The sequence below is a fragment of the Meles meles genome, chromosome 8, assembly GCF_922984935.1.
Source record: "Meles meles chromosome 8, mMelMel3.1 paternal haplotype, whole genome shotgun sequence".
Taxonomy (NCBI): domain Eukaryota; kingdom Metazoa; phylum Chordata; class Mammalia; order Carnivora; family Mustelidae; genus Meles; species Meles meles.
The window spans coordinates 96,663,074-96,735,162 of NC_060073.1; positions in this window are offsets into that span (position 1 = coordinate 96,663,074).

The window sequence follows — 72,089 nt, forward strand, 5'->3', positions numbered from 1 at the left end:
ACACGGCTTATAATGAGGATACTAATTGTCATGAACCCAGCACCCACTGATTTCCTGTAACATTCGGACATTCCTGGAAGTCCTTCGATTTGTTGCTATTGAACACCGAATTTCTAATTTACTGCTCTTAAATCAGGTACAATTTTTCCTTCGGTAAGAAACAAATTATTCATACCTAAGTTTACACTTTTGGTTTTAACTTTGCCTAACAGGGGTTGGGATGGGGGATTGATTTTCTCATCTTCCGTTAACTGGTAATGAAAGAATTGTCTCATTAATATTTGTCCCCAGGTTTCTGGGTCTGTTAATATTAATAAGGAAAAGTAGTAACATATTAGTTAAACATGAAACTAGATCTTAAAAACCAGGTCTTCTGGGTGCCTGGGTGGCTCAGTGGGTTAGGCCGCTGCCTTCAGCTCAGGTCATGATCTCAGGGTCCTGGGATCGAGTCCCACATCAGGCTCTCTGCTTAGCAGAGAGCCTGCTTCCCTTCCTCTCTCTGTCTGCCTCTCTTGTGATTTCTCTCTGTCAAATAAATAAATAAAATCTTTAAAAAAACAAACAAACAAACAAAAAAACCCAGGTCTTCTTCATTCTCAGTGGTCTATTTTCCTTACTGTGGCTCCCTGTCCTGCTCCTTTTCTCCATACTCTACCCTCACTTCTCCCATCATATGGCTCATTGTCTTAAGGCCTCAAAATGCTCGGTATAGGCTGACTCCACAGTAGGAGCTCCAAAAAAATTTGTTGAATAATTCAGTTGAGAGTTATACTCTCAAAAGCCATTCAGAGTTATATTACCCCTGGGGAGATTTGCTGACAAATTAAGACACCAGACACAAATTCACTCCAGAATTTAACAGAGAAAAAGAAAAAATACCCTTATTAGATTATTCCTAATACCACATTCATATCAAGAATGCCCAATTCTCTTTATTCAGTCTTCTTCAAAGACAGGTTCTAAGACTTCATCAATGTTTATAAAACATTTTAAGATCTCTCTGAAATCATTAAGGGACAAAATGTTTGTTATAATTCTAGCCCAGCTGGGAGTCAAGTTCATCAAATATCACTGGGAAGAATTCTCTGGCTAATTGGACTTTGCTTATTTTCAGACACCTGCCAGAATTTTTTCACACCTATAGCTCCTTAACGACATTGTAATTTTTGGGATTTGGCTTTAGCTTTCTTTCTAGAAGTGCTCAGAAAACATCCTTGTATCAGCCCTTCATGCTTAAAGAACCCCTCCATGAAATATGATAGGTAAAGAGTGAATGAAGATTTAGAGGGAGAGTTTTGAATTTGAGTCCTGTAAGAAGTTTTTCTTCTTCATGTAATCGGTCTTCATTGAGCTGGAACTAGAACCCAGATCTGCTGTCTAAGTGATAGGAGGACATTTGCTGATTGGTGTCATTTTTCCCATGTATAGGCAGAACAGTCAAGAGGCAACATGAGGGTATCTGTGAGATTTCATGGTGCAAAATGAACTCAGCCTGTTAATGAAAACAAGAATTAAAAAAAAAAAAAACCTCTTATTTTGCATGTTCAAGGCTGTAGCTGATCTCTAGCCCTGTGGATACTAAAGCAAATTTTCTGATATCACCTGTTGGTCACCCCTTGCCTAATTAAATGACTGTAGATCAATGAGCGTGCAGAATCAAGAGACAGTTCCATCCTAGGGAAGGCAAATTGCAGTCCAACTTCAAAGCAACACACCTGACCTCATACAAAAGTGCTCCGGTTTATTACTTTGCACAACTGTGTATTTCAATTTATTACACTGATGACTTACCTTGTACTACTCTGTGTTCAATTATGTATTTCCTGCTCTCATTACAGACCTTCAAATGACCGCAAAAATATATTCATTTAATGCTTTTTCTGTTCTTTTAAAATTTTTATCACTTGGAAGGGAGGAAGAAAATGGTTTGAACATTAGCACTGAGTATAAACTCAGATTGATTTTATGTGCTTAAATTACTCTGATAATTGGAGCAAAGAAACTCTTTCACCTGAAATCACTGAAGAGTAGCTAGAAAAATATATTTGGGGTCCTAACTATTCAGATATTTTGCATGTACTAATATACCCAATATGTAGCTTCTCACAAAAAAGCAGTATAATGTGAAAATGGTGGGGGAGGGCAAAAGAGCAAGTGGACCAGGGTGGGATTTTGGAAAAGATGGGGACAAGAATTTGAAAGACTTATGGTTTACTTGAGTCTTTCACTTATTAAGTTTGTGATCTGGTGAAATCTTATTTGTGAGAAAAGGTTATCTATGTAGTTATTCCCCAGTCTTAAATGATAAGGCTATTTTTTATATTAAAAGCTAGTATTAATCCAAACAAAAATAACTAATAAGATATATATGATAAAAGATGTTCTCTCTTTCTCCACAGAGAAAGAAGGACAATGAGGATGTTCTAGACATTGCCTTATATTAAAATAGTTTCTATCAGTGGGTTATGACTTAAGGAACAAAGGATGTGGTACTTGTACCATTATTACAACTCTCTTTTCTGATGTTTGAAATTTATGTATTAAGGACAACAATGAACTAAGGCTTAAATGCTAATACTTCTGAGAGAGGTAACCCTGTTAATTACATTAATCCTGAGAGGTAAATAAATGATTTCAATGTCTATCCTGAAAAAATAATAAAAAGGAGAGAACAAGGGGGCAATGGGTTGTTGGGTAGGAGGCAGTGTAAGTGTCCTACAGGGAAAAAAGAATGTGATGTTTACCAAATGAGAGACTAGAGACTTAAAGAAGAAAAAGTTCTTCACAGTTAGAATTTGAACCATGCCAGATAGTGAGTAGAAGAATCAAAGGACCTTATCTTATATTTATTGTCAAAAAATGTGATAGACCCATTTAACGTTCAGATTCCTAGCTTAGCTTTCAAGTACCTAAGCACCAATGGTGTGAAGAACAAGTTAATTTAGAATAGTTAAATCTCGCAGTTGCTGGAACAGTATCAGGTGAGAAGATAAAAAAGAATCAAATACCATGAAACAGTACAACTGGTCCCTAGTTGATCAAAAACCCTGTCTAGTTAGCTATGTTCCTTTCCTTTTCCTATAAACGAGCAAATGGAGAGCATCTGTGAATTTGGGGTTCTATGTAATCTAGGGTTGGGGGCCACTGACTGAATCTGTAGGAAGATTAAACATTATAGTCGGTTCCTCCTTCCAGAAACTCCACTATTCCTCTGCCTATGATCACTGTCTACTGTTCCCAAGGCTGGAAAACCCCTGCCCTTAGACATCCATTCTTGGGCTATTCACTGGTAGTTCTAGTCTCTCCACACTTCAAGTATAACCATTTGTCCTTTGGAGTGTTGTTACATGTTCTCTGAAAACCTGATAATAAAATAATTTTTATCCTTATTAATCCAAAAGGCAGGCCATTCAGCATTTTTGAGTTGGAAATAAATGGTATTGTCACAATGAGAACATCACAATATTATGACGTACCACTAGATACATCCATTCAAACAACCGGTGGAATAGACGAAATATTACTTGTTCAGGTTACACAATGGCAGGCAATATATTGGTCCTCCTGACTCCTTCTTTTTTACCAATGTGAATCAGTTTAGAAGTAGTAGATCTCATGGATGTTATGGTGTCTTACTATATCCTGGAATTCATTTGCTGCCATTCTCTTCCTTCACTACATTTACCCAGTAAACATTATGAATTCCTAAAACACTGCGAGATACTGTGCTAAGTGCTAGGAATATGGAGATTTAAAAGGGAGCATCTCTGCTCATGTCTTCTGTAAGTGTAGGGCTTCTGAAGATTATAATCATCCCCTAACCCTCCCTTGCTCTTTTCCTTCAACACTGTGAGGATCCAGGATTCTTAAAAGTTTTCCAAGGTCACTGAAACATACACAACATCCCAATTGCCCAGGGCATTCCCATTAAGCTATTTTGCATTTCTTCTGGCACCAAACTCAATTTCTAGTTCACCCTGAGTTTAAGTAACTATTTTTGATTTAAATAATTCTTATTCTGATCCCCTTTTTTTTCCACATCACAAAGCTATGCGTTAGCATCACTGGCTGTGTTTCTTCTTTGCCACCTTCTTGAGGTGAAGCCCTTTCACTGGCGTGCAAATAAGGAAACCTCCTTGAAAGGCAAAGGCACAATCTGGAGCTGCCTTCCCTGAGAAGCTCTCCTCATTATAAAGGCATCCGATAACCTATTTTGAAATATAAAACAGGCTTTTCAGGCGGCAGTTGAAAAACATGGTATTTTAAGGTTTGTCTTGAACACTTCCTTTCAAAGGCTGTTTAATGAATTCCTGAGTTTAGAGGGACTCAGGAAAGAAAAGCATCTCTTCACTTTTCCTTTGTTCCCTTAAGAAATTAATGCACAATATGATTTATGGAGGCCCCTCCAAAGCATGGGGTAGTTGGGATTCCATTCGCTAGGCACATCTCGCCATGATTCATTCTTGTAGCTATCTTCAGGGATGGAGAGTGTACCAGACATTCCTCCTCAAAGAACGAATGGCACAGTCAAATTAGGACAATTCAAGGAGAGTGTATTTATAAAAAGACTAACTAAAAAGGAGCAGATGGGTGTTAGAGAACCACAAATGATGGTATGGGAACTCTGGGCTAGCAGAAGCAGCTGGGGCTCACCACGGGCTTCAAGGGACCTGAGGAGGAAATGAATTACCAGAACCAGGAAGAAGAAAGAGTCCTGTGAGCAAACTGCCTAGAAGCGTGGAATGATCTTGTCTGGAGGGTCATAGCCAGTGTGAAGCAACTTTAGAGGACGGAGCCCCTCTCTTCTTCCATCTCTAGCTGGGGTTCCCCTTTGACTAAACTTATCTGGAAGCCATAAGATGCAAGGGTCCATCACAGATCTCCCTGTAGGTCAGGCTCCTAGGGCAGAGAATGGGATGGAGATTTGGTATAGAGAGACCCAGAGAGGCAACTAGAAAAATCTGGCACAAGCAGGGAGCAAACCAGATTATGTCATTGACATGCTCAAAACTCTGCCATGACTTTCCACATCCTTCACAAACTTCTCAAAGATCCTCACCACAGCCTATAAGGCTCTGACACCATCTTCTTCCACTCTCCCCTTGCTTCCTCTGCCCCAACCACTCTGTCTTTCTTGCTTTCCTTCAGTACCCCAATTGTACTGCCAGCTCGGTCCTTTGCACTTGCTACTATCTGTTGAGAAAACTCTTCTCCAAGAAATCCTCCTAATTGGCGCTCTTGTTTCCTTTATACCTAATGGTGGGAAAACTGCCTATCGAAGAACTCTTCCTGAGCAACCCTTTCTGACTATATACCTTCCCACAGTCAAGCTTGTGCTCTTATCCTGCTTAATTGTTCTTGACACTTCATATCATCTGTCTGTTTATTTATTGTCTTCTTCTGCTAGAGGAGAATTTCCCTGAGAACAGAGATTTTTTTTTTTTTTTTTTTTTTTTGCAATTACTGTAATCATGGAGCTTAACAGAGTCCCTGGTATATAGTATATGTTCAATAAATATCCCTTGGACAAATGAAAAATAAATGAAGATTTTGGGTAGAGAGGATAAGAGTTGAGCTTTAATCAATGGGTAATAGGAGAATTTAAGTATCATTGCTCTAGCTACAAAAAAAAACCAAAACAAAAAAAAAACAAAAACAAAAAAAACCTGAATAATATGTGTGGTATAAATTGTAAGACACAACACAAAATGAATGATTAAGATTTTGTGTTTGGTGCATTTAGGCCCAAAGAGGTTAAGTGAATTAAATCAAAAGCACACACCAAACCAAAGATGAGTATAGTATTAAGATACAAAGGAAAAGGACCATGTTAAGAAAATAGCTAATGGTTGAAATGAGAGAAAGATTTGCTTTAGAAAAAATTCACATGGGAGTTGATCCCACTGGAATGATTGGCATATTTGTATTGTCTCATGAACCTGTCATCCAAGAAGATTCTTTTCTTTATCCAACCAACCAAAAGTTGGCAGACTATCACACAACATTCTACCTGCCCTAACACTGAGAATAAAGCGGTGTTAACTTTGTATTGTTTACATTTTCTTTGACAACCTAAGATATTTTATATATTCTATAAAAAGTTTGAAACTAAGGCTATAATATAGCTTATGACAAGATCGATAAAAATCACTTTTGTATTTTTGTATAATTATTATCATCCCAAGCTCTTGGTTGCCCATTTCCTAGCTCTCAGTCTTAAAGGAATCATAATCTGAATGGACCAAATGCAACAAAACAAAACAGAACAAAAAAAAAAAAAAAAAAATGGAACCCAAAAAAATTGACCAGAGAGAACCCTGGGTCTCACTGAAGCATCTTTAAGTATAGTTTTAACCATTTCTATTTAAGTATGGTTTTAACCATTTCTATAGATGAAAATTCTGAAGCCCAGTATAGTTACATAACTTGCCCACAATTACTTAGTACTTCCTATGCTTGATAGGACCAGAAGAGCTTTGACTCATCTCCAGAAGAGTCATGACCGTTTCCTGAGACCATGCAGCATTTTCATTTCCAGACTTATAGAACTTAAAGGACATCTTATTGCGAGGGTTTAAGCCAAATTCAAGTCCAAGCTCTACCAGCTCAAGGATCTAAAGCAATTTGAAAGAATCAGAGTTAACTCAATCGAATTTAGAACCAATTTGTTTCCATTCTCTTGAGGAAGAAAGGTGTCAGCTATAACCATTGTGACCATCAGACTTTATCACTTCCAAAGGGCCACAGCTTGCCCTGTCTTCAGCGAATTCTTGAATCCTTAGATTTTTATTTTGAGTCTCAAATGGGAGCTCAAGGTTTTGCTCTGGAAACACATAGGCAGGAATTCCCTCTTTATACTGAAAGCTTAGGTTGACGTTTCTAAAGTGACATTAAAGAAAGGGGATATTAATTACTCAACATCTCATTCTATTAAATGTAATAATTGTTCAAAAGGATTTTTGACCATTTGGGCCAAATCAACTTTAACCTGTGAGTTTCACATTTCCCTCGCCAGCACAAAAAACATGATTTACCTTTGTCAAAAGAAGCCAATATGTTTGTTTTTCAGGAACATACTAAGTTTAATAAGTATTTATTAGTGCCAAATACTCTATGCTCACTGGAGTACAGCAGGGAGAAGATGATATAATCTGTGACCTTTAGGGAATTTTAATTTCATTTTGGAGCCAGGAAATACACACACATAATGATAAATTTCTATTTTAAAAATATCTGTTTGAATGCCCAAATACCTCATGGCAAATTAAGCTCTTTAAAAGTACAGAAGGAGATGTGTGGGCAAAAGATAGCTGGGAACACCTGATGGAATTTGGCTAAATGATAAAAGAGAAGTAGAGCTAGGTTTCGGGGTGTGAGGGGGGCTCAGCAATGTCTTGGAGGCATCCCCAGCTCTTGGTTCTTACTGTATGGATTTCGTATGGGCTTTTCTTATCAGTCACCTACACCCTTGCTACTCCAAACTTGAGCACTTGTTAGAAATGCAAAATAACTGCGTCCTACCCAGAACTCCTAAATCAGAAGCGCATTTTAACAATATCCTCGGGTAATCCAAATACACATTAAAGTTTGAGGAGCTCTGATCTTGACTATACAATAACCCTACCTATGTCCGAGCTTGTCCACTTGCCACAAAGTCAGTAGAACAATCTTTCGGAAATCCATGTCTGGTCTAATCATTCCCCAATTTTAAGCTCTGCAAAAGCCCTCTTGTTTGCAGTATTAGGTCCAGACTCCTAGCATGGATATCCCCTATGATCATCCCACATTTCTAAGTCCACCCATCTCTCCTGTGACCCACCACGACCTGCCATTCCTCCTCCCAGACCCTTGGCAAGTCCTCAGACACATTTACATATTCACAGTCTTGTTCTTAGTCAAATCCTTTCATCCAATTGAAAAAAGCTTCTTTCTCTTTTCAGCATTCCAGATTCCTATTGATCTGCCTAGTCCAATACCAGCCTCTCTCTCTCAATGAAAATTTCTGAGGTTTCTTCACTCTGAATTGATAGTCCCCACTTCCATGGTCCCAAGACCCTTCGTTCATAACTCAGTTGTTCCATGTACCTCAGGGCTTTGTCCCCGGTGGGATACAGACCTAAACGCGACGGATGGTTTTAGCTTCCGCAGCTGGACAGATAGCAGGTGTCATGATGCATTTCACTGTTAGTTGCATTCTAGCGTTACAGCTGGGTCTGCACCAGCAAAACAAGTGTGAATTTTAAAGCAATTCCCCAATATTATTCAATCCTTTTTCCCCCCAGCATGATGCGATGGGAGTTCTAAGACTTCCTATCTTTGTCACTTCCTAGTTGCATGATCTTGGACAATTAACCTCTATGAGCAAGTTTCCTCATTTAAAAACTACGAATAATAATCAGAGCTGCTTCCCAAGATAATTGTGGGACTTACAAGAGATAACTGATGTGAAAGCCTTTATCGAGCTAGAAAGTACTGCATACATAATACGTAATTTTCATGTGTGTTTATTCCTCTGATACACCTTGAGTGCTTTTCTTTTTTTTTTTTTCTGAAAATTGTGCTAGATTTAAGAGTCATCGAGATTTTTCAGATAAGGTAACAATATCAGAGGAGGCAGACACAAAGAAAAATCAGGAGAAAATGAATATGTTGGCACTCAAGCACTATGCAAACTATTGAAGCATAAGAAATTTGGGGAAAGACTTCACAGAGGAGTTGACATTATGTTGATATATGAGGATAAAATTATAGAAGTCCTAAACCAGAAAGACTTAATAATCATCAGCTCTTTGACCAGACAGATGTAGCTACAAAATCCATGTAGTTCTTGAGCCTTCGAGTTTTTAGACCTTTAGGTGGCAGAACTTTACTTCCTCTCACCCAGACACCGGTGGGGCCCCTTCTAACTGTCCCCTCTTTCCTTCCCCTACCACAGACACTTCTCTTCACTCTCGCTCAGGGCATCACATACTGTTTTCTAGCTCTGCTTTACCTGGCTCTTATTCCAAGTCTGTTCTAACATCTCCTTAGGTCTATAACGTCCTGGGGTTTCAATAGCAATGACTTCAAAGTCACTGTCACATCAATGTTACATCCTCCAGCCACCAGAGGCGCTCTACAGTTCTTGGCTACAACGCCCAGCACGACACTAAGCGATGTACACAGCACTGCCAAGAATGGTGTATTTAAGCTGCAAACCATGAAGGGTGGTGTCTTGCTGTCACTCCAACCTGAATTCTTCCATTTCTCACTCTGAGACCTTGAACTAGACATTCATCCATCCCACTTTAGCACCTTATACCCCCTGTTTCCTCATCAGTAAAAGAAAGGTGTTCAAAGCTAAGATTGGACCAGATGATTTTCAAGTTTGCCTACAACTGGGACAATCTGTGGCTCTTCTCGTGATGACTTGCCCCTCATCTTTATAAGGTTCCTTCTATGCAAAACTGAGCACATTTCCAATCAAAATTCATGTGCACCCCAGCCCCGCCTCTGTCCTAATACTCTGGGAGAATAATGCAGTCTATTTTGCAGACCCTGTCACTGTTCTACCACATAACATCCTATTATTCTTCTGAAATGGAAGATTAAGTTTCCCAGCATGTCTGACTGAAGGCCCAATATCACCAAATACATAACCATTTGCCTGCAATTCCCCTGGGGAAGGTTATTAACAACAACTTAGTCCCTGATAAATGACTATGTCTCTAAGGTAGCGGTTTATATCAAGGTTCCTAAATACACATCATTTAAATTTACCCAGACACCCATGTGTCAAATAAACAGCAATTGATTATTAAAAACACACTCATTCTTAGGCAAGTTGACTGGTCTGCAACTCTGGATGTGCTGAACCGTTGATTTGCCTTCAACACACAAGCGCATTTATTAATGGACACCCACTCCCCATTACCTTAGTAAAGAATGCTGTAAGCATTCTTTACTCACTGGTTGGAGAGGAAGAGCTGCTGACTGGTTGCCACGTGTGATCTGGAAACACACCTTGGTGACATGGGAGTAAGCATTCTAAAGCTCCATGGAATGTCAAGGTGAGAAAGAATCGGAAGGCCTTCTAGGAAAAGTCCATGTTCAATGACCAAGTGCCTTCTACTAACTAAAATCCTCACAAAATAGTCATGTGGCTGCTTGCTTATCAGGGCAACAGAAACTACCTCAGGAGGGGAGACATTTCTTGAATGTTTTTTTTTAAAAAGTGTTTTTGTTAACTTGATCACTTTATGTGTCAACTGGACTGACTCAGAGTATGCAGATCAAACCTGATTTCTGTGGGGAGGGGGGTGTCTGTGAGAGAGTGTGTCTGGATGAGATCAACATTTAAATCATCTCCCCAGGGTGGGTGGGCATCATCGCATCCATTGAGGACGTGAGTAGAATAAAAGGCCAAGGAAGGAAGAATTTGCCTCTTTTCATCTGCGTCACTACTGAACAGGGACATCGTATCTCATCCTCTCCCGCTCTTGGACTGAGATTATCATGGCCAACTCTCCTGGTCTCAGGCATTTGGACTCAGATAGAATCACATCACTGGCTTCCCTGGGTCTCTAGCTTGTAGGTGGTAGGTGGTTGGACGTTCCAGTTGTTCTAAGCATAGTCCTTGTGTTGTTTCTAGTTCTTTTTATTCCTTATCATTTCTTGAACTCCTCCATAAGCATATTCCAATTCCTTGTATCGTGTGTGTGTGTGTGTGTGTGTGTGTGTGTGTATTCACACACTATCGATTCTGTCTCTCTGGAGAACTTTAAAACACACCTCTCCCTGAAAAAGGAAGAAGGCAAAGGAGGAAGACAAGAGTTTGTCTATTTATGGAGCATTACTGTAGTTTTTCACATCATATACATTATCTTAATAATTTGTGAATCACTATAACAGTATGGTTAAGAATTTGTTATTTGAAATCACACAGACCTAAGTTTAAAGTCTGGCTCTCCACCATAACAGTTTCTGACTCTTTGTAAGTTATGTACTTTTAAAGCCTCAGTTTTACCACCTGTAAAATGAATTATATTTATCTCACTGGATTATTGCAAAGATTACCCAACATGACGTACAGTGGTCAATGCAAAGCAAATGGTCAGTGTCTATTTTAGTAATGCTAGCAGCAACATGGAACCACACAATAAAGCATAAAATAGTTGCGGTTCTTCTATTTCATGAAGGCAGTTATAATATCTAATCAGAACTCTCTCTTCTCTGGGTTTAACACCCTCAGTCAACCACCGCTCAGTCCTTCATGTGGTATATCCCCTTTACTTCACTTCCCTGGGCCAGGTCCTTGGAGCCAAGTAAGGTCTTTGTACTCAGTGGTGCACTCAACTGGACCCAGTTCACTGGAAAGGATTAACAAGCATTGACTGGAAGAGTGTATACCAGACACAAGGGTTACAAGCTCCCTCTACCTGTACAACAGTGCAGGTTCTCTAAAGTTCAGTAAAGGTCCTCTAACACTGGTAGATACCAAGTAGATAACAAGGTAAAAGTGTGAATATGTGCGTGAATGAAGGGAAGGAATGGATGAACCAGCTGATCAGTCAGTGGGTGGCCAAGCTAAGGAAGACAGGCGAGAAGTACAAGAGAGGGCGCCTGGGTGGCTCAGTGGGTTGAGCTTCTGCCTTCCGCACAGGTCATGATCTCAAGGTCCTGGGATGGAGTCCTGCATCAGGCTCTCTGATCAACAGGGAGCCTACTTCCCCCTCTCCCTCTGCCTGCCTCCCTGCCTCCTTGTGATCTCTCTCTCTGTCAAATGAACAAATAAAATCTTAAAGTATTAAAAAAGTATAAAAAATTTTTAAAAGTATAAAAAATATTTTGAGTTTTCTCGAAAGCCTGAGTGGAGAGGGAGTAGGTAGAAGCTGTCTGGTTTTCACCTGTGCCGAAAGGAAGGCGCTCTGTTACCTGATGTTCCAGATACCTGACCTTGAAGTCAGGAATTTTAGGGGCTTACTTGGCTCCTCATGTTGGGGTTAATGCATGTGATTTGGAAAAGTGAACTCTCTTCCTATTTCCATTTTTTGCTCCCTACTTTCCATTGTATCAAACACCACTCTTCTATTCTTCCCCCTTCTTCTTCTTGATGACTCCTCTTTTATCCATGGATTGAATGAAGCATTCCATCACAGGTGCTTCCCATGAGCCCCTGCTCTCACCACCTTCTGCCTTAAAGGTAGTCTTGGTATCTAGAATGGCCTCAGGCCTCCATGTGACTATCCCTTTCACCATGCTTCCAAGCTAGGGTCAGAGCTTTCCAGCTTTTATTCTGAACCCAGAGACAGTTTTCAAGACCCAACGAGAAAAATTTAAATGATTTGGCTAACCAAGTCAGTTTTACTTAAAGAATTGAGAGATGTCAGTGTGGCTTCCTTGGCCATAACATTTTCTCTGGGTAAGCCTCTCCTCTCTGCTCCCATCCCCCATTAGCACTCGGTGTTTACTCTGCAGATCTTCTGTGACCCTTCTGTACCATGGGGCAGCCCTCCCTGAGGCTGGGTGACAGGAGAGGTGCTGGAAGAATCAGCCTCTGTTGTTGCTGTCTGTGGTGGGAGCTGATTCATTCCATGATTGTAAATGGATCATTATAAACTCAGCATAATGAAGCAGTAATTACCTAAGAGGTGATGGATTTGGGGAGATTTTCTAGGCTAAATGATTTGCAATGTATAGTATTGCAGCAATTAAGCTAAAGTGATCACAGAAATGTTGCACTTGACTGGTACAGGTTTTCTCTCTCTCTTCCCTCTTTTCACCTTCTCTCCCTCCCTCCTTCCTTCTTTCTTTTCTCCCTCCCTTCTCTCCTCCCTCCCCTTCTTTCCTTCTCCTGCTTCTGTCATATGTTCCATTGGAGATTCAAATTGCTTGATATTTTGAATTCTTTGGTAAGGATTCTGAAACTCGGTGATGTCCTTAGAACTGGATAAAACACACATATGCACAAGTATCTCATAATGGTGCTTAGCTTTTAAGGTTTGGACCTTCTAAAAAATGCTTTGTAGCATTGTGTCCCCTTTAACTCTTTTTTTTTTAAGATTTTATTTATTTATTTGACAGAGAGAGATCACAAGTAGTCAGAGAGGCAGACAGAGATAGACGCGGAAGCAGGCTCCCTTCTGAGCAGAAAGCCCGATGCGGAGCTCGATCCCAGGACCCTGAGATCATGACCTGAGCGGAGGCAGAAGCTTAACCCACTGAGCCACCCAGGTGCCGCCCCCTTTTATTCTTCCAAAATATTCATGAAAGCACACTCAGTGGTATTAGATAGGTAGAGAAGGCAGGGTTTACAGCTGTCAAGACTCTCTGTGGGTCACAGTATAGCCTAGATACTCTCTGCTCAGCCCCGATCTATAAAATGTACTTCATCCTTCAAAACCAGAGACAGGGCAATTAGAACAGATCATTTGGTCCAGAAACCACTGTTTGGATTTAATCTGTCATTAGAAGTGTAGAAATCTCTAAAAACTGGACAACAGTTACAACTCCATCAGGTGTCGTTGGGTACCAGGGAGTGGTTTGGAACATGCATTTGGCTCCCAACCCAAACAGCTTTTGAAAATGTCTTGTTCTGTGAAGAAACTTTTTATCCCATTGAGAGAAACTAAGGCAAGAGATGAAGTAAGAGAGGCAAACCCAGAAGTATGAAAGTTTGATTCTAAGCATAGCTGTGTTCTAGACTCGTGATTGCGTTCTCACCATTCAGTTCCTTCCTACCACTCCTCTGTCTTCACTCTCGCCTTGGACCATAGTTCCGTCTTGTCTCACATCTGTTCTCAGATGGAATAGGCTCCTCATGCATTTGCCAAAACCTTTTCTTTCTGTTACTCATAGATCTTACTCCAAGGTCATGTTGACACTCACGCCAATCCAGTCACGCCAACCACGCCAACAGCACATCTACTTTTCTTCATAATCAACAAGTAGACGGGTAGGTCGGTAGGTAGATAGATGATAGAAAGATAGATACATAGATAGATAGATAGACAGGCAGAGCGATAGACAGATAGACCAGCAGGCCTGGATTATATTAAATTACCTGGATTATAATAAATTATATTAAATTACTACATGTAGGCATGTAGTCTGGGACACTGTTGTTTGCAAGTGATAGAAACCAAATTCAAAGCAGCTTATGTCAAAAGAAGACATTCTTGGCTTTCTTAACCCTGTGAAGGGGAGTGTCTTAGATGGGCATCTAGACAAACTGGATGGAGGAACTCAAATACTGAAGGGCCCTTCTCTACTTCGAGTCCTCTCTCTGCACATCAGCCTCATCCTTCTGTGTCTGTTTTCTCTACATAGCAGGAAACAGTAATTTCTTCACTTAGTCTTTCAAAATATGTCGGCTATTGTATTACGCACGGGGAACACAGAAGTGAATAAAACAAAGATCACTCCCCCGTGGAGCTCATATTCTGATGGTCATCAATAGCTGCTAAGTCTATTATTTTGGGGTCGGCCTGGACACCCACACTCATGGCTGAGAAGCACACTTTTCTGGCCAGACGTTCAAAACCCCTAGAGAATGTCTGTGATTGGTCAAGTATCTATCTGATATCAGACCCATTTCATAAACCTAAAAGGATCACTGAGCCAAGGCCATGTTCCTAGAAAGGGAGAGGGGAAAGGGGCAATTTGGGAGCTATCTGGGTATTAGCAGGCCTGCCCAGCTACCCCCTTAGAAATAATTTCCCAAAAAGCAGACTATAATTTCTCCACACTTTGGAAAGACCTTGTGGTTTCCATTACTTTGTCCCACACCAAGGAGCTGAGCATTACAGTTAATGCCGCTGTCCTCTCCCGTGGCAGAATGTCAACCAGAGAGGAGAAGCATAACCTTTGTGGCTCTCCCTTCTTTGTGTGGATTCTTTTTTTTTTTTTTTTAAATATTTTATTTATTTGACGGAAAGAAATCTCAACTAGGCAGAGAGGCAGGCAGAGAGAGAGGAGGAAGCAGGCTCCCTGTGGAGCAGAGAGCCCGATGCGGGGCTTGATCCCAGGACACTGGGATCATGACCTGAGCTGAAGGCAGAGGCTTTAACCCACTGAGCCACCCAGGCGCCCCCTTTGTGTGGATTCTTGAACGCTGCTTGATTGTAAACATGATGTCATACTCTGTCCGCTCTGGGAAAATAGCATTTTGGTATGTGATGTTAATCTGAAATGTGCAAAAGGGAAAAAAAAATCGCTAAAGATGTTGAACAATAGAACAAAGAGATGAAAGTGGGAGTCAGTAATCAAGAAGACAAATTAATGGACGGACAAGGAAAATCCTGCAGGTGGAACTACCTGAGGGCTTGGCTGGCTGCACAGAGCAGAGAATATTGAGCATCTGTCACAGCTGCCCTGGATCCAGCGTCTAAGGGTGTTAAGGAGGCTCCATATTGAACAGTTAAAGGGGATGGGTTTCCAGAGACAGAGCTACATGTTGGGGAAACACTAGACTTCAGCAGGTCCAGGGGGACACTGAAGAATTACAGCGAGTGCCTGTCTTAGGAGGCAAGATACCAGATCATAAGAACAGGAGTCACAGGGCGCCTGTGTGGCTCAGTCTGTTCAGGGTTTGCCTTCCGTTCAGGTCACAAGTCTAGGATCCTGGGATCGAGTCCCACGTCAGGCTCCCTGCTCCGTGGGAAGCCTGCTTCTCCATCTCCCACTCCCCCTGTTTGTGTTCCCTCTCTTGCTTTCTCTCTCTCTCTGTCAAATAAATAAATAAAATCTTTAAAAACAAACAAACAAAAAAATAGGATTCAAAGTCAGTCAACCTAAGGTTAAGTTCTGCCATTTGTCCCCTGAAGGACAAATCTGTTGTCCTATGAACTTGTTATGTTCTGTAGTTTCCAGAACTATAAAATAAGGACAACCATAGACCCACTCCCTCCACCTCACAGGATTGTTAGGCTTTTCCTGTAAGGAAAAAAGACTTCTCACCAAAGCTGATCACATCTGAATATCGTACCTACCCTGTGCCTATCCCTGAACCTCATATGAAGAAGAGGGTTTTGAAAAGGTGCATAGAAGTTGGGGGCAAACCTACAGTCCCTGGAGAGAAACCAAGAATCCTCCACAGGCAGCAGCATAAATTATTTTAAAGGTACAACCGGCATATGGAAAGTGACAACAAGATCTTGGGCCAGTAGCCATTCCAGGAACGTCTTTCTGTGACACACCGCTTTGGGGATAGTGCAATACTTGGCTTGGGCTCTACCTGTCTCCTCACATACACCCTTATAGAGATAGCTGCATGTCACGGGCATGCAAAGTGATTTCCCCACATGCCGTACACAGCTCATAAAATACTTCGGGATTCGGCTAGAGGAAAGGCACTAAAAAAAGATATTATTACTCCACATAAATTAAAAAAAATCTTCTTGACAAGGTAACAGTATTTGATCCATTTTCAATTTCTTGGCAGCCTCAACACCCCCAGGGGTTCCAGTTTTCCCATTATACACTGTAGTAGACAGGTTAGCTCCCACACGAGGGGCAGCACTAGAGGCCTGCCTCCTGTAGAGAACGGGGAGTGATATCACCATTGCAGGGAGAAAGGCTGCAGTTTGACCAAAGCTCATTACCTCTTAGTATGCAGTGTCAATTCTCAGGGTTAAAAATAGTCCACTCTGATGTCTTTTAATGGAAGAGAGCTTCACCCAAGCAATAATGGAAAACAAATTGTGTGGGACTCTAATACAATCAAGTGGTTGCACTGTGCACCTGCCCTTTCATGGAGAGTCTGTGGTTTGATTGGATTTGATAAATATCAGACAATAATGCCAAACGTAGGCTCCTCGTGGTTGCTGTGATTGACAGTTGTCAAATACAGTGACGGATCAGGCTGTCTTTCAGGAGAAACATGATTCATAGACCTCATTACAGGTGGATGGATGGTACATATAGACTGGAGTTGGGTCTCTGGGCATCCATTCTCTGAAATGCCAATGGGGAGTAGGTGTTTGTATAAATGGCCAGGTCAATCCTTCTACCTGGTGTATCCAATTACCTCTTCTCTACCTCTGGAACTCCTGTCTAACTAACAGCTGGGCCTCCATGTCCAACCAACTTGGGTTGCTGCGTATATAGTGAGACTTCACATCAATGGTCATATTTATTGCATGTCTGCCTTCTTATTTGTGCTATTTATCTCTCAACTCACTCTATCTGCCTATCGATTTTTTTGTGTTGTTGTTCTCAGGCTGCTGCAATGAGTCAGAATTTAGAAATGACATACAATTAGATTTTTCTTGCCCAGAAGGATTCCTGGGTGTTCCGGGTTCTCATTCAATTTGAATTATTCTCTTTCCCTCTAGGCCAGGCATCTGACCAAGTGCTCAAGGAGCTTTATCATAGATCATAGATCAAAACTCAGCAAAAGTAGGAGGAGCATGAGGAGAAAAAGGAAGAAGTCAAAGAACAGAAGAAAATGCATATGTTCACTCTTTCTGGTTTGGAGACTTTGCAGATGACATATGCCTAATTAGAGAATCTTTGTAATTTAAAGGGTAAATATGCAAATCATCTTTGTTTTAAAGTCTGTGTAATTTTTTTGTTGTGTAGGCTGCTGGGTGCTAAGAGCAGACTGCTTACTAGTCTCTCTGGGAAGATTGCCTCCCGGGATGATTGTCAAGCAATCTCAGGGGAGTGGAGCTATCCGCTAAGTTCCCAAATCTGTCCATCTCTAGCAACAAGTTGACATTAAAAATTAGGAGAAAAATCTGTAAGGCAATAGCATGAATCTCTGCTTTGGCATTCTCTGTTAGGATGTTTCTGAGCAGATATGTTAAATCTTGAAAAGATCTATACTGTTTTGTTTTGTTTCTTCTCTTTTTTTTTTTTAAACATGCTAGGAATTTGACTTCTTGGAACTCTAATGGATGTACCTCTAAGAACACATGAAGAGCATACATTTTTACAATTCAGTAATGGTTAAAAATAAGTCAATTATATTTCATTTCAGATTTCTTAAAAGCTTAGTGGTTTCATTAATTGAAATCAGGGTCAGCCTTATTTCTGACCCAAACATATTTTCTGTGGCTCTTCTGGGAAGATTTCCAACCAGACTGCCCTCTTTTTAAACAAACTACTTTGCAGTAATATCATAAATATTCTTCACTTTTATTAGGAGGATCTCTAATAATAATATACACATTTAGTGCCTTTTTATTCCTCATAGCCTCCTCTTATATTTTATTTCAGTTTAATCTACTAACAATCTAGGAGATGGAGAATCTATGATTACCCGATTTGCAGAGAAAAGGAAACTTGGTGCCAAGTTATTAGGTGACACTTAATGACAACCAACTAGTTCACACCAAAGATGAGATTTGAACCCTCCTTTCTTCACTCCCAATACACATTTTTTCGTTGTATAGAAGGACCCATAAAATATTGACTTAGGGAGAGAGGGAGAGTGAGTATCTCAACACCATGGAAGTGTGCACACAATTTTGTGTACGTGCATAATGTATTTTATCTTCCCCATGGGGAGATGATAAGCACCAATGAACTAGATAGTGATGCTATTCTTTTCCTGTCATCGGGGAAAAATATATTCCTAGAGACAGAAAGACTGGGTACCAGAAAGCTGTCAGACCTTATTCAGTTCAGTTGCAACTAACTTTCTACAATGAGTTGACAAATGGAACCAATTTTTCAGAAAACTGAGATCAAAACTAGGAGAGTGTGTATGTATCAACATTTATTTAACAACTATTTTGGACTCCACAACATAGTGCACCCTATGGGGCCTTGAAAGTAAACGACAACAAAAACAGAAAGAGAAAAAGACAGACCCTACCTTTGAGGCACTTGCAATCTAAACTTGGAACAAGGTAATCAGAAAGAATGAATGAATTAACCATGTTTAAACTTTTATTTCTTTAGCTATAAAACAGGACTAAGATAAGAAGCAAGGGGAAGCTAATACATTCCAAATAAGAAGCAGGTGTTCAATCATATCTATGCAGAGTTTCTCAGCAGATTGGGGCAATCTGTAGGTGTTTCCACTAGAAGCTCCTCTTGACATTCATCCCAGTCTCTGCAACATGGTTAGACACAATTGCATCCTTCTTAGAGTCATATCCCTGGCATAATACTTGAATCTCCCAATTGGTATTACTGGCTTTCTTTTTGCTCTCCTTTTTGCTCCCGTTATAATTTCCTTGTTAGTAGAAACCATACCTTGTACATGGCAAGTGAACAATAAAACTTTGTTGAATGAATGAATGAAAGGATGAATGAATGAATCCCATGTGTCCTCCATGACTATTATAGGCCTTCAAATTATTTTGGTGTCTGAATGAATATGCCAGGTCTTGAAGGTAAAAATGAACAGTAATTAGTAAAAAGGCACTCTAGGGGAGTGAAAATCATCTACAAAGAAAGGAAGGGACATCCATATAGGAGAGACAAGAAAACGTCAATTTTCCTGCATTTGAATATCTTTATTTCTTCTCTTTTTGCATTGGCCACGTGATTTCTCAGAACCATAGTCGATGATATTCAAAACGCCATGCTGTGCCAATGAGGAAGAAAGACTACAGTCCTATAGCTGTCATCTAATCTGTAGTTAGTCTCCAGTTAAATTGTTAATAAAATGATATTTCCATGCCTTTGGTTCTTGTGAATTTCAGAAGCAATTTTATGGACCGGTTAGGAAATAAACTCACAAATTAACTGATTAAAAAAAATTGGATTCTAGAATATCTGATAATCTATCTATACGAGTTATCCTGATAGTGTTTCAGCCTCCTGCATTCTTCTATCTGTATAGACACTGTTCAAGTCATTATTTGGAATTATCAAAACCTGTCACTGCTCAGCTTCTGAAACCACATCACAGCCTCTCAAGGCTGACTCCTGTAAGCAAATGCTTCAAAATGACTCTTGAGATTCCAGATTCCAAAACAGCCAAGTCCCTAAAGTGAGAGAATAAAGTCAATGTCCCTGCTGTAATTTTCTTCTTTTTCTTTTTTAAAGAAAGTTAATAATGAGCCTTCTCTCTCCAGGATCAACTTCAATTCTGTAGCCAATAGTCAGTTTAAATAGCTATTTTCACCCATCTAACAATAATTTTAGATTCAACTGGAAAAAAAAAATTGTGTGATGAGACAGAGCTTTTTCCATTAGCTGGGAAGTCTAAGAGTTATGATGAAGGGAAATGAGCTAGAACAAGACTGTGTCTCCAGCTGAAGAGTGAGATCTTTCCAAGAAGGCAGGGCAAAGCATACTGCTTCCATAATGGTTTCTGAAGTACCTCAAACTATCAGCCTTTCACCAAGCTTTCCTGGCTTGCAATTGAGGTTTTCTGGGCATGAACTGTCTGAAGAAACAAGGATTAGTTTGATCAGCCATGAGACACCCTTAATGAATCAAGTTAACACAAAACTCCAAAAGTTCCTCCACAGATGATGCCAAGTAATCAGCTAGGATCCTTTCTACATGGTGTATGTCCTTCTAGCAATAATCTGCTCTCACTTCTGCTCATTTAAATCCTTTCATCTCAGGGAACAGCCCAACTATATGTTCTCCAAAGCCCTCCCTGAAGCCCTCGGTCCACGGTAACCACTTTTTCCCCCGCACTTGATGTCACTTATTTGTTCAACCAACTATTCTGATACCTACTATGCAAAGATGCAAAGATAAATATGACAGGTTCATCTTTTCAAGGATCTTACTGCCAGTTGCCTGTTCATATTTCCACTCATACACCAGTGTTTACGACACAGGATACTGAGGGTATGATAGAGAGAGGCACAAGTTTCTACACTCATCCAATTCCAGCCACGGAACACTGAGCAAGCACTGTTAGAGCTGAATTTACAGGATGATTAGGAATTCAAATGACAAAGAAGGGCAAGAAAAGCAATCCAAGCCAAGGAAATAGCTTGTGGAAAGGTATGAGTTGAGAAAGCATAAGTAATTCAGGGTGGCTGGAGAGTTAGAGTAACTGGGAGAAGGGAGGAAAGTGTAGCTGAGTAGGCAGACAAGAGCCAAATCAGAAAGGACCTTGGAAGCCATTCGAGGGATTTCAGGTTTTATTCCATAGGCAAGGAGGAGCTATTGAAGAAGTCTAGAAGTGGAGGCAACAGACCTATATCTGCATATTTTATAAAGATAAATGTTCTGCTGAATGTGTGGAAGGCAGTTTAGAGTAGATTATGGAAGCAAGCAGATGCATTTAGAGGTCCACTTAAGACAGAAGAGTCCAGATGAGAGAGAAAAAGTCTATCTACAAAAGAGACGAATGAGAATAGCAATAGAGAAGAGGAAATTGATTCCGGAAACGTGTTTAGACCTTTATTGTATTCTAGCATTTATCCGGTTTGGCCTTTCCTTGGGAGGACTTAAGTCCTTGAAATGGTAAAGTCCTTGATGGTAATAGTTGATCTTGTTTTATTTTCTGTTCCCAGAGGCTCACTATGGTCTGTTGAAAGCAGTTGGAACTCATCACATTATATATTGAAATCTATCAGATGGCTCTGCATTGTACATTAAGTCCAGTTGTAGACTTGGACTGTACTACAGTTTGATGTCCGTCAGTGACCATGGATAAGCATATTAATTAAGGAAGCACATGCTCTCATTTCATTTCTTAGAAATAAGGACTAGAATCAGCTATGAAGCCAGAAATCAATAATCTGACTTTGTCTGATATGAATTATCTTTATGATAGTGGAATACACAAGATAGCTAACTCTAAGTTAACTCTCTATCTTGGTACCATTTTCCCATCTGAACTGTAGATTGGAGTCTGTGTTCTCAAGGGAATGATGTTCAGAGCCTCCGAATTGGGTCACTTCCCATCACCATCATTAAGCAGGAATGAGTGAGGCCTCACTGGGAATTCAATGAAAACTATAGTCTCAAAATTGAAATAAGACTGTGTGCAGTCTGTCCTAGGGGAGACAGCATCCTAAATTGGACAGGTTGTGTCTCTAGGGTTGCTTGAGGGACATGCAAACAGTGTTACTCTTATGAAAATGCGATGTAATTAATCCATCTTAACAGCTGGTTATCGGCAACCATCAACTATTAGTGGATGGGATTTATTTATATGAATTATAAACATAATAAAAATAATCAAGGCTTACAGATATGTGTACTTCCACTGGGCACAAATACTGTAGTATCAGGGGTCCTATTCTGCTGGTCGCCTCATTGAACAGAAGTGGAAATTCTCCAGAAATTAGTTACAATTTCCTGGCTAAACAGGAGATCATTAACAAACCACAAAGCATGCATTGGACAAATTCTTTGGAACTTACACATTCAGATGGGTGTTATCTTCCAAGGTCATCAAATTTTGAAGTTATATGCGTGTTCAAAGGCACTGATAGGCCCTAACTTGAAAACAAGATAAGAGCCATATTAAAAAAAAAAAAATCAACTTCATTACTGCTGGGTTAGTTACATTTTATAGGAGTTACCATTCTAGTTTTACACGCTAGGCCAGAAATCTGATGCTTAATCAAGCAGATAAGAGCCACCTGTATACCTTATGCAAATGTAAACATAGACCATATGTAGAAAAACCACATGCTGTCATTGAATGCATGAGAGCAAGAGATCAAAATCTCTTAGAAATAATAATATGACAAATATGCCGAAGCCTTGGCCTAGGTGCATCCAATACCATAGGCTGGTAGTATGTCTATAATGTTTAAAGTTCTATTCCTAGCACCTAGCAGATTCTCAGTCCTAATATGTATATAGTTCATAATTAGTAGGTACACAGTTCAAATAATTATTATTGCATGGTTATTTTTCCTAGGTTGTTGCTTTCTTTTTGTCATTTATGACATTCTGGGACAAAAGTACTTCTACCTACTTTCTGTCCCTACTCACCTCCACTATACCCTATGGTGAGAGATGCTTCTTCCAAACCCCAAAGTGCCTTAAATAGACACACAGTGATGGGGGGTGCATTTACTTACACATAGTGAAATTTTGTAAGACATAATGTAGTGTGCACTATACAATTGCCTAGCTGGAAATCTAGTGGAGGTATAAATGGGATTCTGTAATAAGATATTCATAAATAATCTATGAAATTGAATCTTAAAAATGGAAAGATTCTGATGATTTACATGTGCTTTATAAATATATCAAATATTATGATTCAAGAAATTGGAATGAGGTTTCAGTAATGTATCTTATACAGCTTCATCTCGTCATCCAAATTACTTATCAAGTTTCCACTGACGACTGCCTTCTCAAGCAATCCAACCCTGAATTGGATTCTTGGGGGTTTCTCCTTGAATGAAAGCATGTTTAGTTAGGCCAAAATATCTGATCTTTATGCAGTCTGTCCTGACATACTATTAACTTGCAAATGGTTGAGATAGAAGACCATTGTCCATATAATCAACCAGATATTTAAATAGGATCCAGGTGTGAAATCTCATTATTGCTTTGGGGGGCAAGAAAGGAAAGAATGAGTGCCGGAGTAAAAAAAGTCAATAGGCATAACTATTCCAGGGTTTTTCATTGATGTAATTTCACTGGTAATGAAGCCTAAGACAATTTATCCCATGAGCTCTGTTTCAGTAATGTGGTAACAAAAAAATAGATAAAAATGAGTGGCTTGAGATAGGTGTAAGTAGGTCATCTTCCCAAAGGAAACAACTCTAGTCTTCTCACCCTAGCTGATGGTAATTAGTACTATTCAAAATGATGGTTCAAATCCAAAAATAACTGAAGTTTAGAATTTCTTGAGAACACAGGGAAGCCTCAGAGGTCCAGAGCTCAAGGGGAACCTGAAGCCAAGGGGAACCTTCCTTAGTTGTTCAGTCAAGCCTGTTGGTTTGCAAAATTTACTCATTTACAGAAATCCAAAGTTTCTGAGTAATAATAATAGCTAATATGCAGTGAATTGTTACTATGTAGCTGAAATCTAGATGCATTATTATATTTAATTCTCAAAATCATTATGTGAGGTGTGTGAATTTTAGTCTCTGTTTTTACAGAAACTGAGACTCAGAGGAGTAATCACCCAAAGCCATTATCTAGAATAAGATGCAGAGCTAAGACTTGAAAACTATATCCTCCTGATGACAAAGTCCATGTTCTGTACTCCCAGGAGAAATGGCTCTACTCACATGCCTTTTATATAGTGAAATCATTATCCATCATGATCTTGGAGAAGGAAAGCCTAGATAGAATAGTACTACTATTTTCATATATGCTACTTATGATGTAATAGATGATGGCTTGGTAAACTAGATTACACATGCTTTTTGCCCCTTTTAAGCTGCCATAGTGTCACCATGTACACAAGGTCTATCTCCTTGGGAGGATTTCTGCTTATATTTTACTAAAACAATTACACCAGGCATCAAACTTCCTTGTGGCATGAAAATTGCATGCCCTTGCATTCTTCACCCCTCCTAATGCCAGCTGATATTCTTAGAGTATGTGAGAAGTCTACGTGTCCACGTAGCTATACACAGAACTCTAATGGTCGTTATCAAGAATCTCACTAAACACCATTAAGGCCAAACAGAAGTCTTTCCTTATACGAAGATCAGCACTAAGGGAAGAATCATAGGAACAGTATGACAGAAGAGCTGAAGAAAATTCACATAATTCTATAAGCCTAATCTTTAGACATTTTGGATTTTGGTCTCTTGGCCACCCATTTCAGTTGGATTCAAGAAGAAGGAGGAGGAAGAGGAGGAGGGAGAGGTGGAGGAGGAGGAGGGGAAGATAGGCGTGGAGGAGAAGGAAGGGGAGGAGACAAAGAAGAAGGAGAAGAAAAAGAAGGTCTCACAGGTACACATGATCAGTTTCATAGTCTTTTGGCCATATTCTCTGTTGGGATTACCTGCTTGTCTTAGGCTGTAGTTGAGCCAAATATCAATGTGGCTTTCCTATAGTAATTTCTTTCAAGATGTTATGGACTCTAAAATGTTGACTATACCTCAGGTGCTCTTCTGAGAGGACTCACTCACCAGTTGCTGCAGATGCTGTGATGAGCTACCCAGATCACTCACCAGGAATCATTGGTTCCTCTTCCTGCTAGGAATGCCCTCACCTATCATCAGCCCCCTTTTGTGATTGCCTTACCTTGACTAAAGAAAAACTTCCTTGTCTAAAGTCACACCTCCTTCCAGACATCCCAAGCCCAATGAGAAATTAACATAAAGCTCTACCCTCCTTTGTTCCCACAAGGCATCCAAGATCCAAGAACTACTGATAGGATCAGTGGAGAACTTCACTGGGGCTGCATCACAGCTGGGTTTTTCTCTCCACCCAAATCCTGTGTTCTTGCCTACCTTCCGCAGGTGTTGATCTCAAGAGTACTTCCTGGTTAAAGACCTTCATGCTAATCTCTGCTTTACACTCTGCTTCCCAGAAAACCAATCTGTCATATGTATACTCATAAAATTTACTTAACAATCTTTTCTAAAATTCTCACCTGTTCTTAAGTATGGGAACCTCTAAGAAAGGAATATGAAAGGGAAGCCACAGGGAAATGTAAAGACAGCCCATGTAGAAATCAGGAAAACTTTTACACCTTTGGATTGCCCAAATGCACTAGCATTCAAAAACCTTTTTGTTACAGGAGTTCCTGGGAGGCTCAGTTGTTTAATCATCTGCCTTCTGCTCAGGTCATGATCTCAGGGTCCTAGGATCAAGCCCCCTGCCTGGCTCTCTGCTCAAAAGGGAGTCTATGTTAATTAGGAGTCCCTCTGGCCCCGCCCCCACTTGCTCTCTCTCTCTCAAATAAATAATAAAATCTTTAAAAAAATTGTTGCCACAAGCATACTGTTACTGAAAATTAATTTGTAGCTAAATTACCCATGATATATGCCTTGGGCCATACCAGGCGAGGAAAAATCTATAAGGGAGAGTCACTGCTTGTGGCAACAGCGGGGAGGTACAGGGTAAAACAGCTGTCAGCTCTGTTCCTGGGGCATGACTGGGAAGCACAGTCACCAAGAGTCTAGAATGCAGCCTCCATTCCCCACCTCCCAGTTCTCTGACTTCCATTCCAGGTCCTGGTCTCCAAAGATCATCAGCAGGAAAATGATGGGCTTTGCAGCTTTATAACAATAATGGATCCCACCATGTTTTGCAACACCTTCTTACTATGTGTGTGTGTTTGCTTCTGTTGTGGGAACAAAGGTCTGAGAAGCAGAAATAGAAGAACATCAGAGAGTAGGCTTATAAAAAGCCAGAGATGTTAACATCCTAAGGGTAGGTAACACTCCATGTTGCTGGGTCAAATTCATTCTTTTCTCTAGCTTTGTTTTCCTTATTCCAGTTGCAAAAAAGGCATCATAGCTGCTGCCATTATTGATTTGAAAAACACATATCAAGTTATTTCCTACACAGAGAACAGTATTCTTTCCATAAAGTAACATCAGTTAAACTCCAAGCGATGCCCAGTATGGCACATTTATTCTAAATGACCAGCATTTTATGTAGTCTACTCATAGTATGCAATGTAAACTCTGGCATGCTGGTAAAGGTCAAAGCCTCTGCATCTCCATTGAGGAAGGGGAAGATTAGAAAGCTTTGGGGGTCTTTGGAGATGGAGAGGAGGAAACTAATTCATAGCAGTTGAGAGTCATGGAATTTCCTAAGCCATGAAGTTAATATACCCACCTTTCAGTCAGCCATGCTGGGGTGGGTCACAGTGCTCAAAGAATTCAAGCTGTTTCACAGAAATACATTACATGGGTTGGTTTCTCTGGGCTTCCTAATGAATCCCTGATGAAATTTTTTTAAGTGAGTAGATCCAAACAGAGCCACCCAATTCCATCTTCTGTGTTTCCCCTCCCTTTCACACGCACTTTCTGAATGTCCTGAAATATAGACTTGGCTAATTCCAAGTCTATATTAAGAAGAAATCAGGACTAGACCTTGGCTTGATGGTTTGCGGTTCATCCCAACGAGCGACTGCTGGAAATTGAAGCCTGCCAAAGGATCCCAGCTCGCAGGGCCCACCCCCAGAGTTTCGATTTATTAGGTATGGGAAAGGCCTGAAAATCTGCATTTTTAATAAGTTCCCAGTAGTTGCTGATGCTGCTTTTCTGAGGACCAAACAACCGCTTCTGCAAAGAAAAAGAGGGTAAAGCCCTTCCATAGACCAGGTAAAGAGACGGCAGCATGGGAGTGCAAAGGTTCAGAGGTGAGTCTTATTTTTTCCCCCCAAGAAAGTCCATGGTAAGGGAAAATAAAAAACAAACCCTGAAAAAGAAAGGGTCCTGTACCCTTCCAGGGGTGAAGAATCCCTTAAGTGAGGTTACACTATAGTAGTGCCAAGTATAATGGCTAGTGTCCAGAAGGTTCTCATTAAATGGGGATGGGAGAGGAGAACTAGCCAGATCTTGTTGGTTGGTTCTTTTTGATTCTTCTTAGAAAAAGTTATAGAACATTCTGTTTAGAGTTTGCAATGAAAATGAAATTAAGAAAATGTGCTTGCTCTCTAAAGAGAATGTGTGGGTGTAGCTGCAAATGTACCAGGGCAGAAAACAAATATGAGAAACTTGGTAAGTAAAGTAACAGAAATCAAAGGAAAACCTGACCCCTCGTTTCCTCTGGTCTCATGCTACAAATTGAAATGGAGAAAGTAAGCTTACAAGAATAAATGGTACAAAGTAATTTAGCTGCTTTGCAAAGTTCTTTAAGTTTTAATAACAGCAGAAAGATCCCTTTTTAAAATATGAATTTCATCTCGCCTATGTGCCTTTAAGGGAGCATAACTTATTCATACTTTTCTCCTTTCTTCTAATTTACTGACTTTTTCCATCTCTGGTGCTCTCCCTTTCAACTAGAACAATGGGGTTTTGAAGATGGCTACGTAGTAACAGCAGCATCTTCAGTCCCTCTACGACTCCTCATTATAAGGTTATTTTCTTGTGTTTTGAAATAGAAATGCTGCCTTTGATGCTACCGTTTAAATTTCCTTTTTTTCCCCTTTTCTAACGGAAGTGTCCCCTACTTATTACCGAGCCTTGTCATTTCAACACAGTGTGGTAAATAGCATTCTAAATAAATATTTTCTAATATGCCTTCAAGTACAACTTTCCTTTTGAGTGCAAATAGGATAATTGGGCAGAGGAGAAGAAAGCCACATTGAATGCACAGCTATAAGGGGGGGTGGGGGGGCAGTGTTTTTTTTTGTTTTGGGGGCTCTGATAAAGGGCTCATCAGCAATTTCCAGGAGAGCCTGGGGAATTCAGGAACAACACTTCAGTGATTGAGCTGCCTGCATTCTAATCTCAGCAGGGGTAGAGATTTGAGGCACTCTTCTGTCTAGAGAGAGTAATCCTTTTTGTAAGTCTCATCCTTCCTGGGCTTTTCTGGAGCGTTCTCTGCTCCTAGCTGTGACTTATTTCCATTGGCCTCTCCATGCACTGTACTTCCTAGAATTCTTTTCATTCTTCCTCTCTCCTCAACTCTCAGGGTTGCATTTTTTGGTTTTTGGAGGGTTTTTTGTTTTGTTTTGTTTTTCTTTTTCGGCGGGGGGGGGGGGGGGGGGGCGCGTTTGTTTGTTTTCCTTACCTCTGTTCCCTTGTCTTTCAATGCTTCTTCCTGTCTCTCTCTCTCATGTTTCTACTGACATATGGATCTGCTCAACTCACTACCCAGGAGTCGCTTTTGGTCTCCTGACAACACCGGTTCTGCCATTCTGACAGGCAGCAAAAGGCAGGCAAGAGGCAGGCGTGTGTTAATTTAAGGGAGGTGTGGGGAACAGATAAGCTGTTGCCAGTTTCAGGCACAAGCTACTTAATTAAAAGCCAAAAACTCTTAGCTCTGGTTGTCACTTTCCTCCTTTGAGAGACAGTCATCCCTTTGGTGTCCCGGCTTTTGAGAAGCACCCGCCTGGGCTCCTCTCAGCTCTGCGAAGTTGAGACTAGTCTCTCCAGCTGACAGGTAACAGGCAAAAGAGGGAAAATGAAAAAGGAGCCTGGAAACTGGAAACAGGGAAACAGCCGTTTGCACAGCATCGAAGCACAAGTCAGAAAGCAAAATATTGGACTTAATGTTGTCCCCAAACATCTCCCATGCCTCCCACGTGCCTGCCACTCTCCTGGACCCCGAGGAAGACCAGAGCAGTAAGACACTCTCTGAGTTCTTATGGAGAGTATGTCATATTTGAGGACCCAGAGGTATGAACACCTAGAGTCTTTACCATCCCCCACAGAGTCTGGAAGCCTGAGCCCTACGTATCCTGTCTCCAGCCTCAGCTCAAACCAAACTCACCTCCTCACTGGTCCTCTGTTCCCCTAGCCCATCCGTGTCTCTTCCCACAAGGTATGAATATGTCTACTTCCCTCTTGACCAACTATCCTTCCTTACCCTCCGAATCTTAACTTAAGCACTCCTCTTTCGAGTCAGAGTGACACTCGCATACCTGTTTGGGATTTTCTCAGTGTTAGCTGTGGAAGGTGAGTTCTAAGAACACCCCCATTCCATTCAAATGAGGGTGGTTGCTCGTCCCAGCCAAATCTCTGGATGAGCCGCTTTCAAAAAATGACAGCTTTATTGAGATATAACTCACAGACCGTTAAATTCATCCTTTAAAAATATACTAGTCAGGATTTAGTAAATACACAGTTGGTATAACCATTATCCTTGTCTATTTCATCCATCTCGGAAGGAACACCTCCCCACGAGGAGTCACCTCCCATTACCTCCCATCATCAGTCCTTGGCAACCGTGAATCTACTTTTTGTCTCTATGAATTTCTACCCATTTCAGATAAATAGAATCATACCACACATGGCTGTTGGTGACAGACTCTTTTCACTTAGGATGAGGTTATCCAAGTTCATCTATGTCTTGGCACATACTCCATGCTTTTTAATGGCCAAATAATATTCCATTGTATGGATAAGCCACATTTTGCTTATCCATTCATAAGTTGAATATCCGTTCATAGATACTGAGCTGCTTTCACTTTTTGGGTACTCTGAGTAAAGCTGCTGGGAATATCCATGTACAAGTTCTTGATGGGCATACAGTTTTATTTTTCTTGGGAACATATTTTAGAGTGGAATTGCTGGGTCATAGGATAATGCTGTGTTTGACCTTTTGAGGAACTACCACAGTGGTTTCCAAAGTGGCTGTGTTATTTTATAATTCTGCTGACAATGTATGAGGGTTCTAATTTCTCCACATTGTCAGAATTTATTTTCTGGCTTTGTTTTGTTTTGTTTTAATTTTAGCAATGCTAGTGGGTATGAAGAGATATCTCGTGTGGTTTGGGGTTGCATTTTCCTAATGACCAATGATGCTGACCATTTTTTATTGTGCTTGTTAAACATAAGTATGTATGTTTTTGAGAAATGTTTATTTAGATTCTTCAAAAAAATTGCATATATATTTATTTGTAAGTAAATACATTTAAGTAAATATATAATCTCTTACCAGTTTTAGAACTTGCAGACACAAGATCAGATACAACAAAAACCAGTTGTATTTCTACACAGTAATGAAATTAAAAATGAAATTTAAAAAACTTCACTTACAATAGCATAAAAAAATCAAATACTTAGGAAAAAATATAAGAAAAGGATTGCAAAACTTGCACTAGAAAGCTATAAAACTATTGACATAGTTTAATGTTTTAGTTCAAATATTTTCTCCCTTTCTGTGTGCTGTCTTTTTACTTTCTTGATTATGTCATTTGAAGCACATTTTAATTTTGATCAAGTCCTATTTATTTATTTATTTTGGTTACTGGTGCTTTTGGTGTGATATCTAAGAATGTCTATTCCATTAGTCACAAATATTAATTTTACATTTAATTTTAAGAATTTCATAGTTTTGGTTCTTATATTTAGTTCTAGATACATTTTGTAGTGAATTTTTATCCTCCATATGATGTACGGGTACAAGTTCATTCTTTTGCATGTGATATGAAGCACCATTTGTTGAAAAGACTATTCATTCTTTACTGAATAATCTTGGCATCCTTGTCCAAAGTAAGTTGACTATACGTGTAAGGGTTTATGTCTGGACTCTCCGTTATATTCCATTGATCTCTATGTCCATCCTTATGCCTGTACCGTACCACACTCTCTTGATTACTTCAGCTTTGCAGCAACTTTTGAAATTAGAAAGTGCGCGTCCCTAACTTGTTTTTTCTTTTTTAAGGTTGCTTTGGTGTCTCTGGGTTACTGCTTTTGTTTGTTTGTTTTTTAAAGAAAGAGATATGGGCACCTGGGTGACTCAGTCGTTAAGCATCTGCCTTCTGCTCAGGTCATGATCCCAGAGTGCTGGGATGAAGGCCCACATCGGGCTCCCTACTTGGCGGGAAGCCTGCTTCCCCCTCTCTACTCCCCCTGCTTGTGTTCCCTCTCTCTCGTTGAATAAATTAGAAAAAAAAAACACTTTAGAATAAATAAACAAAGAGAGAGAGATATAAAGTATGTGCATGTACACACACTAGCAGATGGGGGATAGGGACAGAGAGGGAGAGAGAGAGTATCCTAGGAAGGTTCCATACCCAGGGCAGAGCCTACTGCAGAGCTCGACCTCATGACCCTGAGATCATGACCTCAGCTGAAATCAAGAGTCCGGTGCTCCACCAACTGAGACAATGAGGCATCCTGGGTCATTGCATTCTCATATGAATTTTTCACCTTTTGCAAAAATGCAGGTGAAATTTTATTGGGGATTGTGTTGAATCAGTCAATCACTTTAGGAAACATTGTCATGTTAACAATACTAAATTGTCCAATCCATGAGTATAGAATGATTTCCAATTATTACATGTTCTTTAAGTTATTTCAATAGTTTTGTAGCATTCAGGTATAAGTTTTGCAATCCTTTCCTTATATTTTTTCCTATTTGATTTTTTATGCTATCATAAGTGAAGTGTTTTTAATTTCATTTTGAATTTCATTACTGTGTAGAAATACAATTGGTTTTTGTATATTGACCTTTTATCTGCAATTTTGAACTTGCTTGTTATCTTTAATAATTTTTTATGAATTCCTTATTATTTTCTAGGTAAAAGATCATGTCATTTGTATATAGATAAAGCTTTATTTCTTCCTTTCCACTCTGAATGTCATTTTTTTCTTTTTTCGTTTTTTGTCTAATTGTCCTGTGCGGCATCTCCAATATGATATTGAATATAATGTGAGAGTGGACAATCTTAAATATTGTTCTGGTTTGTAGAGGGAAACTGCTAGTGTTCGCTATTAAATATGATGTTATCCGTAGGTTTTCACAGGTGTTCTTTATCAGGATGAATAACTTCCCTTTTAATCCTAGCTTGTTCAATGTGTTATCATTAAGAGGTGTTAGATTTTATCAAATGTTTTTTATGTGTCTATTGAGATGATCATGTAGCTTTACTCTTTTATTCTATTTATACAGCATAATACAGTTATTGATTTTTTTTCTTGGTATAATAAGTCAGTCTTGCATTCCTGGAGTAAATTCCTCTTGGTCATGGTGTATAATCCTTTTACTATACTATTGGATTCAGGTTGCTAGTATTTTGTGGAGGATTTTTGTGTTTATGTTCATAATGCATGTAGTCTATTCCTTTACTTGGGATGCTTTGTTTTGTTTGGGAATCAAGGTATTGTAAAATGAATTGGAAAGTGTTCACATCTTTTCTAACTTTTAGAAGAGTTTATAAAGTATTGACATTATTTCGTCTTTAAAACTTTAAGTGGAATTTACCAGTGAAGCCATCTGGGTCTTTACTGTCTTTTGTGGAAAGATATTAGTTATTAATTCAATTTCTTTACTAATTATTGATCTATTGAGATCTCCATTTCTTTTTTTTTTTCTAGATTTTATTTATTTATTTGACAGAGAGAGATCATAAGTAGGCAGAGAGGCAGGCAGAGAGAGTGAGAGGGAAGCAGGCCCCTTGCCAAGCAGAGAGCCCGATGTGGGACTCGATCCCAGGACCCTGAGATCATGACCTGAGCCGAAGGCAGCGGCTTAAACCACTGAGCCACCCAGGCGCCCCGAGATCTCCATTTCTTACTGAGTAATTTTCAGTAGCTTGTGTGATTCTGTACATCTGTGTCTTTTGCACATAGATATCCACATTATCTAATTTGTTAGCATACAATTGTTCATATCATTTTGTTATTTTTTTATTTCTGTAAAATTGGTAAACAGGCTTCCACCTCAGAAAAATCCCTGATTTTAGTAACTTGAGCTCTCTATCTCTTTTCTTAGTCGAGACAAAGTATTGTCAATTGTGCTGATATTTTCAAAGGAGTATTTTTCATTTATTTTTCTCTATTGTTTTCTGATTCTCCATTTTACTTATACTTATGTAAATCTTTCTTACTCCCTTTCTTAAGTGTGCTTGGACTGAATTTGTTCTTTTTCTCTAGAGTCTTCTTTTTTAATACAGTCATTGACCGCTATAAATTCCCATCCAAGCACTGCAATCGTTGCATCTCACAAGCTGATTGTATATGCTTCTTCTTTTTTTTTTTTTTTTTGGTTTTTGTGCTTTGGGGTTTTTTTTGTTTGTTTGTTTGTTTAGTTTATTTGATTTATTTATTTTTTTCAGCGTAACAGTATTCATTGTTTTTGCACAACACCCAGTGCTCCATGCAATACGTGTCCTCCCCATTACCCACCACCTCTTCCCCCAACATCCCACCCCTGACCCTTCAAAACCCTCAGGTTGTTTTTCAGAGTCCACAGTCTCTTATGGTTCGCCTCCCCTTCCAATTTTTTTTTTTTAATAAACATATAATGTATTTTTATCCCCAGGGGTACAGGTCTGTGAATCGCCAGGTTTACACACTTCACAGCACTCACGATAGCACATACCCTCCCCAATGTCCATAACCCCCTCCCCCTCTCCCAACCGCACACGCTATTTTCAATTTTACTTATCTCAAAGTATTTTCTAATTTTCCTTTGATGTCTCTAACCCATTGGTCATTTAGCAAGGTGTGCTTAATTTCTCTATAGTTGTGAATCTCCCTAATTTTTTGGTATTTCGTTTCTAAGCTTGATCCACTATAGTCAGAGAACATACTTTGTACAATTTAATCCTTTTAAATGTATTAAGGTTTGTTTTTACAGATGGTCTATCCTGAATAATGCTCCATGTGCACTCGAGAAAATTATATATTATGCTAGTGTTAAGTGGAATGTCCTACAGGTGTCTGTTGTTTCTAGTTTCATTGCAGTATTTATCAAGTCTCCTATTTCTCTGTTGATCTTCTTCCTAATTGTCCTTTTCTTTGAAAATGGGATATTGACATCTCTAGATATTATTATTGAACTGTGTATTTCTCCCTGCATATAATAAATATATAATAAACAATACAAATATACATGTATAAAATTGTTATGTTTTCCTGATAGGTTGACCCTTTATTATTACAAAATGTTCTTTTTTATCTTTACTAACAATTTTTGTCCTAAAGTCTACTTTGTTTGGTATCAATATAGCCACTCCAGCTTTCTTTTGTTTACTGCTTGATTGATATTTACTCTTCTATTCTTTTATTTCAACCCATTTTTGTCTTTGAATATAAAGCTTGTCTGTTGTAGACTCTATACAGTTGGATTTTTTTTTTTAATCCATTCTGCTAACATTTTTTTTTTTTTTTAAGATTTTTACTTCTTTGGGGCACCTGGGTGGCTCAGTGGGTTAAAGCCTCTGCCTTCAGCTCAAGTCATGATCCCAGGGTCCTGGTGTCAAGCCCCGCATTGCATCGAGGCTCTCTGCTCAGTGGGAGGCCTGCTTCCCTTCCTCTCTCTCTGCCTGCCTCTCTGCCTACTTGTGATCTCTGTCTGTCAAATAAATAAATAAAAATCTTAAAAAAAAAAAAAGATTTTTACTTCTTTATCTGAGAGAGAGAAAAAAAATGAGAACACAAGCAGGAAAGAGGGGCAGAAGAAGAAGCAGATTCCCTGCTGAGCCTGAGGCAGGGCTCCATCCCAGGACCCTGGGATCATGACCTGAGCCAAAGGGAGATGCTCAACAGACTGACTCACCCAGTCTCTGTCTTTTGATTAGAATGTTTAGTCACTACATTGAATATGTTTACTGATAAGGTAGGATTTATAAATCTACTATTTTACTATTTGTTTCCTACATGTTGCATGTCCCTTTTAGTTCCTCAATTCTTCTACTACTATCTTCTTTTTAGTGAAATATATATTTCCCAGTATGCATCATTAATCCTCTTGTCATCTTTTAAGCAATACATTTTTCATTATTTTCTTAGTATTGCCCTGGGGATTGCAATTAGTGATGTTAACTCAAAACAATCTAGTTCAAATTAATATCAACTTAAGTTCAATAGCATATAAACATTTTGTTATGATATAGTTCTGTCACCTCACCTCTCCTTTGGGCTATTTTCATACAAATTATATCTTTTTCAACATAAACCCATAAATGCAATTTTCTAAACTATTGTTATGCAGTTCTCTTTAAATCAAATAGGAAATGCAAATACACAAATATACATTAATACTGTCCTTCATAATTACATACACAGTTAGCTTTACTAGTGTTTCTTATTTCATGTAGATTTCAGCTACTGTCTAGTTTCCTTTCATTTTGGACTCAAGAACACTTAGTATCTCTTGTAGGGCATGTCTGTTAGCAATGAACTGTCTCCATGTTTATCCGGGAATGCCTTAAATTTTCCTTTATCTTTTGAAGGATAGTTTTGCTGGATATAGAATTAGTTCTTTAAAGTTTTTATTTAAATTCCAGTTAGTTCCCATACAGTGTAATATTAGTTTCAGGTGTGCAGGATTGCGATTCAACACTTACATACGTCACCCAGTGCTCATCATGAGAGCACTCCTTAATCTCATCAACTATTTGACCCATCCTTGCATCCACTGGTAAACTGGTAAACATCAGTTTATTTTCTTTAGTTAAGAATCTACTTCTTGGTTTACCTCTCTCTATTTTTTTTTTCACTTTGCTAATATTTTTGTCTCTTAAATTTCACATATTAATGAATGAGATGGCATTTGTCTTTCTCTGACTGACTTATTTCTCTTAGCTTAACACTCCATAGCTCTATCCATGTCCTTGCAAATGGCAAGATTTCATTCCTCTTTATGCCTTAGTAATATTGTAATATTCATATATATTCATATTCCTATAATATTCATATATATATATATATATGCATGCTGCATCTGCTTTATCAATTCATCAATTCATCAGTTCATGGACATTTGGGCTGTTTCAGTAATTTGGCTATTGCTGATAATGCTGCTATAAACATCAGGGTGCATGTAGCCCCTTGAGTTAGTATTTTTGTATTTTTTTTTTTGTAAATACCTAGTAGTGCAATTGCTGGATTTTAGGGTAGTTCTATTTTTTGAGGAACCTGCCTACTGTTTTTCATAGTGACTACCCCAGGTTCCATTCCCAACAGTGCACAAGCATTCCCCTTTCTCCACATATTCAACAACCCCTGTTGCTCCTTGTGTCATTTATTTTAACCTTTCTGATAGAGGGGAGGTGATATCTCATTGTAGTTTTAATTTACATATTCCTGATGATTGGTGATATTGAGTATCTTCTAAAGTGTCTGTTGGCCATCTGTATGTGTTCTTTGGAGAAATGTCTATTCATTTCTTGGGCGTTGTATTTGATACGTTCTGCATATATTTTGAATAGTAACCCTTTATCAGACACGTCATTTGAAAATATCTTCAGTTCCATAGGTTCACCTTTTGCTTTGTTGATTGCTTCTTTCCTGTGCAGAATCTTTTTATTTTGGTGTGATCCCAGTAGTTTATTTTTGCTCTTGTTTCCCTTGCCTCAGGAGATGTATCTAGAAAGAAGTTACTGTGGCTGATGTCAAAGATGTTACTGCCTCTATTCTCTTCTAAGATTTTGATGGTTTCCTGTTTCACATTTAGTTTTTTCTTTATTTTGAATTTATTTTTGTGTGTGGTGTAAGAAAGTGGTCCAGTTTCATTCTTTTGCATGTTACTGTCCAGTTTTCCCATACACCATCTGTTGAACATACATTTTTTTCTTATTGGATATTCTTCCTTGCTTTGTCAAAGATAAGTTGGCTATATAATTGTGGGTACATTATTGAATTTTTTATACTATTCCATTGACCTCTGTGTCTAGTTTTGTACTAATACTATACTGTTTTGATCACTCCAGCTTTGTAACATAGCTTGAAGTCCAGAATTGTGATGCCCCCAGAGTTGTTTCTCTTTTTCAAGGTCGCTTTGGCTATTTGGCATCTTTTGAGATTCCATACAAATTTTAGGATTGTTTCTTCTGTGAAAAATGCTGTTGGTATTTTGATAGAGATTGCATTAAAAGTGTAGATTGCTTTGGGTAGTATAGACATTTTAAAAATATTCGTTCTTCCAATCCAAGAGTATGGAATGACTTTTTATTTCTTTGTGTCATCTTCAATTTCTTTCATCAGTGCTTTCTAGTTTTCAGAGTATAGGCCTTTCATCTCTTTGATTAGGTTTATTTATAGGTATCTTATTGTTTTTGGTGCAATTGTTAATAGGATTTATTCCTTAATTTCTCTTTCTGCCACATCATTATTGGTGTATAGAAGAAATGTAACATTTCTGTACATTGATTTTGTATTCTGTGAATTTACTGAATTTGTATATTAATTCTAACAGTTATTTTGGTGGAGTTTTTGGGCTTTCTATATATAATATCATGTCATCTGCAAATAATGAAAGTTTTCCTTCTTCCTTACCAATTTGGATACCTTTTATTTCTTTTTGGGGTCTGATTGTTGTGGCTAGAAGTTCCAGTACCACTTCCCCTTTTGGGATATTAGCTGTGGGTTTTTCATGTATGACCTTTACTATGTTGAGGTATGTTCCCTCTAGGCCTATTTTGTTGAGAGTTTTTATCATGAATGGATGTTGTACTTTGTCAAATGCTTTTTCTGCATCTACTGAAATAATCATATGGTTCTTATCTTTTTATTAATGTGATGTATCACATTGATTGTTTTGCTAATATTGAACCACGTTTGCAACTGAGGAGTAAATCCCACTTGGTCATGGTGAATGATTTTTTTTAATGAATTATTGAATTCAGTTTCCTAATGTTTTATTGAGAATTTTTGCATCTATGTTCATCAGGGATATTGGCCTATAGGTCTCTTTTTTAGTGGAATCTTTATCTGGTTTTTGTATCAGGGTAATCCTGGCCTCTTAAAGTGAATTTGGAAGTTGGTTTTTTGTTTTGTTTTGTGTTTTCCTGTCTCTCTCTCTCTCTCTCTCTTATAATTATTGGAACAGTTGAAGAAGATTATACATTAATTCTTCCTTCAAGGATGTTTGGTAGAATTAGCCTGTGAAGCCATCTAGTCATGAACTTTTGTTTGTTGGGAGTTTTTGATTAGTGATTCAATTTATTTGCTGGTTATTGGTCTGTTCAAGTTTTCTGTTTCTTCCTGTTTCTGTTTTGGTAATTTATATTTCTAGGAATTTATAGATTTCTTTCAGGTTGTCCAATTTGTTGGCATATAGTTTTTCATAATATATTCTCTTGTAATTGTTTTTATTTCTGTGGTGTTGGTTATTATTTCTCTTTACTCATTTGTGATTTCATTTGGGTCCTTTCTCTTTTCTTTTTGATGTTTGGCACAAATTTATCAATTTTATGAATTTTTTTCAAAGAACCTGCTCCTGCTTACATTGATCTGTTGTATTGTGTGGTGTTTTTGTTGTTGTTTGTTTATTTCTGTATCCTTTATTCCTTCTTCTTATAGCTCGTTTAAGTGTAAGGTTATGTTGTTTATTTTAGATTATTTTTTTTTTCCTTCTTGAAGTAGGCCTGCATTGCTAGATACAGAATTCTTGATTAACCAGGTTCTTTGTTTGTTTGTACTTTATATCCTGTGTCTACATTAACTTATGTTCTGATCTCCATGGTTTTAGATTTGAAGTTAGCTGTTTTAGTGGAAAACTAGACACTCAAACAGTATAATGTGGTAACTATGTAAAGAAGTTTCCCTTCCCACCCCCAACGTTTAGTGTCATTGCTGCTGATTGTTGTTTCTGCTGTTTGTTTAGTGACTTTTCTGTAATACTTTTATAAAATCTCTATCCTTCTCATGTATAGCCCCTGAAGTCTCTGCTAGGTTTGCTGAGAGCCTTGTTAATATAAGACAAATTTTTATATTCCTTGAAGTCATGCATATTCCTGCCCTTGTTGTGGGGCTCTGTGAGTATTGAAAACACTGTTAATGTCAATACTCAGTAGGCGTTTTACAGTTCATCTGTAACCTTGATTACCTACTTGTGCAGAGTTTCAAGATAAACCGGAAGAGAGGGATTAAGGTTTTTTTTTTCTTTTCAGAACTTTTCTGGGCATGTGCACACCTCTGTACATGCTCATCACCTTCTGAATTTCCAGGAATATATTAGAGCTTTTCAAAGACTCCTATTGACATCTTATCCTCCAGTTTCTTGTCTTTTAAGATTTTGTTCAGCCTTTTGTTATCCCTGACTTGTATTGTGTCCTCAGGCAGCTGCAGTGGTAAATAATTGTTACTGATTGTTCTTGACAAATTATTTATGGTAAGGCTATTCACCCAGGGTGCGCCCTGTGTCAGTTTAAAAAAAAAAGAAGTTACCGTGAATGGAACTTTTCATGGAGCCTCCAGACAGGTCAAGTCAAATACTGATAATTCTCCAAAGACAGGCTTTTAGACAGTTTCAAATACATTCTGCCCCTCCTGTGGCAGCTAGGCTGCTGGTTTCCACAGCTACAGTGGTCATAAGCTGTTCATTTTCAAGGCTACCGCTGAACTGAAGAGAGGAGACTAGAATCAGACATGTTGAAACACCAGGAAGCCCATTGTTTCTACTGAGAGTCACCCATTTTTTTCTTGAATAAAATTTATTTTCTTCAACTATACTGTTGCAGACCTTTGAGTATTTTTCAGTTCTGAAAAAGTTGAGTTTGATAATTTCTGTCAGTTAATTAGCTGCTTGTATGGTGAAGAGAATTTTTCAGAGGTCCCTAGTCTACCATTATGGAAGTGTTTCTCCTGGTCATAAATTCTTATAGTCCTGTGTATATTTCTCTCTCTCTCTCTCTCTCTCTTTCTCTCTCTCTCCCTAACAAAAACATTTTTAAAACGTCATGTAGGGCCACTTGTGTGGGTCAGTCTGTTGAGCATCTGCTTTCAACTCAGGTCATGGTCCCAGAGTCCTGGGATCAAGTCCTGCATCTGGCTCCTTGCTTGGCAGGGAGCTTGCTTCTCCCTCTGCCTCTGCCCATTGCTCCCCTTGTTCATGCTCCCTCTCTTTCTGGCAAATAAATAAATAAATAAAATCTCTCTCTCTCTCTCTCTCTCTCTCTCTCTTTAAGTACAATGTAAATCTCCTTTAATAAGTATGGGTCACTGTTACAATTTTACATACAATTTCATTACTGTCTTTTACCCTAATTAAATTTAAGTTCTGTGTGGATGGGATATATATACTTTGGTAACCATGATATCCTCAGCATTTTGCACAGTAGCTGACATATAGCAGAAGCTCCGTAATATTTGCCAATTGAAAGAATAAATACAAAAATCTCATGAGAACACACAAGATGGATCCGATGGCGAAAATACTGGAAAGCACAGAACTCACATAAGACCTATTGCAATATGGTGAGGTATATTTGACAGAAAGGTCCAGAGTGGTTCTCTTGGGAACTGTAAAATGTCCATAAGAGGACTGTAGACATTTGCTTTCCAGTAGCCTCCCAAATACCATAAGTAAAGATGAAATGCAACTCAATTCCTTGACTACTCCTAAAGCTCCACGGAAATCTTTATCACAGCAGCTAGAAATGGTGACAGCTGCTAATTTGCCTAAATGATTTGTTCCCAATAACATCTTCTTTTCTCAGGTGAGAGGGATGATCATCTGTAGCAAGACCATTGTGCGAGCAAGTATTTCCCTGTAAAATAGTGGTTTTGAAGACACTTGATTCAACGTTGTCATGCAGTGTCCTTGGGAATCTCAGAGAGTGGCAGCATCATAGCCTGACAGCACCCCCCAGGCACTTGCTCTTGCTCATTCTGTTTGCTACACTCTGTGCCCTTGTGTTCCCCATCATGGCTAACCACAGCAGATGAGATCTTAAAGGGCTGATTAAGAAGACTACTAAAGGAGATTTTGGTAGACAATCTCTTATAGATTTGCTTTCCTTGTCGATCTGGAAGTATAAGATGGGCCTGAGCAATCATCTGAGTTGTCTGACTCTCAGGATAACAGACCAGATGGCTTGGTAGAAGCAACTTGACATTGAACCATTGTGCAAAATGTATACCGGATGACACTGTAACTAGGAAAAAAACAAGTCACTACTTGGAATAACTAGAATTGTGATTGGTTTTGGCAAGGATTAACAAGGAAATGCAATCATTTGGGGGAACCTGGACCCCGAATGCCTCACAGCGAGCCTCCCTAGAAAAGGAGGTTCTGGCTACAGGAAGACACAAGGTCTTTGTTTCTATTGCAAGTAGTCATCGCATCAGAGGCATAGCAATGTCATCCATTTGCAACTTGTCAAACACGTCTGGGTTGAACAGGATTTTTTTTTTTTCCCTAGGTAAATTTTCATATTTTCATGGCATAGAAGAACTATTGCACACTCAGCTTTGCAGAAAAGAAGGCACGTACTTGTCAGGGTGCAGCTCTGAATGGATGGAAAGTGAAAGGACCCCAGAAATGAAGGAGACAGTTCACGTGTTCTTAAAATACTTGCATACCCACTTCTTCCATTTGTGGAGAGGAAGAAGACAAGCCCAGCAGCATATCAGGCAACATCAGAGTTCCCTCATCCAGCCAGATTCCTCTCAAGAGGCAAGAAGGAAGCATGCTGACTCAGTATTTCCCCCTTGTATCTGAGTTCTACTAACAAGTCCAAGGTAGTGCTTATAAATATAAGTCTGCATTCCCACTGGTATGAAATAAGTGGTATATAATGTTACACTATATTTCTAAAAACAATTAAAACACTGTTCATTGCAACTGATTTATTTTTTAAGTATATATCAGACCTAATTTAAGAATATTTTTATGATTATGTCAATTTCATTCATGTGTCGGCAAAGAAAGATGACTTGAATTTCAAGGAAATTTTTTATTTCTCTCTTCAAACAATTTTGTGTTCTGTTTAGATATATTTTAATTCTATGTACTTAACTCTGACTTGTGAGGCCATGATATTGTACTTGATTTCACCATTTGTCTTTAATTATATCTAAAGCCATACTGAGGTTATATTTGATGAATCCAACAGGCGGGATTAAACATAAAAGGCAAAAATCTTGAGGGCTTCAAATTACCCTATTAAAGGCCACCAAGAATACCTTTGTAGATATATTTTTAAATTATTCAAACCATTTCTCAAAATGTTTATAATAGATAAGAAATGTATTTCCTTTAAACAAGAGTTCATGTCAACATCTAATTTGGAGTGAGACAAAGCATATAATTTGTTCAAGAGTGATCTTTCATTGGTCTCTTCAAAGTAATTTTATTTACAGAGCTTTTGGGGAAGGGGAATAAGCAATGCGGTTGCCAAGGGAGACCCTATCCTGATTGGAAGAGAGGTCATCACAGGTTTTTATAAAGAAAAGAAGAATGGCTTTATTTCCTAAGATCTTTTTTTTTCTCTTACAGTGAAAGAAAAAAAGTAGTAGAAACAAAAATTGCCTTTCCTGCTCCTTATTCATTCTGTGAATTCACAGAAAATCTCATGGTAATGAGCCTCCAAGAGTGGCCAAGCCCCATGACAACTTTTCTTAGCATTGTTTAATTTATTACTTGAATGTGATACTGTTTACCTCTATGTTTGTTTGTCCTGCCCAACTAGAATGTATATTAGTTATTGTTAAGGGCTACATTTTTCAGTTATGCTACCCAAGTGTCTTGTGCATAGTTAAGCACTCAAAAAAGGAATTAATTTTATTGTCTCTTTATCCATCACAATTTTTAATATGGAAATGATAATTTTGAATGGAAATATGAGACATCCCTGCGTCTCTCCATTAGCTGCTTAGAAGGCTTAATATAAGTTAGATCTATACACTCATAAATAGGTACGACCATAACACAAGCTTCCAGAGGGCAGGATCTGTGTTTTTCTTACTCACCTATGCCTGTAGCCACAGCTCAGATAACTGTATCTGGCACATGCCAGATAATTGCCTAATAAATAACTGTTAAATTAATACAACCCTTTTTTTTCTGCTTACAACGGACAGCGGGACACATACAGGGTGAAGATGAAAATAAGCTTCTCTACCCAGGCAGTCTTAAAAATTAAAGCAGAAAATAAAATCAAAGAAGGTTAACTACCAACAGCTCCTTTAAAAATAAAGAGAAATTTTGAAAGGACTCAGAAATATAACAGATCTCAAAAATGAGAACAAAAATACATAGGTGCAAACAATTCCCATGTAATCATATAGCACCTGAATACCTAAGAGGAGGCTATTCGGAGACTTATCACTTTCAAAAGAGATACCTCTTTTAAAAGACTCAAAATGATGGACTTACTTGAAAACTTGTCTCCATTTTATGGTGACAGCTTCTTTTATCTCTCAACTAACTGCTTTGGGGAATATTTCACATCAAGCCGCTCTTTAGCTTTGAAGATAATACCTTGATTACACCTTTCTAAAATGTAGCTTTTAAGTAGTCATACCCAGAAAGGGAGTCGTCCAGGGGACGAACTTATTAAAGAAATTTCACCACTACATGGAAGATACAATTCCACATCCCAACCCCAACAATACAGCATCAATTAATGAGGACATCACCTGACTACAGGCAATTGATGGGATAACATTGTTATTCTTCGGTACTTACTGGGTTCCGTGGATTATGTAAATGTTGTATGTAAGTTATTACTAACCTTTGTGATAAAATTATGAGGTAGACAACAGTGTTGCCATTGTAAGGACGGGGAAATTAAAGATCGGAGATAGGAAGTAACTTAGGTAGTGAAGATTTGAACTGGCCAAGTGGAGAGGGAAATTCATGTCTGTCTGGCAATGAAACCCAAATCCCAAATTCTTCCCATTATACCCCCCAGCCTTACATAACCGCAGGTGCCTCACCTCCTAAAGCCAGGCGTTTGAACATCTGTGACCCAGCACACGCTTGTGTCCTGCCCTTGAATTTGGTCAACTTCAGCCACTTACTCATTCAACTTCAGATTGCTTAAGACTCACTCTTTCCAACTGTTCAATCCCTAACCATCCAGAGAATAATTTGTAGGAAAGATAAGCTAAGGCTTAATTTTTGTCCCTGAATGTGTGTGTAGGTAGCGGGTGTGTGGGGGGATGGAGGCAGACTAGGAACTATAGTGGGCAAAAAGCTTGCCATTTGGGCCTCCTAGCTAGGCAGAATTGCATTTAAAGCTCAACTCTCTCATTCCACAGTACCCTTAGTTAAGTGACTTCACATCTTTGAGCCTGATTTCCCCATTTATAAAATTTCATCTCCACTTAAAGACCCACTGCCATTGCTTGTTGAAATCAAAGCTGAAATATGGCAGCCAACACAGGAACTCAGAGCTCCATCTGGCGTTCCTGCAGCCCAGAATGGGAACTGAGAGACTGGTAGCACGTGTATATAGCTGCCTGTTTTATTATGGCCTGAGAGCTGGGTTCGTTGCTACATTATTATGTGGTCACGTTTTGTATGCTTCTATACGTACACAATACCCTCATTTATCTCTTGGCCTGCAAACCCTAAAATGTGTATTACTTGATCCTTCAAGGAAAAGTTTGTCAACCACCGTGCCATTTTATTCATCCCTCTATTGCAGATCAGAAAACCAAAGCAGTCAGTTCTTCTCTTCCGTTTTCAATGAGCCCAATGGGGTTCTGAACTCAGTGTCGTTCTAGAATGTGTGCTCTTCACTGCTCAGTTGTCCCACTCCTGAGAGATGAGGCATATCTATCTTTGACTATGGCTCTGGGGGAAAAGTCCAGTTAAAAGTCATGCTCACTAGCTAAACACTCAAAGTCACTAAATAATTTAATTTCAGAGACTGACTTAGGACTGGGTAGAAAAATGGAGCTCTGTCACAGGGAAAAACCAACTTTAACAAAAAGCCAAAAATTGACCCTTGTGAAACCTTGAAAGCAAGGACAGTGGGACTAAAGCCAAGGTAGAACTTCCATGGGATACATAGCTAGACAGGGACAAAGGAAAGGAATCTCATCAACGTAATACGTTCTGGATTTCACCAAGTCTCAAGGACTCAGAGAGAAATTCCTTTTTTTTTTTTTTTCCCCTCCAGGAGCTTAAGATCAGAATATTATGGTGGTCCAATGAAGCTCCATGGAGAGGCCAAAGAAGAATGGTCGGGGTCTCACCAACCCTCAGGCCAGTGCCAATGAATGATCCCCTAACATAGCCACAGAATTGCTACTTTGAGCTTCCAGACCAGTTCTGAAACCAGCATCCCGGGACATCGTTTCTTCCTTTGTACCTGTATCCTTCATGCATAAGTATTTCCTCTCTTGTGTTTTTTCTTAGCCTCTTATTTAATGTGCTATTGCAATGCTTCAGGAGATACTACATTTATGAAATAGAAGAAGCCAGTACTCCAGCACTTCTCTAAGTGGAGAGAGAAAACCTCAGCAGATCAATAGTTCTGGAGACTGTGACTCTGGTGAGCAGTAAGCAACCACATTTGGTCAAGGTAGCCAGCACACAGAGAGGTGGGGAGAATCTGAGGACAGATTTGTGGCTACCCACCAAGCAGGCAGGCCTGACTCCCTGTGCTTTCCAACAGGAAAACAGGCTCCTGGATTTTCCAGCCCTTAGTTCTAGCTCGCCTACTCCTGAAGCTAATCTCTGGAGCAACTCTGAAGTAAAAGCAGAACCTAAAGGTGAGGAGGAGGAAATGGAAAGAGGGCAGAGGGTCTCAAAAAGGGAGATACAGAACCAGGGCACAGGGAGCCTGGATTTTCCTAACCTATGAGCCTCAGCAACATCATTGGTAACAGGGACACAAGGTTCTCTACCTAGAGGGATTTTGTTGCATTAGAAAAAGTGAAATATTTTTAGTCCTTTTTTTCTTCCCTTTGGTATGTAGAAGTCTTCATAAACGCTAAATCCATTACACCAAAATTCTTTCAGGCATCCCATTCTTCTATTAAACGTCTCCAAGGAGGATCACACAATCCTCCTTAATAAGGCACTAATTGCATCCTAACGTCTTCAAGAAGTTCTGGTGTGTGTCTGAGCATTACACAGTACAGAAAATAGGAAAGAGCCCAGGTTAAAATTCCCTTCTGCCTCAGTGTGTTCTGAAGTTAACAAAGCCCTGGTCTCCTTTGTAATGAAAGCCTGTTCTCTGGACCCAACAGTCAGATGCCTGCTTTTGCCAACAAGGTAAGGGGACACTTTGATTTGCACCATCACTAACTGCTTTGGCAGGAAAGTTTTTGTTTGAACTACACTTTAGAAAGGAAAAAAAAGACCAGTAAAGAAAAATCACGATTTCCCCTTTTTAACCCATTTCCTCTGTTTTTTTTTTCCTTTAGACAAATAAAAATTTAAAAAGAGAAAAGGAGATCAATAAAATGCTGTAAGCTCAAAATTATTGATCCTTCTCCAACACTCTGCTTGGCATCAAAAGAAATTTATGACAGAGAATAAAAAAATAAAATAAACAAAAAGTGAAATTCCTAAATAGTTGAGGAAAATTAAGTTCTATATATCTTCTTATAGAGGAAGCTCAATATTCCAGCTGGAGAAATTAAAACTGTGTTTTGTTGTTGTCGTTTTAGTTTTGTTTTTGTCCGTCTTTGCCCCACTGTAGCCTCTAGGTAGAAGTACCTGGAAGTTATTGGACCCCGTGGAATTGTACCTCTTTCTTTCATAATGAAGAGGATTATTTCTGTTTCAACACAAAACACAAAAAAATTAATGCTTACAGACACTGAAGTCTTAAACAAACCAAATTACTCTCTAGCTAAGATGACCTTCAAAGGCCAGTTTGCTGTTTATTTGTCTCCCCCCCCCCCTTTCTTAGGTAATTGAGACAATTTGCAACAGCAAAATAATAGGGCGCCAGCATAAGACCAGTAGTAAAGGGTATCAACTGGTGTGTAGTTCTGGAAGAAATGCACTCAAACTTTCTTTACTAGTCCATGTGTTCCACATTTTCCCGCAAATTCATCCTGTGTGGCATCACCAAGGCAAGTGGTAGAAACAAATTTCAGCCATTTCCTTTGGAGAATTTAGACAAGCTTTCCATTGTCTGGTCAGGAGGCCCCTTATAGCGAATCCATTTTGCATGCATGCCCACGGTTGACCTAATTTCTAGGAACTTCCTCAGAAACTCACAGTTTCTACTGCTCAGTTGTCACAACAATGGTTGTTCCTCTCAGCACTCTTCTGTGTGCTTTGGTTTGGTCGATTCCTACAAGCTCGGCAGCCTTATTTCCTAAGATGTCCCGCTCTGGGGACTGGCAAGGAGAGAAACAGAAACTCAGGCGGTCTGCTGGGGAGTGGGAACCTTGCTGAAGGAGACTGAAGCTCTGATTTGCAGGCTTCATTAAAGAGTATGCAACTGCTTTATGAGATATGATTGACATGTAGAAAGCTGTACATATTTAATACATACAACTTAGTTTGGGATGAGTGTACACCTACGAAACCATCACCACCCTAAACATACCCATTATTGCCCTAAGTTTTCTCCCGCCCTATTATTATTTGTGTGTGTTAGAAAGCACTTGTCATCATAACATAAGATCTACCCTTTTAGCATTTCTTTTTCATGGCTCTTAGAAAATTTTTTTTCACAACCTTTCACATCAAAAGTTCAGACAGCTTTTTTGTATTTTTGTTCAGAAATGACACACACAAGAAATGACACACAAGTTTGGGAAAAGGAGGGTATGAGAACTTGAGTCTCTGTCCCCATCTCTTCTCATGACAATGTACCACCTCTGTCTTTCCCACAAAACTCCAAGGGTAGGTGGGTTTTTGTGTTCAGACTGGGTGTGAGTAGCCACACGTACACACTTTCTGCAGACAGCATCTTGCCTTCCACAGACTGGAAAAGATTGCCCTTTGGTTTGTCTCTGCAGAAGCTCTGGCAGATGGTGGATCAGCCTCAGGCTCCACGAGAGCCTTTACTTAAGAAGAGCTCCCCTGGTATCCCTCCACCTTGCTCTCCTGAGAATGCCTGTCAGGCTGGTCCCATCTGCTCCCACTGTTTTCCAGGAACTCTGTTTCTGGGCTTCACATAGGGCTGTTATGTGCCTGGGAGCATTTTTCTTGACTGCTTCGCTTTTGCTCATTTCCGTCCTTGACTCTCTATAGAACAAACATTTTGGCATCTCCTTCAATTAAACATTTAATAAGAGAAGGACCTCATCATTTTCCCACCACCCAATCTACCCATCATCCTTCAATCTATGCCCATAGTCTGCCTTCCTTCCTGTTATAAGAACTACACCCTCTCAGCTGGTAGCAAAAGCCAGATCCAGACTTGGACATTGCACCCCAGCTCCTTGAGACTTTGCTCCTTGGGTAAATGAGTTCCCCTCTTTCTTAGGCATCGTCAAATTTACCCTCCCTAGTGGGCCAATGAGCATTCCCAAATGTACTCCCCCACATCATTTTACTAAGTGATAAAATCCACCTGAAAGAACCAGTTACCATCCAATAAGTGTACCTCCCTAATAGCAAAACTCCCGGCCTAATGTGTGATGCTATTTCCACTTCTTCACCCCAAGTGCCCTTTTGGACTTTCTCCACTTTATTCCCTGGTGCTCTGTCTATATCACACCAACCCTGTCGAAATGACCACCTATATCTGGATTATAATGCTTCATGGGCAATTTCCCAATCTCATCTTCATTGGCCTTTCAGCAGCATTAGACATAGGAGATCTTCCTTCTTGTGACATTTTCTTCATCTGGCCCCATTTATTCAACTCATTTTATTGTCCACACATACTCTGTGTACTTTGCTAGTCCCTCCCTCACTTACCAACCTCTAAAGATGCTACCATTTCTCAAGTTTATTCCTTGACTCCCCCCCTTTCTTCCATTAAACTCTTTCTCTCTGATTAATCTCATTCAGTCCCCAAAACATATTTGTATCTTCAACTTCTCCCTAGAGCTCCAGGAGTATATCTACCTCCTCACCTAAAACTTAATTTTCAAAAACAAACCTCTCAACCATACTGCAATTGATTTAATCTCTAGCTCCCTCCATTTCAATAAAAATATTAAACCATTCTCCTTGTTGCTTAGTCCCATGTGAAATTTAGGACTAATTTCCCATGCCCCATCATTCAACCCATGAGCTAGTGCTGGTGGCTTAAACTTCAAAAAAATTTCCCCAGTACAAATAGAATATTTTTCCCATCCCTCACCACTAAACACTCTCATGAGCCACCATCATCTCTCACCTGAGTTACTTTGTCCTGCTGCAGTTTTGTCCTCCGTACAGCAATTGGAATGATCCTTAGCAACAAATCCTCCAATAGCTTTCCTTCATGCTGAGACCTTAACTTTCTAAATTCATGCCTTATAAGGCCTTATTTGATCTCTTTTGCATTTGCTAGTTCTTCTGCAGGAAATTCCAACTCCTTCCCCCAAATCCTCATATGCTTTGCTCCCTCATTTCATTGCAAGTCCTCCTTAAATTTTACCTATTCAGAGAGGACCTCCATAGCCTCCCAACTCAAGATGGTCTGTATATACCCCTTTATCCTGTTAAAACTTTCTTCACAATACTTGCTATCTGAAATTATAATATATTTATATCAAATTATAATTTAAAATATTCTTTCAGGAAGAGAGTCTTCTCTCTTTCTTAAAATGAATCTCTTGCCCCCAGCAAAATGCTTAGCACATATTAAGTGCTCAATATGATCTTGTTCTAAAGAAAAATGGGTAAGGAAATGAATTTAAATATACTTTGAGCCATGAGATAGATCATTTAATGTGTCTGAGTTGAGGAGCAGCATGTCAGGTTGATACGAAGTATAAAAGATAATCATGGTATTTGCACCCAATATTCTCTTCCTAAATGAGCCAGAAATATAGTGTTTTTTAAAACCCATATAATAAACACCTTTTCTGTGCATTACTCTGTGTTGATTTCTCAAAAACGATGCAGTATGTTTGAGACTATATTTGGTTGCTTTCATAGTATATAATCCACATTTTTCAACCTGCTGCACAAGATCACTACTAAACAACCACAATATTCTGTCTGTGATTGTTTTATTAATCACCTTAAAAATGATTCAGCGTCCCTATGAATGTATGTTTGCTGAAATTCCGCCCTGAGTAGAGTACACACTTCTACGTCCTGAGAATCTGACAACCTATCCCCTTTATGTCCTTGTATCTACTCTTCCATGTGCGACAAGACCTTCCCTCTTCTCTGTTCTCAGAGCTTTCATAGCAGATTCACTCCACTTCTTGTAGGTCACTTAGTATTTTCTCCTTATAGCACACACAAGTACCACATTTTCCATTCAAAAAGAGACATTCATGAAGGGGGGACTTGTACCCTCATTAACTAGCAGCTGGTCTGGCAAGTCATAGGTGCTCAACGAATCATTATTTTTTAAAGATTTTATTTATTTATTTGTCAGAAAGACAGAGAGCAGAAGCAGGGGGAGCGACAGGCAGAGGAAGAAGAAGGCTCCCCACTGAGCAAGGGGCATGATGCGGGGTTCCATCCTCATGACCTGAGGCAAAGGCAGCCACTTACCCAATGAGCCACTCAGGCATCCCTCAATGAATCATTATTGAATGAATAAATGAATCAGTAGTTAGATGGAGAAACATTGAATAAAAGAAAATGGGGTTCAAGTATTCTGCAAGTTAGAGGTAGGATCAAGGAACAGAAGACTGGGTTAGCATTTGGTCCCCAGAAGCTCATGGAAATGATGCTAACTACCAAGTGGCTAAGTAACCACAGTCTTTTCAACTATGAAAAGCCATCCTTGTGTGTGTTGTGTGTGCTCGCGTGAGATTAGTGATGATAAAAGAGAGATCTGGTCTAATACACTTTTTCCTCCACATTCTTAGTCCAAGAAATAGAGACTGGGTTTCTGCTTAGAGTTCTACTCACTACCGCATCATGAAGGAAAGTTAATGTTTTCCGCAGAGATAATGATCCCATCCCCTCACTTTGGATAATAACTAAGTTCTTCCATCTGTGAGGAGGGGACTGGCCAGTCTCACCGATGAATGGGGTCTGCATCTGATGTCATCATTGTTCTGGGCTAGTCAAGTGTCCTCTGCCCTGCATATCACAAGCAGGAGAGATTCTCTGGAGCCTTGGATTGACTTTTGCCTTCATCCACACAGATTCCCATTGTTCATTTCTATCATAAAGGCTGTAATAATTTTGTTAGTCTATCCAAACATATAAAATCCCAACAAGAGTTACATCTGAAACATTTGTCGGGTCTACTCCCCAGCCTTCAGCCAGAAGCACTTAGAAAGAACTTGGAGACATCCAGAGGAGAATGGTCAGCATGGAAATGGCCACAGCCACCCACAAGTGTTACAGATTCTTCTTGGGTCATCTTACCAGTTTATTTTATTCTGTAAACACATTATGTTTTTCCACACAAGAGCCACTTGGGAGGCTACCAGCCATCATAGTTAGAGAGGAGTTCAATATCTAATTTAAAATTTGTGCCATCCATAGCAAAATGCAGCAAGTCAAAAGCATGGATAGGGTATGTTCTCCGCTGCTTTTAGAATTTCCTTCCACATTTGGGTGACCTATAATGTTTCAGTCCCTCACTGCCACCACAATGCATGATTCTTTGAAAACAGGTACTAAAGGGAAGCCATTAAGCTCTAACTTATACTTGGAAATTGAAGGTGAAAACCCCGAACTGAAATCGAGACACTAATTTAGAAGATGAAATGACCCTTAACAGGAAAGTTAGCTAACTAGTCCCTTTGGAAATTCCTGTCCTTGAAATGTGAGACTCAGGGCCGATCTGAGCTCCCCAGTGTGAAATGAAGAGAGTAATCCTGCCCCAGCCCTCAGGATCATCACCATTTTGATCCTTACAGCATTTAGAATCAGGGGTGGGGAAAAAAAATCACAGTCTGAATACAGGCAGCAAAATCTCTACATTTCTTAGGGATTAATGGTAAAGCTTTAACAAAGTGTTTCAGGTCCCAAATTAATCTAAATACATAGATGTACTTTCCCATACGGCAAAGTCAGAGGTTTTCTGGTTGAACTGCACTTCGTCTGTATATGGGAAGATACTTTTGTGTCTTACAAGCAACCCCTTTTGCCTTGGACAAGCTAACTATAGAAGGTCCTTCCACGTACAAGAAATAGAAAATATTGGGGGTCCCTTGCATTTCTCCATTTCCACAAATGGAGAAGGAGCACAGTTCCTAAATAGCTTGTCTTGAAATCACTCTGTTTTTCTGTTTGAGAATCTAGAGGGACAGTCCTCTTCTGGGATTTCTTAATGGGCTCTGCTTAGGAGCAGGGAAGGCTGTCATTGTTTCATTGGTTTGAAAATGCAAGGCTGACCCAAAAGACCCTACCAGAGGCCTCCCCATCTACTTGCCTGTAGTTTTGGCAGGTGTCACCATGGGACCTCTGGGGCTTTATGGAACAATGTATGTCTGAGCCCAGATGACAGTGAGAGGAAGGTTTGCACAATCCTCCAGGCTGATCTGGAGGAAAACAATAGCTCCTTTAGAATCCTTCAGATATTTCCGGCACATGCACAGATGTATGTGTATTTTAATATAGTGACTTCCCCCCCCCACCATCCTCCAAAATCCGTTATGAAATTAGTGATACATGTGAAATCAGTTGTCTTGGAATCCAGGAAATACGGTATCACCCTCTGATTCAAGGTCAGAATTATAGTTCACAGATATAACAAGATAAAAACAATATGAAAAAGATGATGTTTAAAACAGATGAATGGAAAAAATTCGCTTGCTAAACTTAAACATTAAAATGGATCTTCCTATAAGTTTGGGAGTTATCCTCGAATACATTATGGATTCATCTTCTCTTTCTCTTTCTAGTCCAGAGATAGAGAGCTTCAAAGAGTTCTACTTGCTTCAGTGCTACTCTCATTCAGAAAACAGATTGCTGGGAGTTTATTTCTGGCATGTTCTTGCGTTTTAGGCTTCAAGTTTTTCCATTAGCTGGCTTATCTGACCTTCACTAGGATCACGTCTGTTCCAGGACCTTGGGCATTTGCGATCACAGCCAGATCCATTCAAGACTTCCCTTCACGCACTGATGAGAAAAACCCCTCTGGAGGCCAGCTCCTCTTGTGGTTCTCCCCCAGAGCCATTCAACTTCCTTCCTCCTGCCACAGCACCTCTCCAGCACTGCCCTATGGGAAACGTGTGAAGCATTTCCTGTCTCCAGTAGTCCCCTCCTCCCCACTCTTCTCTCTCTTTCCCTTGGACTAAACTAAATCCTTTTAAGTATTTTAGAGCCTCCCCTTTAGAATTACCTCCTGTGAATGGGACAGTCTCTATTTTTGCATCACGTGTCCCTGGAAAACAGGTGAGCCTAAATTCCTTCCCTCGGTATTTGCATTTTAAGCTTGTTAACCTTAATTATAGAAATTGGAAATAAAATTAAAAACTATTCCTTTCCTGATGGAACTCCATGCATCAGCAGGCGTGAAGAGTGGGATGGAATTGATTTTAACCCCAAAATCATAAATCAATTTTTGCATATGCAAAGGCAGTCCAGGCATAATTTTCTAAAAGTTCTGTTGTGCAGTGGGTAAGAATGAAAAGAAAAGAAAAAAAAAAAGTGACTCATGTTCACTCTTCTCTGGGTGTCCTGATGTATAGAAATCCCAACCAAGCTGAACAGACTATAGGCCACTTCCGGCCCATCTGTTCCTGGAGCTAATTAAGGGAAGAGGAATGCAGATTGAGTTAGTAGATGCTGACTTTCAGATCTGGACACCGACGGCACCACCACCACTGTGGCAACCCCATGACAGCTGAGAGGTCAAGCTAACATCATCTGATTCTCCATCAATGTTCCCTAAGACACTATTACCTGCACTGGAATGAAAGGGATATTTACGAAAGGAGCTCAGGATTTTGTTTTATAATAAAAACTTGGGTGGTGATTATGCAAATTTAAATGTGAAAACCATTACTTTGTATCCTTGACTAAATTTCTCCCCTGGGTTGCTTCTCCTCCTCTCTCTTTCCATTCTACAATGGGCTATAACTCTGTCTTCCTCCCCCCTGCCACCAAATTCACAGGCGTTCATGATGCAAGGCCCTTTCTAATTTTGCCTATTCCTGGTTTCATTCCTTCCTCCCGACCTGTGGATGGAGATCACACTATCTCTGCCTACATCAGCGGAGTCTGCTTTGGAATCCAAATGTCACAGAACCATGATACTCTCCGTATGATAAAGAGATGTAGCTGAATGTGCTCTTCAGAATCAGCCTGGTCCAATAGGAATGCACCAAGGAAATCCAGAAATTCTTTGTTACAGACCATGGCTGTAGGAGAGGGAAACACAAGGATGGATTAGATGAATGAGTGGTCTATGTAGGTGCAAATGACTATAATGAGAGAATTATTCCATATGTAGATAGCATCTGAATAATAATGGTGAATATTGATTTTGATTTATATTGGGAAAGGGTTTGTTTTGAGCTGTAAAATGTACACTTGTTTGTGTAAGAGCAATGTTAATTACTGTCACTGACACTTCTATTTACAAATTTTGCCCAATTGCTATGTAAAATGGTATTTACTATGAATATCACAATTATGCATTATTTTCATTTTCATTAGTTCCTACATTTCTTCAGGATAAGGATTAAAGTCTTCCACATTTCTGTACCCTCCAGCCCACCACAATGGTAACTTACATATCGCCCATTTTCAGCAAAACACTTGATGAATAAGTTAATGTTTATGTTTTACTCCTGTTACATTTGTGTTTCTGTATGCTTCTACAAATGGCCCCAGTAAATCATTTGATCCCTCCCCACGTGATACCTTTCCTAGTATTCCTGGTAACGTCAGAAATAGAGAATGAAGGCCTTTACCATTTAGCTATCATGAAGAGGAGGTAGAGAGGGAGCTAGAAGAGGAACACAAAAAGGAGGAGATCGAAGAACATAGAGAAAAAGAGAAGGATGAATTAATTACATGAACTTGTAATTGATGGAAAATACTCTACAGGACATAGAACAATCATTAACCATATAGTTCCCCAAGCCCAAGCCCAAAGTCCTGGGCAACCAGCTACGTCCCCTCCATCACACCCATGCTCAAATGAGAACGTGACACAGGGTCGTGTATTTACTTCTCTGCTCAGACCACACCGTTCACTGTTTTACTACAGCACGGTTTATGCGATTTGAAGCTGCTTCAAGACCCACACTAGACAACACCTTTAAAGGTGTGTATTCCTTCCTTCCCTACAACTAGCCTTCACAAGCTTTGAGTACCAAATCTTAGAAGAAGAGAAATACTTGAAGACGAAGCAGCAGGAGGAGGAGGGAGAGAAGAAGCACACATACACACACACACACACATACACACACACACACACACACACACACACACAGAATATCAAAAACAAAACAAATCAAAACAAAAAACTGTAAACCTATCCTGATCCCCAGAAAACAAGACCTTGTCATCAGGGGTTGTAACTGTGAAACGCCTCTTACGTGACTTCCAGAAATTCAGAAAGTGTAGATTTGGCTAACTGGTGTCTCTAATCTATGTGGAATATGAATTGAATTTTCTTTTATGGAAAATGATCATTGTCATCTTCTCCTCTGTCCTTCATCACTGCACACCCCTCGTTTGCTGCTGACTTTACAGCCAAGAGACATTGTGTTCCTTCCCCTCTCAAAACCCTTCGTTTCCCAACCAACTCCCAATTTCTTTATTTTTATACCTCCCATAAAGCCTGGCTCTGAGAGTTATGTTTACTTGATTGGAGGTCCGACTCTATTTATGGGTGTTCAAGCTTTAGGGATGTTGCCTCTGCAGCGTGGCTTCCTGCTTACTTAAAAAAAAAAAAGAAAAATTAAATGGGATATTGTTCATGACTCTTCCCCAATCAGGGAAAATTTACTGTGGTTGCCTTAGTAACTGGAATGTCAGTCATTCTCTCTCCATGCCAAATCCCTTTAGATTTCACATAGAGCAACATTTTAAAATAGAATTATTTCACATTCTATTTAACTTCTGGAGTTCGTTAAAAACAAACTTCTGCTTATTTAAATACTTTCTTAAAGAAGCCAACCCATTTATTTCTTCATCAACACCTTAGACTTATTTAAAGCCTAGAGAACAATTCTGATATGGGTATATGAATTCTATAAGTATGTTTTGTAAATATATGTCATATTGACTGATTGGTACGTAGATAAAAAATCGTGAAGTATCAGGATTAGGAAAATCTGATGATTGAGGGACAAGATTGGAATGTGAGTGCCTTGTATACAAGAAAATTAATTCTTTAATTATAGTTGCAACACATGTCTACAGGAAAAATTAGGAGAATATAAAAAATGGCAAAGAAGGGACACCTGGTTGGTTCAGTGGATAAAAGCCTCTGCCTTTGGCTCAGGTCATGATCCCAGGGTCCTGGGATCCGAGCCCCACATTGGGCTCTCTGCTCCGCGGGGAGCCTGCTTCCTCCCTCTCTCTCTCTCTGCCTGCCTCTCTGCCTACTTGTGATCTCTATCTGTCAAATAAATAAATAAATAAATAAATAAAATCTTTTTAAAAAATGGCAAAGAAAACTCCTAAGTGCACTATTTAGCAAGAAACATTAGTTTTTAGATTTTTAAATTTGTCTTTATATATGTGGAGTAGTATGATAGCACAGTTTCACACCCTAAATTTGGTGTTAACATTAAACTGAATATTTTAATACTTAGTATTAGTTTATTGTGTGGATTGATTCTCTTGGTTTCTTTTGTCACTTACGTTTATTTTCTCATTTACTTTTGCCATTATTAATATTCTTTTGTCTGGAAAGGTCTTTCTTAGGTTAGAAATTGAACTTCTGGGTCTATGAACAAGAAATTTGAAACACTGGTATGTTTTTGGCCACCTGTTTTTCCAGAACGTTTTACTAATTGATGCACCTTTGAGAACATGTGTTTGAATCACTGCAATCTTACCAACAGTGGATATACTTATATTTTTTTCCCAATTCAGTAAGTAAAATAATATTAGATTGCTTGTAAAATAATATTAGGTTTGTTTTTTTAATCTCTAGCAACCATTTCCTTTTATTTTTAACCATCGGTATTTCTAATAAGGTTAAGTCCAATGTTAAAATTATGAGTCTGATGATATGTTCTATTTTAACTTATTATTGTTAAGTGGAGATAATTTTCTTTTTTCATAATTTTCAGCTAATATTCCAAATTTTTATTGGCCATTTGAGATTTCCCTTTTGTGATTTGCTAATACACATGCTTTGGCATTTTTTTCGTGTGACTTATATATATTATGTATTCTTACTATGAATTCTTCATCGGTTATATACATTTCAAATGTGTTCTAGAGAGTGTCTTGGCTTTCTTGTTTGTTTAGGCTATCTTTTCTGTACAGAAGTTTTAAAGTTTTATATATGCATATTAGACAATATGTTTTATTAAGATGTGTTCTTTTTTCCATGTTGTTTAAGAAACCTTCCTCTGCTTCAGAGATGGGAAGTTATTATGCTACTTTTTTTCTAAAGGTTTTAAGGTTTCCTTCAGTTACATATGTTGTTAATCCACCTGATTAAATCCACTTGTATATTTGGGTGTGTATGAGGCAGGAATCTAATTGTTTTTTTCAGTGCAATCCCTCTCCCCACTGATGGATAAGGTTACCTCTTCACCTATCAGATTTTCTTTCATACATACGTATTTCTAGGCTCCCTCTACTGTGATAATCCTCCTATTTGTTAATCTCTCTGCTAATAACACCCTGTTTCAATTAATGAAAAAAAGTAAACATTGTCTCCTTTACAAGGTTGCCTCAAAGTTTATTTTATTAAAGATTTTTTTATTCATTTTTAGAGAGAGAGAATATGTGAGCGGGGAGAGGCTCAGAGGGAGAGAATCCCAAGGAGATTGCATGCTGAGTGGTGAACCCACACCAGGGCTCACCTCACCACCCTGAGATCACCACCTAAGCAGAAACCAGGAGTCATGGGGCGCCTGGGTGGTTCAGTTGGTTAAATGTCTGCCTTTGGCTCGGGTCATGATCCCAGGGTCCTGGGATCGAGCCCCACATCGGGCTCCTTGCTTAGTAGGGAGCCTGATTCTCCCTCTCCCTCTGCCTGCTACTCTGCATGCTTGTGCTCTCTCTCTCTCTGTCCAATTAATAAATAAAATCTTAAAAAGGAAGAAAGGAAGGAAGAAGGAAAGAAAGAAACCGAGTCAGATGCCTAACTGACTGAGCCATGCAGGTGCCCCAAAAGTTGCCTCATAGTTTAAAGAATCTGTCCACGTATTTTTTCCTTTGCTTATGAACTCCTTGTCTATGCGATTTACTCGTTTCCCTATCCTGGTAATAGTTTCTCTCAATTTATCAGTTTCTTCCAAATTAAAAAAAATTAACTCTTGTCTTTCATAGAATTTGCAGATTTTGCCTCATTGCTGTTGGTCTTTATACTTTGATATTTTTGTTGATTATAAGGTCTTAGTTCTTTTTTTCATTAATTAATATTTCACTGAAGTATAGTTGACAATATTATGTTAGTTTCAGGTGTACGGCAGAGTGATTTGATGATTCTATACATTACAGAATGCTCACCCACGAAGTGTAGTTACCATCTATCACCATACAAGGTTATGACAATATTATTGACTATATTCACTGTGTTGCACTTTACATCCCCATGATTTATTTACTTTATAATTTTCAAGTTATACCAGTTCCAGTTTGTACCTCTCAATCCCTTTCACCTATTTCTCCCTTCCCCTTACCCCCTTCACCTCTGGCAAACACTGGTTTGTTCTCTGGGTGTGTTTCTGTTTCATTTTGTTTGTTCATTTGTTTTGTTTTATAGATTCCACATATAGTGAAATCATATGGTATTTATCTTTATTATGTCTGGCTTATTTCACTTAATATCATACCCTCTAAGTCTGCCCATGTTGTCACAAATGGCAAGACTTCATCTTTATGGCTGAGTAATATTCCACATCTTTTTCCATCCATTGACGGACACTTAGGTTACTTCCATATCTTAGCTATTGTAAATAACGTTGTAGGAAACATAAGGGGCACTTTGAAATTACAAAATCAATTTTATTATTTCCCTTATGATTTCTGGGGTATTTTAAAAATTTTCTCAAGTAACGTTTTTATGACATATTCCTCAGTGATCAGTAAAATAACAGCCAAATAATAGCTTTTTTCATGTTTATGACAAATAAATAACTTCAAATCCTGGGACATCCCATCTTTGTTTTTTCCCAATTCAAATTTACATTATGTATAATTAAATTCTGAGTCCCTGACTGACTTCAAGATACTTTACTGTAGAGTTTTATACCCAAGAACAGACCTTAATTTCTATGCTCAATTTTGTAATTGTATGTTTAGTAGTAGTTATTTATATTTCAAGTTTTATATTAAATGAATTGTTCTCATTCAGAAGGAGTAAATATTAAATTCAGAAAATGTACACACATTTGCCTGTTGCCTTTGCACACCATGGGAATGGCTAGGTGTACAATCCCAGGTTATCAACCACTTTCTTTTGAAAATATTTAGAGATTGTTGTATATCTTCTGCTACCTTAGCATTATGAGAAGTCTGAAGGTAGTGTTATTTTGTTTTGATGTTTGTAATGTTGTTAATAGTATCCCATGGAGGAGTGAATTAAATCACCTGCAAAATTTTAAAAAAAAATAGTATCCCATGAAAGTTAAATTTTTCATCATTTAGATTGAAAAAGAAAAGCCAAGAAAAATCTAGGAAGGGGTGTCTTCCTAGATTCCTAAACTGCGCTATTCTTTTCTAACTGTGACTTGGTCTCTTTTCTTCAGGTTGAGATTTTTTTTTAATCTCTCTCCTTTTTTTTTTTTTAAGATTTTATTTATTTATTTGACAGACAGAGATCACAAGCAGGCAGAGAGAGAGAGAGAGGAGAAAGCAGGCTCCCCACTAAGCAGAGAGCCCGATTCGGGGCTTGATCCAAGGACCCTGGGATCATGACCTAAGCCAAAGGCAGAGGCTTTAACCCACTGAGCCACCCAGGTGCCCCATCTCTCTCCTTTAAATATTGCCTTTGTTTCAAAGCTTCTGGTTTTCTTTTTTCACAAAAACTTCTGATCTTTAAATTGCACTCCTCCTCCTCTTTGCTGTGTGTATAATCTTCTACTATGGTTACCATCTCTTTGTCCTGTTACTCCGCATTTTGGGAGGGAATTACTGGTTTGTCTTTTGCATATCTGATTTGGCATAAGTGTATTTCTACTGTGTTCTTTGTATTTCTTTTGCAGTTTTGTCTTTCATCGCTGAGTTCATTTCGACTCTCTGATTTCATCTTTGCAAATTTTTCTGCTATATTTTTCTTATATATTCCATGGTCAAATCTCTTTTTCTACAGGCCTCAAGTGGGAATCTTAATTTTTTTTTCATTGATGTTATTTTGTTAAGAAACTACTTTTCTGAGACCCAACCTTCTTTTGGGTTTTCCAGGCTATGCATTTCTTTCCTGCTGCACTATGTTTTCCAAAGCCCCAATCTGCCTTGACTTTTTGTGTTTGTTCATACCAGGTAGGAGGGATTTCTCTCCAGGTTTTGTGTGTTCTGGAATATTTGGTGTATGGTTGGGGTGGGGAACAATGAGAGGATAGTCAGTGTTCTTAGACTCTTGGATGCTAGTATCAAAGTGTTGTCAGAGGTAGATAAGAAAGACACATAACCTACAATACACAATGGTACTTAGCACATGTGATTCGCTGTAGTCTACCCCTGCTTCTGTTACTGCTACCATGTCTTCTAAGTAAGAGAATCAAATACTTATCGTGGTCTCTGTGTCAAGCAAAACATCAAAAGCCCCTCTCTCCAGTATGGGCAACTCTTAATGGGCATTTCTGTCTCTGACCTTGCCCTTCACCTTAAGTGATAATGTATTCCAATAGGCAAATACCACAGCCTGACTTTCCTCCCATCCCCACTCCTTGGTATGAAGTATACTTAGAGTTCTGGTCTCTGAATGTACTCAGCAGAGGTCCATTGTTCAGAGCACAGGCATTTCTGTCTGTCTTGCTCATAGTCTGCATCTTATGTCATCAGGAGTCGGTCGGGTGGCTTATTTGTCCAATGGTAGGATTCTTGCATCCTGGATTTAGGGGCAGATCCTTTGACCTTCTCTAGGACTCTCTGGGCTGTGCTAGACCACAATGTTTCAATTGGCTTGTAGCTCAAAAATGTATGCTTCCATCAGTCCCCATCAGTAAGGCAGCTAATGGAAAATTGTCTAGGCATTGACAATCTGTTCTTAACTTGAGCTTAAAAGTCTGCTGCCATTAAAAATAATTTTGTACATATCCACGAATTTTGTTTCACAAAAAGTGTTCACTGAGGGATAGTAGACATAAATTATTAATCTCGAAATGAAACACAGGTTATTAATAGAAATTTTTTAACAAGGTCATTGCTGTTTTATACTTCATACTAAGTTTCTAAATTTGAAACTTCCAACAAAAAGAAATTACCAACATTTCTTGTTAATAACATGTCAGTTAACAAAAACCATTGCAGTGTGTGAGCTTTCTGTGAGGGACCATGCTAAATTTGAATCTTGAAAAGAAGGTCTTCCAAGGTCTGACCTGGATATCCCTGGCAAGCTTTGAATATCATCTAGGAGGTGTGTTTATCTGTGTCTTTACTGATTGTATGAATTAATGTGTGTGTTATTGTAAGCAGGGCTATAATCCCCATTAATTCTGGTGCCTTTTTTTTTTTTAAGTAACAAGGAAGAGCCGGTGGAGTAAGCGTTCCATGGACTACAAATTGGAAATCACTATTTAAAGGGCATACTAGAATATGTGAGTTGTGTATTAATGACGGTTACTTTATAAAAATACATTTCTTAGAGACGTGAAGTTGGGCAGTGTGATGGAAATAACACTGAGTCAGAAATATTGAATATTCACCTCTTCCTTGTCCCCTTGGTTCTAATAATGCAGAAAAAAAATATGTCGTTTCTCTCATCCAGAAGCTTATCTTCTAGGTCGTGGCCACCACTTACGTTGTGATAACAGCTCTAATAGGGTTCAGTTCAGGGTTCAGAGGGAGCACCTTAACCACCTAGGATGGTCAGATTCAATAACCCTGGATCTGAATACACAGAAATTCACAAGATCGAACAGCTGGACGAGGGACTTAAAGGGCAAAAGGAATTGCACATTCAGAAGCAAGGATGTGGAACAGCGCTTGGCTCTGGAAGTGAAAGCGATTGGTGAGTCTGGGAAATAAGGCTGGAGGGACCAACGAAGGGTAACAGGCAAGCAGCCTTGTATACCAGGCAAAGGTGAAGTCAATGCTAAAGTAGCAAAAACCCGTCAACGGCCCAAATGGCCATCAAGAAGAGAATACATGAATTGTGATCTATGTAGCCAATGGAATACTATAGGGTAAGGAAAATGAATGCACTATGACAGTGTGTAAGCACCCAGATAATCACAGCCACGGAAAATTGAATAAAAAGAACAAATGATGAAAATGTCAGCGAATATACTTCCCTCCGTGTCATAGAGAAATATGATGTCAAGTAGTTTTCTTATTAGAGATACATACACATATAATATTTAACAAACTTAAAAAATGTAATATATTTAGTAAATGTACGTATGTATAGTAAATCTTTAAATATATATTAAACAAAAGGGAGTAATAAACCCAAATTGCAGGAAAAGCGGTTATTTCTAGGATTCTCCCTAAGAAGAAAGGGGTCGGAAAACATGGGTCAGAAGAATTCCAGAAGTATTGGTATTACTCCATATCAGACTTAGCAGTATGTACCTTCGTGTTAATTTTGTTTGTATTCTTTATTCTATACATATATATTAGAATACTCCATTGTATCTATTAAAAATTTAATAAAAGCAATACAAATTATTCTCGCCCTCAGGTTAATTACTTCACCCATATCAGCCTTGCTATTTCAAGGAAAAACGACTTATTGTGAGGTTCGGATTTTAATTGTAATGGAAATCTTAATTGCTAAAACTCTTTTGATGTCCAGAAACTTAATCTGAAGGTTCAAGAAAATTTTTTTTTTAAATCTTTTCTTTTGAAACTCGAAAGAGAGAAGGGAAAGAAAAATCCTCAAGTGTCAAAGACAGCAAAGCCTGGATGGCGGAGAACTCTAAAGCCCTTGATTGTTCCGGGGGTTCATTGCCTTGGCCACAGAGGAGACTTCACCTTTCCATTTAACAGACAAAGCAAATGTAAATTTGTTCTCGATCACAATACCCCCAGTATTAAATTTAGCAGGAGAAAATTGCACTAAGAGCTGAATTTTAGGCTTAACTCCGCGACACTCTTTTTTCTGTATGGAATTGATCAGCTCAAACCGAGAGCTCATGACTGGGAAAATGACACAGTCTGCTGTTGCCTTGTTCCAAATTTTAATGGTGCCAGGGCCCACTCTGACACTAATTTTACAACCGCTGTTCCCTCTGATTGTCCAGCAGGAACCAGCATTCTTCCTTGGCTTCCCAGTGAGCAAGGCAGCTGTGGGATAGCATCCGCTTAGTATTAATCACTACAGTTTCCCAGTTATCCCCCGTGCAAGTGAAATAGACCATCCTCAGAATGAAGGAAGAGGATTATTGAATGAAATGTGAAAATGTGGAACTTGGTCCCAAATGATCAGCTTTGGCTGATGTCTTTGCTGATGTTGATGCTATTGGAACTTTTTTGGGGGGAACAGGGGTGGGTATCCCTATATAAATAAGATGACTGTGAATGGGCCTTTCTATTTCCCCAAAGGACTGACCCCAACCTCATTTTTTGTTAAACGATGTTTACAAAATATGTTCAGTCATGCAGTGCGTGTGATATTTGCACCTCAAATTGATTCCTGGACTGAAATCAAGTTAATGATGTGTGTTTATAAGAGTGTTAATTATACTCCCTGCGACATGACTTGCATCACTGGTGTGAAACTCTCCCCATCCCATTTTTTCAATATTTATTTTTCCTACTAGATAATTGTCACTCCGATCCCTGTTAACCAAATAATCTGGCCCCTATGGATGGATATGATCTCATAATTTAAAATATATGATATATGTGACATAGTCCCTGATAGGGGCTTAGACTGGGTGCTAGAATCAGGAATGGAATGAGGGAAAACTGTTGAGATTCCCTTGATCATTGTAACTGGAAAGGTAAAACTATATAAGAAGTCATTGGGTCATAGGCTATAATGAATATATATCTGGAACATGAGAGAGAGAGAGGGGGGAACAAGAGGAAAAGAGCAAGAACAAAAGATAGAACAAAGTTAATACTGGGATACAAGGAAGGATCTACTTAAAGAGTTTCAAAAAGCTGAGGTCTCCTTTTCATAAATTATTTACTATTTTTATTTTATTTACCTGTCATTTTTCTACTTAATGCAAAAGGACATTTTAAATTCTAGACATTGTTCTTTGCCATATGTGCCGCTTGTATTTTTGACAAGTATCATTTATTTATGGTAGTTTTCATTCTGAAGTGTTTTTTTTAAAGATTTTATCCATTTATTTGACACAGAGAGAGAGAGATATCACAAGCAGGTAGAGAGGCAGGCAGAGACAGAGAGGGAAGCAGGCTCTCCGCTGAGCAGAGAGCCCCATGCGGGGCTCGATCCCAGGACCCTGAGATCATGACCTGAGCCGAAGGCAGAGGCTTAACCCACTGAGCCACCCAGGTGCCCCCTGAAGTTTTTATTTTTTATTGTAGTAAATTGTATCAGTCTTTCCCATTTTGGATAATTTCTTAAATTTTGAATTGAAGTGTGATAAGCATGTATTATGTTAGTTTCAGGTGTATAAAAATGATCCAAGTGTTAAATACATTGTGATATGTTCAACATGAGTATAGTTACTATCTATCACCGTACCAAGTTGTTACAACATTGTTGACCAGATTCATTATGCTGTATTTTTCACCCTTGTGACTTATTTACAGCTGGAAGTTTGTACCTTTTAATCAAACCCTTTTTCTATTTTGCCCTTTTCTCCAAGCCCAACCCTCATTACACTAAATAAAACAAACAACAAAAAGAGAAACAGACTCATAAATATTAAGTACATTATTGGGTTGTTTTTTTCAGTTCCATATACAGTTGCCATGCTTCAATTATCCTGCAAGTGTCATGCAAGGGTGTGGAATGCCTTCCTGATTTTTTTGTGCTGTTAGGATTGAATTAGTGACCCACCAAACTTAAGTTGAGTATCTGACTTGAAACTAAGAAGGTGACTTTTTCAAGTACCAAGCTTTAGCGAATGGATAAGCCTTTCTCTGGTCCACAAATACCTGAGTGTCCACCCAGGAGAAAACCAAGCTCGTGGAAATTGGCTAATAGCGTTTTTATTGTATTCTCACTTCTGCTCCCCCTTTCCCCCTCTGATTAATTTTCCTGAAATGTTCATCAATGCTTAAGGAAGGTTTCTTTCCTCCTTGAGAAAAATTTATTTTGCAAGAACTTTAAATAAATAGTGCTCGCAATCAGTTCCTGGGTAACTGTTAATTCACACAGATGTAGGAGGCTGGTTTCCTATAGCTGCACATAAATTGAGTTCGGGTCGTCATCAGATCTCAATGGTTACTGTAATATTTAACTCCAAGCAACACTTTCAATGTCACAGACGTCTCCAGACTTACGGAGCTTAGCATGCAAAAGCCCTTGTTGGGAGCTTTGAAACTTACTGTCAGGTGTATTTGGCAAAGATTACTTGAAAAAGGATGCAAATTAAGTCTCCTTGACGTTATTTCTGCAATAATGTTTTACATTCCATATGGGAGGATGTGCTTGGGCACATGACTTCCCTAGGTCCCTTTGAAACAAGAAGGCACTCTGTATTTTTCACTCTTACCTAGTAAGACAACAGAGGCTCGGATTTGTTAAATATCTTGTCCCATTTTATCTGCCAAATATTTATTGAGCATATACTATGGAAGACTGCAAGTTTAAGGGTTTCTAAGTTAAAAAGAGTCCAGAGAGTGAAGAGCTTACCACCATCCGCCAGAGGTATGATTGTTATGTACACAGCTCTATCAGAAGGCATGGCAGAGTAGGGACTGACGATCTTCTATGGGAAGTATATGCATCCCTTGACGTTCATAAGGAAGGGAGCAAGGTTCTGGAATCAGTGAAGTTCCTTGGCATTTTATTTCTCTGAGCCTCAGATTATCTATAAAATGGAGCTGAAACGGGCTGTGGATAGAAGAGGTCTTAGAGTCTGAATATTTTTGTTTACAATGTGCCACTACCAGTTAGCAGATCGATACACTTTGCAATGTTACTGAACTTTTGTATACTCCACTTTTTGTTTTCTCATTAAGTAGGAATAACAGGATCACCTCAGAGATATTTCATGGATATTAGTGAGACAAAGCTGCACAATACCGACTGCCTAGTAAATTCTCAGTGCGTGTTAGTTGCCATCATTATTATAGTACTAATAATAGTATGTTTGAAGCTCAAAAAAGACTTGATTGACAATATGAAAAGGAATAGGCTGTGAACAGTGAGTTGGATTATGATTGGCAGAGAATGGAAAAAGAAGGCACAGCTTCTTGAAATGCAGAATATTCTGGAAGTTACCATCAAGTTATCAGCTTACATATGAATTGCTAGTATGTATGAAACTTATCATCGGTTCTGGTACCCAATAATCACCTAATAAATTTTTATTGATAAATGAGTCAATGAATGAATGCTTGAAGTGAATGTAAGGTAGCTCTCTTTTTCACAGATACCAGGGATTTTTAGCAGCTTGTATGGAGTCAAAGTGTTTCTTGCCTAAGGCAAAGGCATGACTTGGATGAAGACCATCTCTGCCGAGGCAAGGCATTGCTGCAAAAGATCCACGTGGGCCCTTCTCTGGCTTGCAAGGTGCTGCTTCAATCATTCTATGCAGGGAACTATTTCTATTAGATAAGTGAAGCCTTTCCAGAAATGAACGTCAAAATGCTAAGAACAAGCGTCATGTGATTGGAAGAGACCAGATCTACTAACCGGCTGTTTCAGCACCAACTCATCCTAGACCAGCAATGCCAACTTCAGAATCCTAACCGAGAGGGTTTAGCCTTGCAAAAGATCCCTCAGCAATTCCTTCCCTTAATGTCTCTAATCAGGAGATAATTAAAACCTAAGGACCAGTACCCCATGGATGCTAGAACCTGTCTTCACATACAGGTTTTATTAGTATTCAGGAATGGTGAGGCCAACAGAGCAGGAGACAATTACCATGGACAGATGGTTTGTTATACTCACAGATCCCAAGAAAGGGGCACAGCATACCACTGAGGGTCATATGCAGAAACATTGATCTGGCGGCAGAGGGAGAGGGAGATGGGGAAACGGTGGTCATCGGGAGCCTTTCTTGTGGTTTCAACAGGTTCAACAGGAACAGGCAAGGCAGGATAAACAGGTTTAGGATTGGCTCGACTGAATAATTTCAGTTGGCTCTGGGGCACAGAGGCTGTCCCTCCTCATTGTTTGGTACCAGGCTCCGGGGTGACTAAGGGAGGTGGATAGTTGCTTGGAGTGTGAGAGCCCAACAACATAGGGGGTTGGGGGTAGAGGCTCTGAACTGGCTGGTTTGCATATGAAAGGTTGTCCCCAGGCTAGTTTTTTACTACCTCCAGGATCTGGCTAACACTGAGGAGGGCCTGCAATCCAGCCAGCATGTTTCCAGGTGTCAAAACATCAGAATACAGAAAGTAAAAGACGTTGCTAATATAGAAACAAAGATAGTTTTCCATTTTTAGAGATTCGTTTGCTCTTCTATCTTAAAGGAAGCCTAAGGAGTAATAATAGTTACTATTTACTAAAACTCTAATATGCACTAGATTTTGAACATGTTACTTAACATACTCCCCCCCCCCACATAACCTGGATGTTAGTGTTATAAACAAAAAGCCCATATTGTCTCAAACATTTACAATAGTGAGAGGGAGTAGATATAGTACCGAGGTTCAAAGAACAATGAACCAATGGGTGAAAATGATAAGGAAACAGAACACAGCTGTACATATGGAAGTCATCATAGCAACTAGAAGTTTCCAAAATGGGATGGAATGTTATGTGACATAAAGAAGTCTCCATCAGGGGCACCTGGGTGGCTCAGTGGGTTAAGCTGCTGCCTTCCACTCAGGTCATGATCTAAGGGTCCTGGGATCGAGTCCCACATTGGGCTCTCTGCTCAGCAGGGAGCCTGCTTCCCTCTCTCTCTCTCTCTCTCTCTGCCTGCCTCTCTGCCTACTTGTGATCTCTGTCTGTCAAATAAATAAATAAAATCTTAACCAAAAAAAAAAAAAAGTCTCCATCACAGGACATGTTACTCCTCCCATCTGTCACTCAACCAGAGAATTCCTGCTGGGCCTAGAGTTTTCAACCTAGTAACTCCTAGGTTCCCATTAGATTCAAGGCTTTCAGCTTCCAACTCAAATGATGTTCAAAAAAGCCTTTAAAACTAGAGACAAAACAGTATGGAAATTCTTCAAAAAGTTGAAAATAGAGTTACCCTACCACCCAGCAATTGCACTAGTGGGTATTTGCCCCAAAGATACAAATGTAGTGATCTGAAGGGGCACCTGCACCCCAATGTTTATAGCAACAATGTCCACAATAGCCAAACTATGGAAAGAGCCCAGATGTCCATTGACAGATGAATGGGTAAAGAAGATGTGGTATTTATATACAATGGAATATTACAGAGCCACCAAAAAATGAAATGTTTCTATTTGCAATGCTGTGGATAGAACTAGAGGATATTATGCTATGGGAAATAGGTCAGTCAGAGAGAGACAATTACCATATGATCTCACTGATATGCAGAACTTAAGAAATAAGATGAAGGAGCATAGGGGAAGGGAGGAAAAAATGAAAAAAGACAAAACTAGAAAGGGAGACAAACCCTAAGAGACTCTTAATCTTGGGAATCAAACTGACAGTCGCTGGAGTGGGGGGAGGTCGGGGAATGGGGTGGCTGGGTGATGGACATTGGGGAGGGTATGTATTGTGGTGAGCACTGGGTGTTTTGTAAAACTGATAAATCACAGATCTGTACCCCTGAAACAAATAATACATTATTAATTAATTTTAAAAAATAAATAAGAAACAATAGTAAAAAAAAATTAGAGGCAATCTGAAAATAAAATTTGACTGAATGCTAACTGGCCAAGGGGTAAAAAAAATCAGTTTGGAGCAGAAGCTTATATTGATGAACTTCTGAAATACAGAAAGACTTGGAAATGTAACCCCCCACCCCCACTAGGATTGAATGAACATGGCAGGATGTCCTAAGAGTCCATACTGAGGAAGCAGTCTGCTGCTTCAGAGGGAACAAGTCACTGTAACATTTCCAGCAAAGGGCACTTATGGAGTTAGAACGATATTCAAGATTTAAATTACAGCTAGTTAATACCCCTATAAACATTTTACTTAATGATATACTAACCTTACCTCCTCCCACACCAATTTCTTCCATCCACAATTTTGATTAACTGACTGAAAGTACTGTGTGTAAGAAAGAAATCTTCAAATGATTGAGGCAGGCATACTCTGGCTTCTATAAAACCCAGACTAAAGAAATTTTAAACTGTGACAGCGTGTTCTAATGACTCGAAGGAAATTGGCCAACCTAACATTTCTACATTATCTTGCGTCATTATTTTAAAGATTAATCTAATTAAAACACAAACATATCTTCTTCTGTAAAGGACCATCACTTAATAAGTCAAAGTGATGAAGTTCTAGAACCTAGGTGAGGTTCGGTGGGGTGAGGTCCGGAGGCGATGACCAAGAAAGAATTCTTGAGACATCTTTGGTGCAAAATGGTGGTTTATTAAAACACGAGGACAGAACCTGTAGGCAGAAAGAGCTGCTGCCCCAGGTTGTGAGGGATGGCAGGTTATGTACCCTGCGGTTGGGGGAAGGTGAGGGGAAGGGAGGTTTCAACGGAGCGAGGTGCAGGGAGTATCCTGGAGGTCTTCAGGCTTGATCAATGTGGTCTTTGGGCAAGCCATTAACATCAAGATAGTTGGGAGATTCCCGTCTTGCAGGACTGTGATCTCTGCAAGTTAACTATTTGTTTCTCGTTTATGGCGGTCAGGGGTGCCTGAGGAATGCTGCACATATTACCGAGGGGAGTGGGTGGAGAGGGGGTGCAAGATGCCAGCTTTTGCTTTGTCCTCAGCCAGCCTTCTGCTCCCTCATCAATAGATGATAGCCCACCACCTCACCTATCTCCTTAGTGCTCTGTATTGCCTAGCAAAGCATCAGATCTGTTGTAGGTGTTCAATAAATATTATGTTATTCAACATAATAAATTAATGTGAGTAATGACAATCTCTGTCTCACTGGCAGATTTCAAAGCTGTAGGAGGAAGAGATTAATCTCCCAAGATGTGAAATGCTAGTTCACTCCATTTACTTATTTCACTGTTTGTGAACTGTTTGTGAACTGTTTGGCTCCCTGGCAGGAACCTCTGCACATCACCAGAATGGATGGGACGAGACAAAAGACAGTGGGCCAGAATCAATGTATGTGTCTGACCCCTGAACAGGAAGCAAACCTCAGAAGGAGGACCACAGTGCCCTCGAGAAGCTGAAGCCCATCTGACCTGCAGAACCCTCTCCAAGTAAGCCGTTGCGTGCAAAGGACTCCCTTTACCTCTTTCGGGACTTGGATTAATTTAAACGTGGAAGAAAGCAGTCTGGCTTAAATAAGCTCTGCCTCTTCCTCTTCCTCCTCATCCTTCTTCCTTCTCCTCGTAATGGACATCACAGAACTTAATAGGTTTCTTCAGCTTCGCTCCAGAACAAGTGTTCTGAGCATGATATGTAATATCACAGTATTTCTATCATCATATTTCACAATTCCCTGTTAGTTTTTACCTCTTTCCAATGACATCATAGCCACATGGTATAATGAGTAAGGAGAACATTATCAAGAAAGATGAGAAGCCTCGTTTTGAACTCAGAGATGTTTGCCCTCAAATATGTCGGTACATTATCACATATTTTATCATTTTTTTTAAGATTCATTAATTTAGAGGGTGGGGAGGGACAGAAGGAGCAGGAGAGAGAGTCTTAAGCAGAGGAAGCTCTGAGTGCAAAACCTAACCAGGGCCTCGATGTCACACCCCTGAGATCACAACCTGAGTTGAAACCAGGAGTTGGACGCTTAACCCACTGTGTCACCCAAGTGCCCCAGAGTTCGGCATCTTTTATCGTCTTATGACATTACCGCCCATATATTGATGCACCAAGGGTTTTTAGGATATCATTTCACTAATGCTATGGTTTGGGGCCTTCACTTGGTAAATTAATCATCCATAGGTTATATACATATTTAAATCATACAGATTATACCTATTCAAGCAGGAGAATATGGTGGGAAAATATTCTAATTTAAAAAAAAAAGACCCAGTAAGTTATCATGGGATTGGTTGTGTTCATCTGATAAAGAAATATAACAGTTTCGGATAATATCTGCAAAGAATTAGTAAGACGAACACCTTGGACTTCAGGTGACTGTTTTATAATCCAGAATCCTGTACTGGATCCCAGCTAATGTTCTAAGGCATTAAGTCCAGACAAAAGTAACAAGGAAAAAAAAAAAGAAAGAAAGAAAGGTGAACAAAAGGACACAATAACCAGAACCAAAAGTTTCTAGTAAGAATAATATACGCTTTATAGGATGAATATCTAATAGTAACCAAATCACCTTAAAATAGAGGAAAGGGCTTAGTTCACAAAAGAACACACAATATTCCCAAACCAACCTTTGCTGTTTATAGGAGCTTTCCTTCTATTTCTTCACATTCAGAAGTTTTTCAAGAAACCCCTGACCTCGAGAGTAATTATTTGATGACAAAGTGAACAACAATGATGATGATTAT